Below are 72,089 nucleotides of genomic sequence, written 5' to 3'. Positions count from 1 at the left end.
TACTCCATAATTACCTAGACAATCTACCATTTATTTGAAGAACTAGCACAGGTGAGGCAGCCTTGAAAGAAGAGTCTCTTTACTTGATTTGATTATGGAGCCAAACACGCAATCTGGGCACAGTAACAGGATTTTACAATATAGACATGTAAATGTTTGGGCTAAATAAGATTAGATTTCAAGCCCTAGATGTTTCAAAACTTCCAATGTTAAAGACAAGTTGCCACATCTTGCAGTGTCTTTGGTTTCCTGGTGTCCTAAAGACTGTCATAAATACATAATCTTTCCTGGTAAAGGTGATACTTTTCCACCCACAAGCCCTCCAGCAATGGCATGTAGTGATTCTGCCATTTCATTTCAGATCTATTTTTCATTGTAAAGAGAGCTGCTTTTCGGTTGGTTTTTTTTTCTTTTTAGGCTACAATCTTACATCTAAAGAGACAAGCATACGTTAAAACAAGTGAAACACACATATGGCCTAACCATATGGATGACAGTACCAATTAGTAGAGATTTTGTATTTATTTTTTATATTTCAAGCACAGGGTGAGACCTGCCTTTTTCCAGCAAGTGGCAAATTTGAATGTGAAATGTCATTAGTGCTGTTTTTCACTAATACAATTTCTTTTCTGAATAACAAAAAACACATCAGTGTTATTTTTAATAAAAAACCCACCCTTTAATTTACATACATTTAGGGTGAAGTAAATGAAAATGCATTATGTTACCACTGTGCTATTGAATAATGAACCTATAGGGTTCTAAATGGGAAGAAAAGTTGTTTTTCAAGCCCTGTACCCACTGTTCCCTTTACAAAGGCGCCATTGTGATCAGGATACATGAACTGGGTTTCTAACAGTAAAGATCCACCTTCTGGCAGAGAGACTGGGAAATAAAGCACCCCAGTAAGCCGCCACTTCAGCAGGAGAAGCTAAACTAACGAAGGAAGGACAGGTGGAACTGGTCCCTTGGCCTTTCAGTGACATTTACAGCCTCTGTGCAAGGACATGCTCTTTTCTTTCTGTTTCTATTTTCTACAGTTAATCAGGTGACTTGAAAAGAAGCTAGATAAGGGTATTGTTTGCACTGACAACATCCTGATGATACTGTCAGAGGAGATCACAGGAAAATGTTCCTTTTTTGAACCAATAGAGTCATTAGGGAGAGTACTCATCACTTGAGTGCATCTAGGTTAATTACCACAGAAAATCTGGAACTGGCAGCTATAATTTTTCTGAAGAAAGTACTGCTATTTTTACTCCTGATGCTACAGAATGTCTCTTAAAGTACCTCACAGGACCCCATTTTATAGTTCAATGGTAAAATAATTTTAGAAATCTAGCTTTCTGGCTGAAATTATTGGGACACTGTCCATGGAAATGTAATGAAAGTAAAACTGTGAGTTACGTACTGTATGAATGAAATTCATCTGTTTGCCAGGACTGATTACTCTCATTCCCATAAATGAGCAAGCATATTTCTCTATTGCAGTGTCACTTTGGAAAAGAGAGAAGTGTCAGGTTGAGATGAATGACTTATCCCTGCACAGATGTAGCAAACTTGCCACATGCCTGATTCTGTTTGCTATGGTACATTATGCCATAGAATAGCCAAAAACCCTCCAGCATGAGACAAACACAGAATGATGGTTTTGGATCAGCATCAAAGCACACACAGTGGATGCCTTTTTAGGAAAACAGAGGCATGGTGCGGTGTTAACCCACCCAGTATTCATTGAGTGCTTACAAATCCTAACAGTGTTCATGATTTTTAAAAAGCCTCAAGCAATAAAAGGAAGTTGCTTGAGTGCACTGAATACTTATTCAACCAATAATGCTTAGAGTACTTCTACAGCGGTGCCTGTTCTCTAAGGAGTTGCAAAAAAGAAGACTGAGTGAATTTTTCAGCTGAATTATCTTTTTTTTCCAAAATTATTTGAGGCCAGGAATGCCTTGTGGTGTTTGCCTATCCCTGATGTGATAGGCATGCTATCATATTTATTGTGTGTATCATGTCTAACAGGTACCATCAAGTCAGTAGTGTCTGTCGAATCTGGGAAGTTGCTCACGGCCTGTAGCATAAGCAGGATTCAAATGGAAAATAGTTATCACAAGTTCAGAGTGTGGACAGAATTTACCGGTTAATGCCATGAACCCTATGTACTATTCTCCCCTTCTAATTCACCTTTTTGCCATGGTAAAACTGTAAATATGTTAACTGTAAAATATTCTGAAGAACTGTTTTGATAGTGTGGTAGTTACTTGGGAATTTGGTTACAGACTTCCTGTTCAGTGTTAGTTATTTCGTATAGAATTGTGGATTTGACCACACTGTCTTCTGTAAGCAGCTCCCCCATATAAATTCTGAATGCTTTGCCCCATTCCACCTAAGTCTGACTGAGGAGCTGAAGTCTCCAACACCTGAAATTCTACCAAGTTTCTTGAAAATTGACAGCCACATTAAGGAAATGTATGGTATGAAGACAACTAAACCGTATTATCAGACATCACAGAGTCCTCATCAGATGGATGAAAATGGATGTAGGCTTTACAGTCCCCTCACCCCAGTCACAAAAGAACTTAAGTTTTTAGAAAATTTTGGTTTAGACCCATTTCTAAATCCACAAGACAATGAGGTGCCAATAACTGCTTTAGTAGTGAAAAAATATTTCTGGTTTCCAAAGCAAACATTTTAGTAATTGCACCTCATTTATTTGTATTTTCTAATTTGCTTTGCATACTACAGGGAATCCTGCAATTACCCATAGAATGTACTGTCTGTACCTTCCTGATTGAACTGCCACCTTCCCTACACTTTGTTAGAGCTGCCATTCAACACAGCTCTGATTCAGACTCAAGGGAATAGCCTTGACACAATGCACTGAAGGCAATATTTGCAGAGAAAAGGGATAATCTCTGAACAGCAGCCTAGCTCCATGCTTCCATGTCCCGTGACCTGTTTTCTCTCTAGCCTTGGCATAAGAACTTAGTATAAGTCCCTAGGACTCTGCTGTCTCCTTTCATGACCCCTTACCCTCAGGCACAGTTTGGAAGTACTTCTGACAGGTTAATATACCTCACATGATGAGAGCAGTGAAATATCACAGTCTGTTTCCCCTGAGGTTTCAGAGAAAGCAAGAGCAATGTCTTTATCTGATGATATTTGCCAAGATCATCACCTGTAACCGCACACATTTTATGAAAACTGTACCCAGTAAAACAAAGTACAAAACTTGATGTCTCTTTTTTTTTTTTAATTTTTCACTCTATTAGGGATTATTACTCATTCCTCAAGATATTTCTTTTATCTCGGGCTCTGTTAGGTTTCCTAACACCCCAGTTTCGCATCATTTTAGGAAAAATCTCTAATGCAAATGTACCCTTAGATTGAAAAGCCCTTAAAAAAATTCATTTCTTTTGTAATGTCCAGATGCAAGATCTTTCTTCAATTAGATGTCTGTATGCAAGAAAAAAAATTGTCAAAGCACTCATACGAAAACAGTATTCCAAAGTCACAACTTGACATCTACAATCTGCTTTTTTTTTTTTTTTTAGCATTATGCTAATAGGACTGTGTTTTATTTATGCAGTGCTATAGATTTGCATGAAGCTTTATAAAGAAAATATCTGACAATTTGCAGTTTGTTAGTGTGGTATCCTACATCAGGCACAGTACAGCACTGCACAAGGGACTGTGGATGAGAAGAGGAACACTTTAACCAGAAAAAAATAATATAAACCCCCAAATCTTTACCTAACTATTTTCATTCAGCATGTTGTAAATGTCTGGTATGAGGCTCAGCTACATCTCTATACAGTGAATTTCCTTTGTGTTGTCTTGATTTTCAGGAGGACGAGGAGACTCCTCACTACCTCTGCTCTCAGTGGGACTAATGAATTACCAGAAGTGTGCATGCAATTCTGTATACTCCTCACTACAGAATGTCCAACCTGGGGGAGGGAAACTGTACATGCGCCTTTGGTTACCAAAGATCATCTGCAAGTGATCACCGCAGATGCTTTTGTTTGACGACCTCTGGCTTTCAGAAAATTTCAGCTGATGTATAGGAACAACAGTCACATCATGGCAAGGAGGCAACAAAATTGAAGGTTCATGATGTTGTTATGTTTACATCATAATTACCTACAAGTCAACTGAACATATCTTGTGTGTCACCTCTTTGCTGGTGCTCTGCTTTGGTGCGATATGTGTACACTAGAGATGTGTCCTTTTCTCTAGGTCAAGACTGTAATTAAGCTAAAGGAGTACATGAATGCAAACTGCAGGTTGTTGCTTAGTGTGCATTGTTCATGCTCTGAAACTGTATATTCAAATCTTACCTACTTTGGCCTTCCACACTTTGTCAAAAGATAAAAAAGACAAATCTAGTAAGTGGGATTTGCTGGGAAATCTGTCAGCATACAAGAGAGGCTGAGGGGAGAAGAAGAAAGGAAGCATAATTATTGTCTTGATTTTTTTTCCTTGAAAAAAAAAAGTAAAAAGAGGCCATATAGAAAAACAAGCAAGCAAAAATCAGACAGAAACAAACCCCAGAAAATTTCTGGCTAAACTTCAGAAATTCACAGTGGAAATCCTTCTGAATGCTGCAGCTGGTCTTCTTGGACAGGCAATATAACTCCCGAGATGCACAGCAGCCTCCTCATTCAAGGAATCACTGCTGTGCATCACAGGAAGCCCTTGGGCACAGGGCATCAAGGACCAGCACATCAGCAGTCCACCCTAGTGGGACCTGTCTACAGCAGTGGTGCATGTTACCTGCCTTAATTTCCATAAACACCACACAAGTATATTTTAATGCTAAATATAGTAAAATTATGTTATACGAATATAACTACAAATGTAAATTAAATATAAGTATATTGTGTGTTTTCATGTGGATATTTAGACAAATTTAGTCCAGGCTAAATGTGCCTTTTTACGAAAAGTTTACACTGGTGTAAAGCTGATCACACTTAAAAGACTTACTGGCCAACACTTCATTCCTTTTGCTTCCAAACTCACCTCTGCCACATATAAGCTTGTTTTCACAATGCAATATTCTTTCTGTGTATCCTTCAGCCTCTCATAAATCTGCCTTACAAATAGAAGTGAGACAGGTCAAAAAGCTTATCATATCTAGTACCATGAATCTTCCTCTGAACAAGGAGTCAAACAAGCCTATGGGCCATTTTTGCAACTTCTAACAGCTTTCATGGGTTTGCTGTACACAATGCAATTTGCTTATTTTACTGACTTTTAGATATTTCAGTAAAAGTAATAATTACATTTCCTTGTCTTCGCAGTAAAGATCTTTCTTTTTTCATAATTATCAGAATGGCAGAAGTAATTAAATCATTTTAACTTTTTAATTACTTCTTATAAACTTCTTTTTAAAGAAGTGAAAAATGCAGTAAATTTGAGGCAATCAATCCCCTATTACACTCCCTCCCCCTGATCTTAATATGGTAATGATTAGACAACCTGCTTATGGACATCTGTAAAGTCTTCTGAGAATGATACAATATATCTCTGATACAATGTGATACTGCTCTCAATTACTTAATTTGAATTTATTTACCTTTTTGGTTTTGTTTGTTTATGATATTTGGAAAAGCTAAAAATAATATCTTAGAAATATATAGTTAAGTCTACATATATATTTTATTTTAAGATGGTTTTATACTATGACCTATTTGTGGCCTTACTGATATTTGGCACATGACAGCCAGGCCCTACAACACTCTCTGTAATACTTTTTTCAGCTGAAGGTACTGAAAGCTTTTGCCACCAGAGCCTGGTCAGAGCTCCTATAATTGGATAACTGAAAGAGGTGTATGGATCCTACATACCAGCAGGTTATCTAGGAGAGATGGTAGAAAAACATAATAATTATACGTATCAGTTACTGAGTAATGTTTTTGAGAGTCATTGGTAGAAACAATATGAACAGGATATTCCTAATTATCCCTTCAGTTTGGTAGCATATTTAAAGCACTGGCAGAAATCTGTGCTTCCCTCTCCTTTACTCCATCAACTTCAGCTGACATTTTCTTTATTAGTACTACTATAATTCAGTGTATTTGGCCCACAGTATTTTTATGTCTTCTGAGGTGACTAGGGATATTTTCTGTTTAATAGTGAGTTGGGATGTATTTGGTTTAAGTTTCTTCCAAAATTTTGTAACAAATTGAATTGTTACATGTTTTACAGTTCATGAGACAATTAGCATTTTCATTCTGTAATGAAAGCATGGGCACTTCAAAGCAAAGGTAACACCTGTTGTGCCTGCTTCATTGATTGATTGTGTTGAAAAACAGGAACTCATCTCTGACAAAGGTGAAGTTCATGCTTTCTCTGATATACATCTTTGGGGTACTTCAAATAAAATTCTTTCCCAAAGTAAGATCTGAGAAGACTATTTCTAAAATATTGTCAGACACACATGAAACATTGACTGGAGGGCAATTCCTTTTGACTTCTATGACGTTGTCTGCATGCTGTCTCTTACTCTTTTATTATTTGTCTTTGAGTTGTCAGAATTCATTGATTTTCCAGTTGCTAGAGAGACCTTGAAACATCTTTTCTTGAGCTTTTCTATTTTAAAGTTCTCAGAAACAGCAAGGTGAAAAAGAAAATGTAAGAGTAGAGATTATTTTCTTAAAACCTTTTCAACAGGTGGAGCTGTATGCTGCAAAATAGAGCTCTGAAATTAAATCTGTGTGATGATATGTTTGTTGAATTGTCTTCAAAGTTACAGGGAATACTGTAACTATACCAACCAGATATTTTTCCTGAGGTTTCGTAAGAATTTTTCCACAGTTGCCCTAGATTGGGATAAGACAAGTAAGTCTCAAAAAGGGTTGTTATGATTTTCCATGTGCTTTTCAGTGGGCAGAAGGCCAGTAAGCTTTTCTTTACACTTTGTTAGAAACTTAAGAAGTGATAAATGGATCTGGGAGGTCTTGGATGTCGCACAGCTGGTGCTCAGCATTGTATTACTGGTAAAGTGTAGTGCTACATCAAATATTTATTAACCAGCACTCCTTATAACATTTCTTCTTGTTATTAGTGAAAGAAGTTTGGGTAACAGAAAACTCACAAAAGACAGTTTAATGAAAGAGAGCAATAGAATGTATTATAAACCACTCTTCTCTTCCTGTCACTCTCTCCATCATTGCCAGTTTTGACCAGTTCCCCTTTGAGGGAGAAGAGCAGGATCTCTGACTGCTCATCTGCAGGTGCCAATTCTCTTTTTCCCCTCCTCATAAAAGAGGACTATTTGCCAAATTTTTCTGATTCCTTTAGAACACACTAAAAGTACAGCCCTGTAAAATTAGTGAGCTGTATTAATATCACTCATTAATTCATACCTACTATTACTGGTACATCAGAAGGTGTATGATTTGCTCATGTCAGAGGACAGAGTATGCATAAGCTAGTGCAGTCCTCAGTTTCTATCCCACTTTTACAGAAATAAAGGTATTATTTCAGGAACAGGAGGAATCATAACATATGCACCTATTGTGATATATAAATGTACCTAGAAAGGAAAGCAGAGTAGATTATATTCACAGCTGACATGTAATTTATTTATTGCCCTTCCTTTGATGGTGTTGTACTGCTTTTGTATTACATCTGTTTAAAAAAACGCACATAAGCAATATCAAGCAGTAAAATGATGGCCATTAGAGGATTGTTTTTTTCACAAGAGTAGTAATTTTTTATCATGAGTCAGTTGCCATTAGCATTTTAGAAGTTTTTCTTCACCTCAGCAGTGATTTTTTTTCCCCTTCATTAGTGCAGACTGTGCCAGATTTGTTTGTCTTTCCTCAGGCTAATGGAATTGTGAGATTTCTTGGAAGTATATCCTACCCAATGTGACGAAGGCAAAGAACCATGTCTTATCATTTAATCCTCTTAATTACTTACCTTTATTGAATTAGATATTTACCTAATCTTCAGAACTGTATTACTTGAACATGCTGAGTTTGGAAGGTTTTACTCACACTGGGCAAGGAAGAATGATTTAGGTATTTCAGTTATATTAAGATGACCAATGTCCCTCTTTTCTTAACAATTTTGGATTTATAGACTAGCACTGTTTGTGGGGTTTATTTTCCTTTTGGGTTTTATCTTATAATTCTAAACAATATTGTCAATGAGAAGGTACTGTGTAGGACTTGTGTAAGCATACAGAAATCAGAAGTCCAGTTGTAAATTGCCCAAGACTCAAGCAGGCAGTGACAATGACCAGATAGCTGGACAGAGTGATGCAGCTCGAGTAACGAGAGCTCTTGTCTACATCAAGGTGTTTTTTTGCACTAAAGAGGAACAGTTACCAGATACTTTTTTGAGCTAAGAAAAGTATTGTTAAGGGCTGCATTAACTTGTAACAACTGCCAAAAGTTAACATTTAGTAACCAGCCTTCCCTTAAGAAGACCATAAAACAAGATCAAAACATACGTCCCTGTCCAACAGACCATTTGAATATTTGAACATAGGGCTTTATGAAATATTGTTTGAACAGGTGTGAAGAGGAGGGAGAGAGAGAAGTAGAAGACATGGCATAAACCAGGAAGAGAAATCATAGACATAGGCTAGATGGACACAGAGAAACATCAGGAGAAGCTTTTTGTCTCAGAAGTCATCAAAACGGTGCTGAGTCTGGGAGAGAGGAAGCTGCCTTCAAATCCCCAAGCTCTCCTAACTTGGGGAGAGCAGATTTAGATTGGTATGTGCACCAAATAGAAGACTGCATCAAAGAAATGCTTGAATGTCTCACACATCTAATTTCTGAAACTATGATAATAAATTGCTGCACTTGTAAGACATCTGCCCTCAGCTTCCCTGTAATGACACATCATGACAGTGTTGTCCAACACTAGACAGGAGTACCTGTGCTGTCCAGCAATTAAATAAGTCACTCCTCTGCTTCACAGATGTCTTCCTACTCAGCTGGGACATCTGCTAATGTGATTTCTCATCATGAATACATGTTTAAGTTGGTTGCCTTTGACTAAAATAGCTGTAAGTCTTTGCTAGCAGGTCACTACTGAAGTTTGGGTCACTTTTTGGCTTTGAATAAAGTAATAAACTTCAGGACATTATCTTAGTTGGTAAGAATGACTAAGGACTCAAAGTTATAGTTAAAAAGAGATTCATCTCAACAGTAGAGGAACAATGATATTCCTTTTCTGACTCCTTTTTCTTTGTCAGGCTTTTGCTCAATTTTTCCTTCAAAAATAAATGCACTTAGAGGTGTACTTCTCTTTTGGCCAACAATTTCATATAGTTGCCAGGAGCAAAACTGTCGAATTTACTCAGCTGGGGTTTTTTTCTCATTTTTCCTGGGTAATTTATAAGTAAATTACGTTCACCATCATGATGTCTGGTCTTTGCTTTCTATGATTCTAAATTTTTGAAATGAAATGGTCACCTAAAGGAAGTTTAAAAAAACACAATGAAATTATAATCTGGGTCAAACAAATTGAGTGTATGCATTAATCCCAATTTTTAAAGAGATCATTTTTAGCCAGCTTCTCCTGGCATCTATCAGTATAAATGGAAAAGATCCAGTGAACGGTGCCACCTGAAATTGCCTTTTGCAAATTGAAGCTATACTGGCATAAAAATGATCTAGTACTAACTTTTGCAGAACTGTCAGTTATATGAATGAAACCATAAAATCACTTGTGAATCTGATCTGAAAAAGTGAAATGTTTCAGAAATGTTGCAGCAAATAATTTTGAAATTTCTGATTTTTTGATTTTTTTTTTTTGGTGGACGGAAATTGTCAACTCAATGCAAGTTGCAAATGCACTTGACTTGTCAGAAGCTGTTTGTTCAGAGTTATTGTTATTTTTTAGCCATGAAAGTGATTCTATGTTTCAATAATGGCTAACCTTAAAGTTTTCCGTTACTCTTATTAAGAACATCAAAATTATTTATTTGGAATTTGATCCATTTCCAGATAAGAATTTGGATTTTCATACAAGAAGTTGCACTGGGAATGAAATGAAATCTACATGAAAGATGAGCTCTCATTCAATTTTCATCGAATCATCAGTCTATTTTTCCAGAATTAAGAACTTTGCTTATTACTAGATTCTATTGTGGATAGTCATGACTTACACAGATAGGGTTTTTTAATTACCATTTCAGAGTGAAATGAGCATTCATTATAGTAAAAAATAGGAGAAAAAATCACTAAGCAACATCATCATCTTTTTATTTTTTTTACTGATTAGCTTAAAAGGTATGTGCATCATAATAAGAAAAAGTAGCATGGAGAACACATTTGAGTTCAAACACACATAGTATTAATCTCATATAATGAGCATTGCTTCAATTGGCAGGAAAAGCTACACTAAATAGATGGTAAGCTACAACTGGCTTCCTAAAAAATCATAGCCCTTGACTTTAATACATCCTATGCATCAGTTTCTTACATTTAAGAATGCTTATTATTAGGTCTTCTTGCTGTGCTCTCCTCAGTTCCATGCTACTAATTGGTTGTGAGTGAGTCTGGCATTCTCTAATATATCTTCCTCTGCTGCCGCTAAATCTGCTGGAATTGCCACCACCCACTGCCCTCCCAGTGCTGTAACAACCGCACTTATTACACCATATAATATCTCTTTTGTAGTATTCTCCAGTAATCTCTCTCAATCCAAAAGATATTATTGATAAGATTTTGGCATAGGTATTCATATTCTTTGCCTGATATTTTAATGGTAAAATTAAAATGAGCTAAATCATTTTTTTCCTCCCTGATTATAATTTTTAAATTTTGTTGATGGTAGAATATAATGGGGGTTTGCTGCATTCGCTGATGTTCACATATCTGAACACAAATATTCTATCCATTCTGCATGCATACAGGGACACGTGTTTGTGTAGACTGAATAGAATCTTTCTTGTAGGTGATGCATGGATTTTTAAATGCTTATTCGTGTGGCCAGATGCAGATATATATATGCTTACCTATATGTTTTGCAAGCTGCCATGTTCCTAGAGGGGTTAATCACCCCGGGCATAGTGCCATGCTTGCATAGTTGTACAAGTCAGGGGCTAGAGGTTGTTCATATCCAGCCAGCTGAGAGCAAGACAAGGCAAATTTGCAGATGCAGACATACTCCAAAATCTTCTCAAAAACACTGTTTGTGGGAACCTTCCTTTCCTTTTGATTGTATCATGCACCAGGCTGACAAGATTTTTGTTGTTACTGAAGTCAATTGTAAGATTTACAGTCAACACAGGAAAAAAAAAAAAAAAGAGAAAAAACAAATTGTTAATTTTTGGTCTGAAAGTAGGATAAATCTCTTCCTACATCTTTGAGTATGGTTTCCTTGCTGGTAAATTTCAGGGAGAATCACTGTTTTCTGCTCTCAATTGTTGTGTCTCCTTGCTACTTTTCCCTTCAACCATCACCTGCAGGACCCATTCTCTAAAACGACTGCAAGAGATCAAATTCATGCATTTGGGAGCAATGGCCTCAAACTAATATCTGCTTTGTTTCAGCTGTTTTGGGGATCAGTTGTGATCAAAACCAGTAAATTTGTAAGACAGTGACCATTGCCATCACCACGGAAATTGGGAAGGGATGCCTTGTGCAATCCCCAAGTGCCACAGAACGTGGACGTTTTTCTCCACAATGGTGTCAGTGAAGTTGGGGGACTCAACTTTCTGTAAGAATTGTAAAAGTGCCATTTAAAAATGTATGTTTCATAGGAATATGAGGAAGAAAATGGTCAGTTTAGGTAGTCTGAAAAAAATTTGATTTAGCATCGGAATAGAAGGTGTTTAGAATTAATATTGCTGTATTGACTTGCATACAGTGTTGTTCTGTGCCACTTCCAAGTAATTTTTAGAACCAGCCAGAGCTTCTTGTTGCTTTATTTTTCATGGGAAATGTTTTTTCTTGCTAAGATTTCCTTTCACAGAAAATTAGAAAAATGCCAATATTTCCTTCTGAAAATGTTTTTGAGACATTTAAGGCATTTCTTGAAATATTTTGCCATAGCAAGAATGAAGCATTAAATCCTTAACAGAATGAAACATTTCTATGACTTTCTATCAAAGCATACGATTAAACAATATGTTCTGATGAAGCACTTCTGTGTTTTCTGGCAGTGTTGACTTTACTGTATTCAGTTCTGGTTCCTCAGGCTTACATGTATCACCACCTCACAGAATTTTAAATGAGGTACCTGCTGGTGTCTGTTGAAAGCTGATGTTCCCCTAGGTCTAGTGACAGCAAAAAAAAGTTCTACTCTTCTAAGCTGTATCATCAGCTATTTAAATGATGGAAAAAATATGTTCTACATACACCTATAAAACATATTCCTTTTACAATATAACTTCTTTTTTCAGATATACGTTTCCTCACAGCTTTTCAATAGAATTTTCTTTTTACATTGGTTAACACAGGTAGTCTTTCATGGCAGAGAATGTGCGAAGTAAGACACCAAGAACAATTAAGGCATTTTTAGTTACTCAGTGAAGGATAGTTTTTAATGCTACATTTTTGTATGCTAAGTACTCAATATAGGTAGAGTCTATTGTGTTCTCTTAAAGTAGTTTTTCTTCTGGTGTGTTGACATTTTCACTGGGGAACATGTTCCTGAGTTACCCTCACTTAGCCCACAAGGTTACAAAAACCTTTCAGCCACCAGACAGAGTGTCTGAAAGAAAAGTTTTTTCAATCTTCTGTTAATCTTTCCACAATTTACAGAAAATAATAGGAATTACTCTTGGCACCTTCACATCTTACAGGACACTGATATAAACATGCACTTAGCATAAAGTACACTAGCAATGGTTTGCAAATCAGTAAAACTATTCATATGCTTAGTCAGTGGTAGAGCCCTTCATTAGACCAAAGATTAAGAAATGGCCACTGTACAGTAGAGAGCATTCAAGCCCTTTCTTTCCATTGGGTGTCGTGGTTTAAACCCAGTCAGGTAACTCGGTCACTCACTCCCCCCCTTCTTTCCCTCGCCCTACTCCCAGAGGGACGGAGAAGAGAATCGAAAAGAATGCAACTCCCATGGGTTGAGATAAGAACAGTTTAGTAACTAAGGTATAACACAGATCACTACTGCTACCACCAATAATAATAATGATAAAGGAAATAACAAGGGAAGAGAATACAACACCTCAGCACCAGCCAACCGATAACTCACCCCCCAAGCCCGACCAAGCTCTGACCGATACCTCCTCCAACCCTGCAGTCCCCCAGCCCTTCCGGCTAACTCCCAGTTACATCCTGGGCATGACGTGCTGTGGTATGGAATACCTCTTTGGTCAGTTCGGGTCAGGTGTCCTGTCTCTGCTTCCCCCTGGCTTCCCCTCCTCCCTGGCAGAGCATGAGGCTCACAAAGTCCTTGGCCAAACCAAAACATCATTGTTATCAGCTCTGTTCCTGAGCCGAAAGTCAAAACACAGCACTGCACCAGCTACCAAGAAGGAGAAAAATGACTGCTACTGCTGAACCCAGGACATTTGGTCATTTGCAATTGTTCATGTGCAACCTTTAAAACTTTTACTTCTGTAGACAACATTTGGTATCTTTATTTAGAATCCAGAAGATGAATATTTTGTCAGATTCGTACCCTCTTAAGAATGAAAGGAACATGAAGAAAAGTTCTCTTTCTTTTCTGAAATCATCTCTGGTATAGTCTTTGGAACTGCTGTGGCATATATGTGATAAATTACAGAAATTAGAAGTGTTGTCCTTCCTTGGTAGCTACCTCATATTATAGCTGGCAGTGACCAACCTCTGATCAAGGAGTAGTTTGTAACAACCCAGAGCTCTGAGCTTCTGTGCTGGCTCTTTCCTATTCCTGTGCACCAAGAGCACATCTCCCACTGTCTTGCTCCTGCAGACTAATTGACAGGAATATTTCCTTCTTTCTATCCATAGAAGCAGTAGAGGTCTTCTCAGATTCAAAGAGAGTCTGAATCATCAGCATTCAAGGTATTAATTTGTACATTGATGGGTTGATTGCCTCAAATGCCTTCTTCTCCCTGCAGACCTTACATTGTGGGTATGTAGGGACTGGCAATTATGTTGCTCAGGCCACTCACAGTTATGCACTGAATTTAACTGGTCAAGTTAGAAGCTTGATCATCCTGGTGACATTTCATAGTTCCTGCAGAAAGACTGACACTGACCCATGTCAGTTTGCCGTCACCGCAGGGATCACTCGATGCATAGGCAAGATGAGGAAACTAGTACCCCTTTAAAGCTTAGCTAAGTGTCTAAATCTAGGTGCCACAAAACCTCCATTCACATTAATAATGAATTAGTCTATGAATATTTCTCAGAGATGCTCATGGATCTCAGCAGGTTCAACCAGCACTGGTTACACACAAGACATATTTTCTAGATTTCTTTGCAAGCAAGATGGCTATAAATTTTCTTTTGCTGTGGAAATTTGAAATATTGTGGAAATTTATATTTTATGAGGATGGATTCAGCTACCCAGCATTATGTATTTCAGATGCCTTAGCTTAGCCAAGATACTTGCAGTAGGCTGTCAGATGTAACTTGGCTCCTGTAGGTGATCTGTGCCCTCGTGGAATGGTATCTGGAAGTGAAGATGGACCTCACAGGAGGTCTACATTTGTCAACTCTATCTTGACTCCAGGAGGAGAAGCTCTGGTTGTAATTCCATGCTGTAAGATACACATGGCAGTGCAGTTCTGCGACTAGAAGTGTTCAAGCCTGTATATTGTTTTGTTTTGTTCTCCTCCACACCCATTTTGAAGCAGGCAAATGGCAAGTTCAACCTGATGCTTCATGAAAGTAGAGGGATACAAAAAAAGCTGCTGTGATTGTACCTTACTATGTGGAGCTTATTCAGTGGGAATTTATCTAAATTACATCACGAACCAAAAAACCCCTGTACAACAGCAGTTACATGAATATTGCTACTGTTAATGAAAGCTAAAAAAAAAAATTTCACAGAACTGTCTAGCATTTTTTAGGTTTTATTTGCTCTAGGAGTAATTTGGAAAAGGTATCGTAGCTTTATACGCACAGTCATGGAGTGAAAACACAAGTAAAAAACTTTGGACTGATTCACTTGTAGACTTATATGTTAAAAGTTTTTTGTTGGTTTTTTTTTTTCTGTATTTATTTGAAAATATTCAAAATCAGCCACCTTTCAGGGTCTTGGATTTGCTATAATTAGTGTCCATTTATATTGCCTCTCCATCATGTTCAACATTTAGCTCTTCAAAGGAGGAGGTATCATGGGAAGCAGTCAGACTGGAGATTTTTTTCAGTGAATGGAATAGTCTTTTAAAGCTGAAGTCTATGCGATCTCATGCCTGTGAATTTGCATGCAGAGCTACACAAGCTTTGTGGTGGAGGCAACAGAAGAAGCCAGCATTGGGAAAGAGCAGAAGCCAGAGAGGGAGAGGGCTAGCTGCAGTAGGAGGGGTACACAAAAAATGAGAATTGAAAGCAGCTTCCAAAAGGGAGTGATATGGGAAAGAGGAGGGCAGCAGCAACAGTGGAAGGGTGAAGGTGAAGAGGGGAGAACAGCTGCTTTTCCCTCTTGTATCGTGACTGAGTTTTTCTCTGAAATACCCATGTTTTTTTGAGCATATTGATTCTGTGACCCTCTTCTGCTGTTTGAACTCTCTATTGGAAAGAATCAAATTCAATCCAAATCTGTTTCTGGGATCCGTATTATGTTGCATTCCCTTGAGGTCTGAAGGAAGCAGAAAAGACAAATGGTGTGATAATCACAGACCACACAAGAAAAAAAAAACAAATAGGGGTGAAACAGCCTGGCCAAGAGGTCTGATTTTCAGGGACTGCCAATGTGACGGTCAAATTTCTTCAAATGCAATTTAAGATGTTTTTCTGAAGCGGTGATGATATAAATGCACTTCTTTGGGATATGGAATGGATTGTTTTGTTTCAGCTGGTGTTTTCAGCAGACCTTTCACATCACAAAAAAAAAAAAAAACACCTCTTTCTTAAAAAAAACCCTTACTAAGGTAGAGCCTAAAACTGAAAAAAAAGGTATTGAAAACATAAGAACAGGGTTAATAATTTTTTTAAAACTGCAAACACATACAGTGCAATTGACAAATTGTAGCTCTTCTCAGGCAAGATATTTTTCCCATGCATTTTGTTGAAGATTTGTTTTGGCACCTGAAGATGCCAAAACACCTGAAGATGAACTCACAACAACTTACTTTTTTGCTCTTGTTTGCCTGTGGCACAGGTGGTGTAATTTGTACAAGGTGAAGAGCTTTCTTCCCCTGAAGTCTGATTCCTTAGATCCCACAGCTGTATTCTAGTATCAATCTGTGCAAAACAGCTACTTGGGAATGCCACCTGAGATTGAGTACCTCAGTACTGCTCTGAACTGTAACTGATCCAGAGAGGAGGAGTGAACTCCTATGGAACTAAAATACATTAGTGCAGCAAAGCTATTTAAATGTGAGCACAGTGTAAACAGCATAATGTTTCTTGGAGAGATGGGCAGTTGAAAAAAACTATACTAACTTGGAAAGGGAAATGAATGTTGGTTTAATTGGCTATTTAATGATTATCTGTTTTCTTCTTCTTCTTTCTCTTCTTCTTTTTTTTAATCCAAACAGAAAGGTTAATCTAACTATACATTTAAGGCTTTTAAAGGCTCCATTACAAGACTTATTATGCTAAAAGAAACATACCTGGCATGCTGCAGTTTTCTAAATGTATCAGCGATGCATGTAATGATTCACTTAAACCATCATGGTCAGAATTCTTTTACATTATTTCTATGTAAATTGGATGCTTCACGATTACTATAATATGTGTGAAATTCCACTTATTATTTCTTTTAACATGGAAACTTTTATCACTTAACTTCAACTCACTGGACAGAATATTTGAACCATTTGCAGTCATTAGAGCATTTTTGTTTGGTCAAAACCCTTGTGGGATTATACTTTGGAAAAATAGCATGAATTACATTCAATGCAACTGAATGGCAATTTTAAATATATAAGGGGCATCAGGAATGCTTGTCACTCTACTTAGAATTCAACATTATATTTTATCTGTTATGGACTTGTTTTTACATTTATGTCTCTCTCTTCAAGAGACCTGTTTCAGTATGTAGCATAAAAAAAAAGACATAATCCATACAGAAAAGGTCTACCTAGTGAAGTAAATCTACTTTTTCATGTTCTGGAGGACCAACTTAAAATACTACCTTGGGTCAAAAGTTTTCTGTTTCACCTTACTAGTCAGAAGACATTTTCCTGTATCCTAGGAATCACTGAGTGAACTGGTGCAGCAAGAAGTCTCCTCAAGTAAAACTGAAGGTGATGCTCCTTACTAGTTTTGAGACTTGGCACAGAATATCTCAAAATTTCTTGAAATCCCCATAAGTCCCAATCCAACCAGGATGAATAGGCAGAAAAGAAAGACTTCAGAGCAGCCAATAGTCTCATAATCCAGGCAATTAGTTGAACTGTAGGAAATTCTGTTTTGAATGTCTGCTTTGCCATTTTCCCACAGGCAAACTAGCTTACCTTGCTGGCTGTTAGGTCTTCTGTGTGGGTCTTTCTAGCTACAGCTATTCATTGGAACAGGGAGTTGAAGTTCAAATGGCTTGAGATTGCTGTAACAGCCTGCTCAGGGAGTATTATTTATGGAAGTTAGAAGAGCTCTAGGAAGAGTTTTGGCACTAGGGAGAAGCAGCAATCTAGACTAGCTGAAAGGTTTTGTGGGAGCTAGTGCAAGTGCATGTCTTCCATGGTCTTAGTAGTAAGACCCTGACTTTTGCCTATTCTGGGGACCTTTACTTAATGTTCTTTCTTCCATCATCTTCCAGCCTAAGTACCTGTAATTTTAGAAGAGCTAATATTTTCTGTCTCTGCTTCTTCTGGCTTTACATTTTCTTAATCTGTTTCTATTTTAACCACACTTGATAAGATTTTTGCAGAAAAGAATTAACTGACATTAGTAGATTTTAAGAAGACAATGAGGTTGGGTTAGGTTTGGTAGTTTGGTTTTTGGTTTTTTTCTCTATCAAGTCAAGATGCCATTATTAAGACAAACTGATGAAACAGATTATGATCTCACTGCTCTAGCTTTTCCTTCAGTAAGCTCTGCTTCTTATCCCTCAGTGAAGTTTTCTTGTTCTCATTTGAATGAAAATGCCTACAGTTAAAAATATACAACCTGATTCCAAGAGGAAGTGCTTCAACCCTTCCACCACTAATGTTCCATCAGTCATTTCAACCGATGAGTCTACTTGAGCTCACAGAGCTCTGTGCCTTTAATTTCATCATCAAAACACAGAAAACACTTTAAAAACATGACTTTTTACAGGAAAGGTGAAGAATCATATCCTGGGTCCTGGTGTGGGTGCCATGGTGTGCTGTTATTTCCTTAGATTTGACACTCAAGCTGCTGTGGCTTTAAGCAAAAAATCTTTGCCTCAGTTCCATTTAAAGCAAAGTCATTATACAATGGGATGAAAGCTTTCTTTCCTTTCAATACGACAAGTATCTGGCAAAACTTTCATTCTATTATTTAGACAATTCTTTGCTTGTTTATAACACCGATACAGACAGTGAAAAATAAGCTTAACATAATTAACAGTTATTTTCTTTATTTCAAATAAAAGCATTGATTTTTATTTGAAATTCAGTTTTTTCCTGATTTTATTAAGTAGTTTGGAAGATATATATTGGAGTATATCTATATATTGAATTTTCTAGTTTTTTGCATATTTTGTATATGTCAATTTAACTTGGTATCTGTGACACATAAACAAATATGTATAGTTACGTATGTGGCAATTACTGCATACTTTAATGGAAATTTTTTAAAATATGTATTTAAAATTTATGTTGCTAATAAAATCCAGAATAGATGAGGTCAAGTAATTTTTTAAGAATGCACCCTACCACTCCTACACTTCAGTTGCTGTGCATGTTCAGGGCATGATTTTAGGTATGCACATGCACATTTCAGAAGAACTATTATTCTAAGTAGCTGCTTTCTCTATTCATTATGTTTTTACCTCACACATTAAAATGCAGAATGACTGCTCAATTAAATTTTTCTTTTGAAACTAAGGTACCTGGGAAATACAATGTGGTATAACTCTCTGCAAGGCAATCATCAGCTATTTAAATAGATATAGTTAAAGATGGTAAAGTCTTAAGTTTCATCATAACTCATTTTGATATTAATGAGTCTTCTCACAGACATTGGTTTGGAGGACAGAGACTGAACACTGCAGTTACACAGAATAAGGCCTTGCAAGTCAGGCAATTCACTGAGGACAGAGTGATTAGCCATAAGGAGCACTTATAATGTGCACTGGTAATTTAGGTAATTGTATTGCAGGGTTTGTAGACCCATAAACTATAGAGATCTTTTTAAAAATATATATTGTGCAATTTGAACATATCCTGAAACAGACACCAGGAAGAATCAGCTATCGAGTAATTCAGATGAGATGAAGCATTACTGATGTGTAGTATTTGGCAAAACACATAGAAAGCAGCATGCAATAAAACTATAACATATACATTTATCATTAAGAACTTCTTCACCAGGATGTTAGGTATTTAAACACCCCAAAAGACCAAGATTTCCTGCAGAAAAATAAAAGAAAAACAAAAGGAAAGAAAAACGTTTAGAAGGAGGTGGTTTCATTGGAATACGTTAGATTGATTTATGTTACCATTTCTAAATGTATGATATAGTCACACCTAACCCAGAAAAAAAATATAATTCTTATATTTATTTCTTTTTTTTTGCACTGCAAATTTTCAAAGACCTCCTATAGTTAACATTATAATATAGTTAGTTGCTACAAATAATCTGCACTGATTATAGGAAAACTGTCAGTGTCTGTTCAAGGTCTGAAAAGGCTGCAGCAAATAGCTTTTCTCTTTGCCATGGAGACTGGGGTCTGTTTTTACGGTTACTCTGGTAACCAAAGCCTTTCTGGTGCTAGTCCTTTTCAGTTACCTTAGCTATTAAACCCTCTGGTTGAGACAAAAGGAAGGCAGTATGCAGACACTTCTCTATAAAGCAAATCTCAGGGTTAAAATTGAGCAAAACTTCCAATAAAAGAAATAAAAGCAGCTTCTAATCAGCTGGTTGCATTGTAGCTGTGAGGCGTTTGTGTGCTTGCCTACATGTGGGAAGCTCAGGCTTGGTACGTTTGAATTTTAATCTGATTATTACAGGACTAGAAAATGGATTAGGCATCTTCAGTGCTGTTTCAAGGAACACAGTCTCTCAAACCTGTGACCCTCACAGTACAAAAGGCATCAGTTTTTGAAGTTATCATCCGGGGGATTTATCTTAAGGTGAGGATTCTGACATTGCTTAGGGTGATGGATATTAAAATAATTGTAAGTAGAGATTACAGAATGGTGCCCCAAATTCACAGGTTTGTTATGTGGCATTAAAGAATCTTCATAGGGACTGGGATGCCTTAGAAAACAAAGTCAAAAAAAATGGATCCTGACCTGAAAGCTTATTATCATCACGATAATGAAATATAAAATTCAGTGATCAGTTGCGTGAAGTTGATTACAGAAGATTGGGAATAGCTACAACAGAAAGATAAAAGGCTGAGCTGTAAAATGTTTAACATCTGAGATGGTAGTAAGCATCATTTTCACTTGGAATCAGTAAGTGTAGGCAGGCTCCTGAATTAACCTGTTTTTCAAAATAGTAATGTTTTCACCTTAGATAAGGGCTTATTACGGAAAGCTTTTACCATTCCTACATATTTTGGTTTGAGCTTTCTACTCCAAATAAAGAGGGGTTTTCTCTGGAAGAAACATCAGACTAAATAGACCACAAATAATATGCTCCACAACTGTACAATCTATTCTTGCTTTAACATGGTCAAACTAAGTAACTCTAAACAGTGCAATACCCATGGAGATAAACCACTTTTGAGCTGCAAAGTATTCAATTATTTTTCATTTGAACTATTAAATGTGTCACATAGAAATTCCCCATTGCTGTTTTCACCCACATAGATTACCATGCTTAAAAATATAGTAACTTTGTCCTATCAGAAGAGAGTTCAAATTAAACCACCACAGAACAGAGCAACTAAATTAAGATCGATTGGTATTTGTTAACAGAGAGGAAAATACCTGAGGTATTTAAAAAACAAAAGTATCTGTTCATCCATGAATTAAGTGCAGGAGCAGAATACTGGACTGATCTCAGATTAATCAGATTTGTGCATTTCATTAGGGAATGTTCATTTACATCTATAGGCATAGTATTAAAGTGGTAAACATAAGGTTTTCTGCAGCCACCCTTTGACGTGAACATCACTGCTAGAAAAGGCAAGTACCAATTCCTGATACCAGGTGTGCAACTGGTGACCAGGTATTCCCATGCTAAGCAATAAAATATATTAAACACCTTTTTCCTTTCATTTTCGGAAGACAGATGTTATGAGGAGCAGGGGAAAAACCTATGTCTCTGAAATAGCTGGAATCGGAAGTTGACTTCATCTGGATTTGCTGCAGTGATTGATCAAAGGAACTTATAGATATTTGTGCTGAAAATGGTTCCTGCTATTTAACCTGTTTCTGCACAGTGCTCCCAGAGTTAGTGGGTACATGCAAAACTTTGGGCCAAATCTGTCCCCAGCCTTTCTGCCGCCTCAGATATCTTCCTGTTTTCAAAGAACCAGAAATTATTAATGACAAAGCATTTATCTTGGATATTCATATGTGGGGAAGAAAACTTTGGGTAAAATGGAGGACAGTGGTTTTCTGACAAACAGCCATATGCAATCACTGAGCTAAACACAGCAAGCTCTTGGCACAGGAAGATTTTATCACCATGTTTGCACTAACCTTTCTTAATAGTTCATTGTACTGACACTTCATATCCCAGTGAATGCTCTAACTGCAACCGCTCTCTCACAGCCACATTCAGCAAAGCCCATCAGAGTGGCATTGGGTGGGGTATTTGAGATTCGTGCCTCTTGTCAGGTCCCTCATAGGGTGGGGACACTCTTGTGAACCAGAAAATCAGCCTTCTCTTCACCTGGGGTAGTAGGTAATATGGGGGTCAAGCTCTGACCTGCTAGCTTTCATTTCCCATTCCTATGTCCAGGAATGATGTCCCTGTAGCTCCCCTCCAAATCAATTACCCAAGGTTAACACTGTGGGAAGCCCCATCTTTTGTGGAAATCCTGTCTGGTCTCAGATGGGGATTTGCTTGCAGAGCGCTGCATAAAGTACATCTGCCAATTGCCTCATGCTCCTCCTTTGCAGGGCCAGACACAGAGACCTGCAAACTATTGCTTTTGCCCTTTCTGTAGAGGGGGACAAGGATCCTTACTGCAAATAGTGCACATGGTGATTGGCAATCTGCAGTCCTTCACAGCATTTTGCCTGCAGGAAAAAAGTCATTGTTCACATTTTACGGGAGGGAAAGCTGAGACTGAGGCTGAGTGACAGCTAAGACTAGAATTTAAACATGAGTGTTAGGATCCTAACCCCGCATTGAAGTGAAAACTTCATGGCAAAGGGCTGAGACAAAACCCTCAGCTACGCTTGAGACACATTCATCCGAGGTAAAAGCATTTCTGAAGTAGAGCAAAGCAGTTCAGATTGAACTGCAAGCCTGCTCATGTGTCCCAGTTCACACACCACATAGTTCAGAAGATATGCAGAAACCGAAACCACAAGATACGGTCATCTAACCCACAGGTAAATTATACACAGGTAAATCAGGAGGATTTATTGTTTTTTTCTCAGAGGTACTGACACAGAGAATGGCTGGAATGGCAAACTCATTTCCTGTGAATGAGCAAAAGCCTAACAAGCACATTTAATCAGTATGTACCTGGAATGCTCATCCCAGGATAAGCTTTATCTTATATATCTTCTTTTAAATTTACTTTTGTGAAGTGAAAGCCAGAGGTCTGTGTTTTCCAACCTTTCACATTGGCTCAGGACTGTGCAGAAGTGCCCTCAAGGATGATCTGTGGCAAAGCTTCTAAGAGCCTTCTAGTCCTGCTCCTCTTTTGTAGGATTAAAAGCCATGGAGCATAAGTACTTGACCTTCTGTGATTTCTGGGAGTGCAGGGATTTGTTGGAAGTGATGGTGAGGAAGCTTTGGGCTGTACAATTTTCATCTTTTAAAATGAATGTGTGGTGTCTGAGAGGCGCAGAGATGAAAACAGAAAAAAAATAAAAATACTGTTTCTTGCATAGAAGGATATCAACAATGACTCAGTACAGTGACAAGCTGCTCTATGCTTTCCATTTTATAAGTCTCCCACAACTAACTAGGTATACTGTCCTCATACTGTTGGGGGAATTGGCTCACACTTTTAAGGTCACCCCTTGGCTGTAGCAAATATCTCTTGAGTTACAGCATGACAAGCTATGCAAATAATAGTTCCAGTTTCAAGGAAGACAAGTCCGTGTAAAATTGTATTTCACCATGAGCTATGTGTAATATTCACCTTGTATAAGTGCAGACAAGTTTTATAAAACATCTTTGCAACAGTCTCATAAATGAAGTGGCATGCTGCAGTATGATTTAACAATTATAAAATCAGAGCCTTGAAGATATTTGCCTGAGATGTCTTTCACTGGTTTGAATGTCATGAAGTATAACTCCTGAACTTGCTGCCCACGTGGGACTTGACAAGTCATTTGACTTCTGCAATCTACAGCTACCTCCTCTGTGTAACAAGAAAAAAATATTTAGGCCCCCAGATTTGCCAAATCCAATGTGAAGAAGAAATCATAAGTGGAATTTTAGCAAGCACGTTTCAGTACGTTTTTTTCAGTACATTTACTCAAGTCAAAAGGAGCCTTACACATACAGGTAGTGTTCGGAACTATTGCGAGTTACTAAGCAGAACTTAGCAGCAAAACTATGCTTAGAAGACCCAATGCTCTGGCTGTCAATCTAGCAAACTTGTTTTGGTTGCCTAAACCTAGACAGCTAGGACCATTTGCGAAAAATCAGTTTGTCTGAGACATCCTTACGGTGCCAGCAGGTGTAATACAGGAGATAGTAAAGATCAATACTGCTCTGGACCGAAGTCTGAGAGCCCACCTGGAGACCCTTACCTATCTCAAACACGGTATTGCTTCTTTAGGCAAGTAAGGCAACTAAGTTGGCCAATGTAGGCAACTAAATCACATCTGCAGGTGATCAGGAGGATCAATCCTTCTGATTGTTTAGCTCACAGCTTTTTTCTCTAGGTACTGATCACAACTGAGTTCAAAGAATATCCAGACTTGTTTGTCCAAACACCCTGAAAACATTCTTCCATCTTTTTACTTTAGGCAAAAAATTGTATAAAGTTATCCTTGTTTCAGGGAAACTACATAAATAAGCATCTGACTTACACCTTCTCTCCCCCAAAACCAAAATAAACCAAAACCAACCTCAGACCAAATTTCTTTTAAACGTTTTATGCCTCATAATAAATTACATAAAGCCTTGTTGGGGTATTAGACAGTCAACAAATGTGTCACTGACATGAATCAGTACATTAAAGCAATTAAAAAAAGTTTCAGTATAGTGTGGACTAAAGTGTCATTTAGCTTCTACACTTCCTGGAAAAGAAATTCTTGAATTGTTATTTGTCATTTTAAAGGATTTTTTTCTATGCCATTAACCATTCAGATAGTCACACAGTTGCTAAAGTTACTTGTCAATTTGTTCATATTATCCTGAGAGTTTTTAATTCACCACCTCCCAGCACCTAGCCCATGGCCCCAGCCTGGCAGATGACTTCATCACAACCATCATAATTCTTTTTTCTTCCTCATAGCCCCTGAATGCTACAGCTATATGTCTGTATGAGGTTCTCAATCTTTCATCAAAACAATGCTTTATCTGCCTTTCATTTGCATAGCATGTGTAAAAGAATGATATTTAAACATGACAGATTTACAAGCAGTACACATGAATTAAAACTGATGGAATACTTATTACTACCTTTTCAAATCCTTCTCAAGGTTTTATGGGGAGTCGTGTGTATCAGCCTTGAGTCTGACCTTGCCTGCTGTTGAGAATTGATTCCCTCTTGTACATATTTTAGGGCTTTATCTAAGCCTTAGGCAACCATGGTGAGAAACTTTCTACAAAGTCTAAGTTTTCATTGTGAAACAGAAGACCATGATTGTTTGTGGGGTTTCACTTAGCTGAAGACAGGTCTGTTCTCTGTTTGCCAGTGCAGGTGGCAGGAGCAGCTCCAATCTGGGGACATGGAGAATGATGAGTCTTGTCTGGAAAACTAGCAGGCATAGGGCAGTACATCGCTCACACCATATCCAACACCTTTCTCCTCAAAACTATCATCTTGCCAGCTGACGTAACATGACTGAGTAAATGAGCAAAAGCCAGTGCTACAGAGAAAACTGAGTGCTTCTGATGTGCAAAAGAGCATGACCCATGAGTGTGTGCATCAAGGCAAAGTGATCTGAGTCATAAAATACATTTCAAAGACATTACACATCTGTTTCAGATACTTCTTCTCCTACCATTGAAATTTTCTTCACAGGTTTGCACTGAAAGCAGGACTAGGTTTACATACCTACTTTCAGACCTGTGAACACATGCTGATAAATTTATGATAGGGAGCAATATTAATTTTCTCATAAATTTCTGTTTACTCTGTGCTTTTCTTGAAGGAGTAGCTATTTAGTAGTCACGTATATTGGTAATCTTTTTCCAATATACTGTTACGCTACCTTCAAGATTATCATTTTCCATTTATAAATCAGTGTTTGTAGGACACTTGGCAACATACATTCTTTGGCCAAGACAATGTGATGACTTCTTTGGATCCATACATAAATTTCTACTTTGGCTATTGTAAATCTTTATTAAACTAGTTATTCAAATGGAGCACATATTCTCAATTTTTCATACAAGTTCCAAATGTTTTAGAGCTATAATCCATGTAAAGAATTGATAGAGCTTTGATTTGGTAAGCTACCTACACCTGTGCCTTATTTGCCACAAGGATAGTTACATGCGCCCTTACAGAACTCAAGCTTAAGCTCTCTAGGCCTCAGAGCAAAGTTATTTGACTGTAACTTTTAAAGCACAAATAATTCAAATTGTGTGCAAGGCAGGAGTTAGTACTGCTAACATTACTGCTGCCAGACACCAGCTCTTCCCACAAGATATACTGGCAAAATTGCTCTTGATCTACAGAAACAATACAGTACAAGTAAGTGTAGCAGTCTGTATTTTTGTGGATCGATGGCTTATCAACTGAGTTGTGGTTTCGAGCTTTGAGTTTTGGTTGCTGGTTATTTCTAGCTGCAATCAGCTCAGCCTTCCAAAAGATGAGGGGTTATAATGGTTTTGACCCATGTTTATTTTTTTAAATGTTTTCAGTGACTGAATGTTTTGAGAAAGAGGGTTTATTTCATTATCCTATATTCTCAGGTAATTTTTAATACTAGCATAATTATAACATATAATCTGTGGGCTTGTTTTGTATTAGTAAAAGCACTAAATACTCCTGTGGAAGCACTTGTGTTAGGACTCTTAAGAGAGGCAATTTAAGAGATCTATTACTTCAGAGTCATATTCTATAACATGGTGTTACCTGGATAATATCACTATTCAGAAATACAAAAATAGTTTATAGAGATTTTACTTGTTAGCTTTTGAGCATCATTCGGTATTTGCATGTTTTAAAATTTATAATCTATACTAGGAAATATATTGCAGTGAAGGAAAAGGATTGAGAGTTGAAAATTTAACAATGTTAACCTGTATACTTTAGTGGAAGTAATGATAAAAATAAATAAGACATTTTATTCCGAGAATGATAATAAATATATTTTATTTATAATCTATAATCCTTTACTTCCGTGTAATGGGTTTAAAACTTAGAAAGTCTCTGAATTAATAGTTCTGTAAATTATTTTTTTTTTTTATAAATTTAACTCTTCAAATCTTATTTCATTGGAATAATTTGTTTAGAATTTTATTGTTTTCTCTTTATAGGCCATTCCTATATGTTGCTTATTATTTTAAGAAAAAATATAGGGCCCCTTTTAGGTCAAGGTTAACAGAAAACACTGATAGTTTTTTATTCCAAATTAGTGGAATAGATACATACATTTCACAACATGAAATAAAGGAGCTCCATAAGCATATAACTGGAAACATGTATCCGCACTTCACTGACATTTGTTAGAAGGATTACACATGATGCCTTGCTCTTCTAATGCACAGTTTCAACAGGTGCGTAAATACCAGACTATCTTACCATGTTTCATCTCACTGTTCTTCCTTTTGCCAAACTTAATTTATCAGTGGTTATTTCTTGGAGCTCTCATTTTTTTTCACTAACCTTTATCACTTCTAAAAAAGGCCCTGGAAACAGGAAGCCTGATATTTAGAAAAAGAAAAATAAAGTTAAAAAAAAAATAAAAAAAAAATGCAATTCCCTTCAGAGTAGGAAGGCTTTTACTTTACAAAATGCCTAGCGCCTCCTCTTAGGAAGTGAATTCTGTCAGTCCCCATCAGTACTGTAAAACCAATCCGAGTGGGAGTGGATCTCCTATGTATTATCCACATCTTTGTCTTGAGCTCCCTTCTTCAGGATGGACCTTCTGCACTGAGCTTCAAGTCTGAAGCCTGAAATGCCAGGGGCAGTTTTTGGGGCTGTTGATCCAGTGCTAGATAGCTTCAAGTTATTGTGAATTTGTTTTCCAGAGGTGTAAAATACTTCAGCTTCATCCTCTGAACCACTGTGCCTCAACAGATCTGCCACTTTGTATAATGGAAGACAAAACCATGTCAAAAAAAACCTAGCCATTGGAGAAATGTTTCATCTATACATATTCATTTAAGTGACCTGTATGATATTGCATGTTGTCCTTTGCAAGAGGACAAAGAGCTCCATAAACATCTGTGCCATTTATGGCTCTATAGGGTTATATCTGTTGTGTGTATACGTGCACACACACTCTCACATACACAGAAGAGAGGAAGTCATTTTATTTTACACAAATCAGCTACTTAAAGTAAATTGAGATATATAGAATTTACCAATGAAATGAGTGATTTGATGTGAATAAAAGAGGTGGTGTGTTGTAAATCAGTACTGACAGCCAAATGGGAAAAATTGACAGAGCACTGTAATCACTCCCAACATCCACTGAAGTTATTGATCCAAAACCTCTATAATCCCCTTCACATAACACAAGCAATTTCATATAATACCTGTAATAACAGTGCATTCAAACTCAAGTAGCCATCAGAAGCTTTGTATCTAATGTCGAAGCAGGCCTCTGCTGAGTAAGTGTAACAACTAGAGCACAAAAACACCGATGACTCTCGCCTTTCATAGGTAACGGTCTGTGATAAGAGCTAGTTCAGAAGATAAACAGTTCCTAACACCAAGGAAAATGAGCTATTAATTGCCTACTTGCTAAATACGTTGTAAAGGCCCTAAAGCCCTGGGTGCAAAAAAGGGAGAACCAAACCGGATTTGGGGACTGATAACGCCTGGGATGCTATCCACACAGCAGCTATCTGATGTTAATTACAAGAGGGGAAGGAGGGCTGAGAGGTATTTAGCTGCCGGGTCATTACATCCTTCCCAGGTGTTTTTCCCATGAAATGTTCCACCAGTTTTACAAGCTCCTTCTCTGGCTGATGGATTATTCCACTGCCTTATCAAAGCTTTGCCAGCTCCTCATTAATATATAGAGCGAGCCGCGCAGTTCTATATATCATTGTCTTCTTCTCGGGGAGGGCTAATCAGTCAGGCATTATCAGCCCGTCAGCAGAAGGCAGGCAATCAGGCCTGACAGCGGAGAATCATGGGAGAGCAGGGAAGGTTAAATGAGGCTGACAGTTGTGATAATGATGATTATACTATAAATTAAGATATGATGATAAAGGAGAATAAAAGACACAATCTGAAGCAATATTTGGTTTAACATGTCTCTCTTTTTCGGTACTGTTAAATGGCCATAACATTTATCACGCGGAACAAGAATGGACATTTAACTACCATGATAAAATAGGACAGCATCAGATTGAAAACCCAACAAGTTGTGATTATTGTGTCAGGCACTTTTCCACTGGTTGAAAAAACTGGAGATAGAGCATATGTTATAATCATTCATGCATTATTCTGCAGAATGAAAAAAAAACAGATCTATTTTAGAAATGTCTTACAGACTCCTAGATTAAAAAAATATATATATCCAAAAGGAAAAAATTAATATAGTCTCCTGCTTCCAAGATCATTTTTACCAATGAAACTATAGAAAGCTAAGTGATAGTTCCTCCCTGCCACCTCCTCATAATGAATGCATGTATTTATTAGGAACTGATTTAGAGGATTTGTAATTGTATCACCATTAGTCTCTTATCAGGCAAAACACTGTAAATGAAATTACAGAACATCAACTTTTCATTTTAAATATTTTTTCTTGACAATTGGTAAAAATAAGTAGGTCCACACAGGTGAAATCAAATAAGAATTGGCATGGTTTGACTGTGGAAACATATGCAGTACTGTGGACCTCATGTGACTGTTTGCTTAGATGGACAGATGATACATGTATTGTTTTCTTTTAATGTTTATGTTTAGGGTGCTTAACAATCCGAAACAAATACCGTTGGGCTTCGATAATGAGAATGATAATGATAACACAGTTTGTTTAGTGTCCTGGCTCCTGAGGATCTGCATGTGATAAGTCAGGACAGCCAGACGAGGCTGAGCAGTTCCCCATGTGTCAGTGTGCTTGCCATGTACTTAAAGGGAGGAAAAGTTTGGAAGCGGAAGTGTAAAACCTCCATTTTGGAAAGCCATACATTTTAGAATAAGTTGAACCTAAATAGCCTGTATGTTTGCAAATAGCCAATCTGTTTTCTGCAGATACACTAAAGAAATTATCTGTATACATAGAGATCTTTGTATAAAACAAAAGTTTGTGATTCACACAAGTATATAATTTCTATGTCTGTTGAGATGACCATGCTCCTATTGCAAAGGCAAAACCTCAGACCACGCCAATGTTGTAAAGCTATATTCTAGTAACGGTTTTGTACACAAATACCTGAGTATATCTTTGTATAACACACTCATATGTGATGCATCTCTATCTATGATGGGCTTGCAAGTCCATCACTTACCAAATATGTGCAAAGATATAATAATTTAATAAATCACTGTATTTTTTTTTTTTTTGGTTGCTACCTGCTCTATGCAAATGGAGCTGTTTTGAAGAAATAAACTTCAGTTAGTGTATGCTGTATTTAAATGACAGCGCAAGAGAGAGAAGCAACTGTTTTAAAAGTTCACAGCTTCTTCATCTTTATAACCTCAGATTGGGAAGTATTCTCAGTATAAAAGCTGATTATTGTAGAAGTCATTGAGATGACTGTGCAAGTCACAGACACAATGATTTGCATTACCAATTAAACAAAGTTAGTGCACATCAAACCTTTCTGAAACACTTCTCTGGAAGCAGCTCAGACACTACAGTGATGCCAGTCACTTAAGTGCCCTAGACAAACAGAAATCTTTGCTGTGATTATAGTGATTACCTTTTCTGCAGTGACTGACTCAATGGAAATAAAACCAGAGCTATTCTGAAGCAGGTAAAAAAAAAAAAAACACCAACAAACAACAAACCAAAAACCTTACAGAGCATAGCCAAAAAAAAATAAAAGATATCTTGAAACGACTGCTGTGGTATTGTTTTTCACTGGAAATGGCCTATTGTCTAATGTACTTTAGAACAGCATTTTTATTATTTGATAAGTTCAATTTACCAGAGGAGTGAAAATTGCACAAGTTCCTCTCGTACAGATATAAAGGAAGGAACACAGATGAGTTTATAAACCTGACAGTCTGTAATGGAAATGCTTATGCAACCAGCACTCTCTGGCTGTACAGTCTGCTGCTCAGAAAAACACAGATATTCATTATTAGAGGACGAGGCAAGAGCGCGGAAAAATACAAAGAAAGAAATGTGATCAAATGGAGTATCCTAATGCAGCATCCTATGCTTTATTTGTGTTTCTTTTTTGTAATGATACACAGCACTTTGACTTGTTTCAATTTGAAACATGTTATTGCATCTGAATAAAATCACTAGAGTTATTCATGAAGATAGGGATTTTGTTTTGCTATTTATCCTCTCTAAGATCAGGATTTTATTAAAGGAGCAGCACTGCTCCAGAGACTTTCTCACAAGCTTGTTCCATCAATTCAAGTGCATGCTGAAGATATATTTGCAGGACTTCAGTCCAATAAACCAGCAGGTTTTAGGGAAATAATATATTTCTTCTAAGAGGCAGAGAGGGGATAAGCCTGGTGCAATCAGTACAAAGGGAGGAGACCAGTGTAAAGATTATGACTACATATTTTAGGGAGATCCACTGCTAGAATTGAGACACTGTGCAGGAGCAGATTCAACTTGTGTTCTTAGAAAATGGTGATAAAATAAAATACAACATCTCCCCTTCCTGCTCCAGTTGTGGCCAACCTGAAAGTAAAGCAAAGATATTGGGTGGATTGGTTGAGGAGATGTGTGTGGGGAAAAAAAAGAAAAAAAGAAAAGAAAAAAAAGAAAGTTGTTTTCCAAGCCTTTATTCATTTGCTGAGTTGTGGAGCTTGTAACATCTGTGGGGATGAGTATCGCTTACCAGGCTCAGAAGTCCCATGTAGGCAATGAACAAACTGAGATTCAGGTCAAGGCACATCAGGGCAAACTGCAAATTTCTTAGGTGTAAATAGTAACTCCACTGAATTCAGTTGGGACTTTGCAATTAACTGTGGCACAGCTAGGATTTCTTTTATGGAGATTTTAATGGGTGCAGGCACACATTGTTAGTGCTTGGATACTAAGGTTCAAGAACATGGATCCTTTGTCTTCTTTCCAACTTCTTTCCTTTCCTTCACCTCCTACCCCTCTAAGTGGCCCAGGCATATAGAGCATACCCCCACGGTAAATGGCCACTGCTAATGCCAGCCAAGTCTGAAATGCTTAGCTGAGGCTCATTAGTCTTGTTATAAAAATGCAATTGGAAATGTGGTTTATCATTTGGAGGTAAGGTTCTAATTTTGGCATATAGGAGGCTGCAGGCAGGAAAATATCTTGTTCCTTATTCCATTTTATTAACTTTGTTTTGTTCGCTTGAGCCTAGTACTGTGTTAGACTTTGAATAATCACAGCTGTACAGGTAGCTCCAGTGGAGTGAATGAGAGGCTTTTTCAAGGGCTCTGCTCCCTGCAGAAATGATTTGTACCTCTGCCTGATTGTCACTAACAGAAAATGAGAAATAGGAACATTCAATGCAAAGTAATGTGTTCTGTACAATTACTGGATTAATAATTTTATTCCATTACTGTGTGGGGAGAGAGGACATCAGGTTGAAGATCTGCAATTCTAGTATATTTCTAAGCGTCCTGTTAAGAGAGTGAGCAAGGGTCAGGAAACTTAATTATGCCATAACTAGATAGAAATTGCCAAGTGATAAAAAGAAACATCCAGCCAGATTCAGCAGGAAATTACAGCTTTAATAATATAGCATAATGCCTACTTCTATACAATTATTGGAGAGACCCTGAATGATTTTAAATAACAGGCTTGGTTTTCCAGTAACGACAGGAGAAAAAAAATCTGAAAATGACATTTTGCATTTTGCTGTAAATATTATTCTGAGTTTTGGGGTGTGTTTTTTTCAAAGATTAAATTATTAAAAATTGCATATTTACTCCTGGTAATGGGGAAATATTATTCTGAAATGAGAGAAAGGTTATATTTATGGAGGAATTCATATTTGTGAAAATTAAGCCTGTGGAATCATACTTTTTGTCTCTCTATCTTCTGTATTGTATTTCTGATTTTGAAATGCAAAAACAAAGTGCACTGAAATTTATACAAAAAACTTAGGACTTAGTGATTTTGTTTTACAATCACATTTTTTCCACACTATGAACATGTTTGTGTCCAATATCTTCTGGATGGTGTTCTTCCAGTAAAATGCTTATGAACAGAATAAAGATGCACTTGCATTCTGATACAGGATTTCCTTATAATTTTGTAGTCTTTATGAAAGATGAAAAATAAATACTATTTTAGCATAACCAAAACTCTTCATCCTAATGACAAGCAGTTTTTTCTTTTTCTGTCCCCTCCCAGCTGAAATAGGATATTTTAAATATTAAACTCTTATCACCTTTGTAAACACTGCATGTGATATTAAGGCCTTTTGCAATATACATGCGTGTGTTTGTCCATTTATTTCTAATGTAAGAAGGAAAAGTCATTTCTGGTGCTAACCCAGGAGAGCCCGGCATTTCATTTTGTATTCTGAGGATGCAGATTAATCAACCTGACTCTCTTACCCAGGGCTAGCCATTCTGCCTAGAAATCTGCATATCTGCATATTACTGTTCTTCCCTGAATTTAATTTCCTACAGGAGCTGATATTAATCACCCTGTTTAAACAGAGGGGATTTGGGGTCTATACAAATATGACATTTTTTTATGGAAGTTGTAGAATATTTTCTCTTTTTTCATTATTATTTAAAGAGACAATAGTGTGGTGCTGTAAAGCAAACTGTAAGAGATTATTTTTGTTTATTGGCTCTCATATATATTTAGTTCAGAAAAATGGATAATATGGCACACCAAGAAAACTGTTTTACATTTTTCTTTTCAGAGTCTTGCCTTCTTGCCAAGAAAATTTCTCCAGGTTTCATTGTGTATGATGGCAAAGAGCTTGGCTATGCATGTCTCAAATACATCCTAGTTGAGAAAGTTTACTTAAACCCTTTATTTAAACCCTCTAGCACTTTCATCACCTGAGTATCAAGCAGTATGCAAAGCAGGCAAGCATTCCTATACCCCTGTTTTGCAGGTGGTGAACCCACAGAGAAACATGATTGATTTGTCAGGTCTCCACTGAAATCCATGAGCCAGGCGTGGATCTTCTCATGAATTTCAGCAGGCCCATGTCCTCTGCAGGTACCTGGGGAAGCACTCAGTGAGCTGCTGCAAAACTGTCATTGAGGGGTGGGAGAAGGAAATTAGCTGTTAGACTGTGCCCCTGTTCTTTGCCAGGTAAATCTGCATCTACACAAGGCCACCAGTCCTGGCTGCATATGGTCATAAAATCTGATCAAACGGGGAGTCCTCATGGCTAATAACTCCTTGCTGTCTCCAGGCAAAAGCAAAGACCATTTCATGAAGTCAGCGGCAGCAATGCCTTCACCATCCTACCTTGAAGCCCCCTCCATATTTTGTGTTTGAAAGTGGAGAACAATGAACTGTCACTGTGTGACTCCACTGATGTTGAGCATATTGTATCAGGCAGGAATTTGGTCCAATCCGCCTGTCCCTCAGCCAGTATTACTTGGCATATTTTATTTTGGCTGCCTAGACTGCAGTTATGGTCCAAGCACAAACGACTCAGAAGAACAACATGCTTGAAAATATGTGCCTGCATACCCCGGGAGTCTGCCAGCTGGAAAAACAGAGCATACATCAGTTACTGACTAGATATACTGCCCTCGTTAAAAAAAGAAGCTGCCATCCAGGCTTTTGTTTAAATTTACACCCTGGCTTATTGTGGCACTCCAGGTTAATTTGGATTGGCACCTTCTTTGCAGAGCTCTCTGATGCAGCTCTGAAAAAGATGGAGTTTTTTTGTTGTTGTTGTTTTAAGGCTGGGCTCTTTCATAGGAAACCCCAGTCTGCTGTCAAAGCAATGCTTTTCTGTCTCTTATTTACATAACCCAAAACTTTGTGAGAAGAGATCTAACATTACACCCTTCTTGCTTTCTCTATCAAGAAATATGTACAAGCTTCAAGCCAGGAAAAATTTAAACACAGAATTTCTGACAGCTTTCTAGTCAAAGCTAATGCAGAACAGGTATAACAGTGAGTAAATTTTCACGTAAGTTATGATGGACACTTGTTCCTTTATTTGCAGAGTCTAAACAATGGGGTTTAAATCAGTTATGGTCTGGTTTCTATCTGAGCTTCTGGTTCTGCAAACCCTTGTTACAGTTCCTGGAGAGGTTATGTTGCCAGCAGTTTCACAATAAGGGGGAGACTTCACTGCAGCCTTTCAGTTCTTGGAAGGAGTCTATAAGAAAGATGGGGAGAGACTTTTTAGCAGGCTGTCTTGAGACAGCATGAAGCGTAATGGTTTTAAATTAAAAGATGGGAGATTCAGGCTGGCTGTGAGGAAAAATTTCTTCACAATGAGGGTGGTAAAATACTGGAACAGGATGCCCAAGATGCACCATCCATGGAGACATTCAAGGCCAGGCTGGATATGGCTCGGGGCAATCTGATCTAGCTGATTGCAGGGGGGTTGACTAGATAACCTAAGAACGTCCCTCTCAACCCAAACTATTCTGTGATTCTATGATTCCTTGGGTCTGCTTGGGTAAGTAAATCCAGGCACGTACTTGTAACTCTTTGATAAAAATGCTAATAATTTTTTTTTTTTTTATTTCTGACCTAAAACTGAATGTGAGATTCATATAAATGTTTTTTTCTTTTTCTACAAATCTAATCAGATTTTAGAGATGCTTTGCTGTTTTAGAAAATTTCCATAATAAGATAAAAAAATAACCAGTTGTTGTGACTAACCCAAGATTTTCTGGAGGATTTATTATCAAAGGTCTTGGCATCACTGTGAAGAGATTACTGGTATTCATATCATTCTTCCTGAACACCTAGACTGCTGTATTTTCACTGCCTGTTACAAATCACAAGGGTATCACCCCAGGCAAATAACAGCTTAGCATGTTTATCTGTCTGTACTAATAGCATTTCATTTGAAGTCTTGAAAGTCACAAGTGGCTTAAAAGGGCACCTATTACATGACTTCATGTTTTATTGCAAAATGACAAAGCCCAGTTTCATTTGTTCTGCTTTGAAGTACTCATGTCCCCTGGCTGCCTGATTGCAGCCTTTTCCTGATCAAACTTGGAGCATGATCACCTTGAACCAAGACACTGTCTTCTCTAGACAACTGGCATGTCAAAATGCTGGTTTCCAGCTTATTTGTCTGGTTTACATTGGTGCAGTATTATGTACTGTTACTTTCTTTGGTGCTAGTTTGCCTGTAAAGGAAAAGATTAAGTAAAATTGTGGTTCTGTAATTAATTTATGCTACCTGTACACATTCATATGGAAGCTAGGACATGTAAGAGCATTAAAATAGTAGAAAAACAGTAGAAAATCCTTGTAGAAAAACATAAAAGTATTTAAAAGGGATTGCTTGTACTGAATATGTTCATCCTGACGTTTGATAAGCTTTAGTTAATTTATAGTAAAACTGCTTTCATCTTCAAGATCGTGTACCCAGACTCTTTTGTAGGAAATAGAAAATACAAAATACAGCAAAGTCAGAGTATTGAAATGAGGGGAGGACACTTAACAACTTCACTGAATCAGCACCAAAGGCGAGTTGCATTTTTATTTTTTTCTGTCAAAGATTTTCTGAGACAGGGCTAGAGGCACTAGAAATAGCCTTGTCTCTCCCTGCAAAGGGAAAATCGTGTCATGTTGCGAGAGTCAAAAAAGAGTAGAGAACTCTTTCATAAGCAAATCTAAAGAACTTTCATGCAATTACAGCAACAGAAAACTTGGTTCTCATAGTTCCGTACAGGTCCCCTGGACAGTATAGATGGACCTAAGATTCGAGCATGCTATGAGTACTGCGTGCTGATTCGGAATGGCAGTCTTTAAGTTTTCTGAACTTCAGGAGAAAATCTCAGACCATTTGGAAAAAAACCTCTTGTTCCACTTGTGCTTATTGGAAGAAATTTTATAACACAGATTTTAGTTAGTAAAAGAGTAAAAACTGTATAACTGGCAATTTAATTTTAACTTCAAAATATTTTAAATCCAGAATTAATTTTCATACTGCTTTTAGCAGGAAAAATCCTCTGGTATAATATACATGGTGTGAACATATGCACATATTTTCCTGCTACAAAACAAACACCAACGCTTTGTTTCATAGCAAATATTGTCATCTGAAAATATGCTTGGCTTAGGTTAACATGCTTGCACCACATTTTTGCAATAGCAGGTACGAGATTTTCTGTAAATAAATCCATCAAAAAGTAAAAAAGGAAGGAATTGTTCTGAATCAAATGATTATACCTGTAAAGCTTGTAACAAGAAGATATCTTACTCTTTAAGAAACAAGAGGCAATGAGACAAGAGGCAATGACAGGAATATTTTTTATTTGAGTCTTTTTCTATAAGCAGATTCTTATTTATTTTACTGAAATCAGAAGAGTGTTCCGATCTGCAAGAACCTGAGTGGGGGAGATGTATGTCAGAAGAAAAGATAATTGATGGTAAACGTCAAATATTAAATCTTGATCTGGTTATTACCCAGCATATTAGCTATGTAAGTAGCTTAACAATTACAGCTGTGATTGACTAGGTGGGATCCAAAATCCTAAATATCAACTGCCAGAACGGATAATTATAACACATTAGCACCTGCGTGCTTAGACAAGATTGACAACTCCAGTCTAACATCTGCTTAATATCACTTTCATACTTTTCATATTTTTTTTTTCTTTTAGAAAGAAATAACAAAGATTTTCTTGAAGTGCAACAATAATTCAGCATCCATGTTACACATTCAGTTGATTATAGTTGCTTGTTGTGTTTGGTCATGTTTTGCACTGACACGTTTAAAATTAAATAAAGGCTTTTGGGGATTAGACAGCCACAGTTGTAGTATATTTTTGACAAAATGTACCTGTCAGAATCATTTGAATAAATCCCAACAAGTAGGCTTCTGTACAGTTGGCTGGACTGGCCAATGCAATTTAACAACAAAATTAAACTGAGTTGGAAAAGAAAGGTCTTATACGTCCACCACAGGAGCAACAGAAAGAAGAATATTTAGTATTTGACATGAATAGCATAGTGAAACCTGCCTGCTGGGCTGTTCACAGAGGTAAGGCAAAATGTTCCACTCCCACCACAAATCCTGACTGCACCAGCTCTGTGTGCAAGACCAGCAGTCTCCACCCTGGGTTCCACACTGTGGCAGTGGAGGTGTGAGGGCTCCTCCCTTGCAGTGCTTGCCTTCAGACCTGCCCTTGCACTGCATCCCCTATGGGCCTGGCTCCCCAAGGAACCCACAAGTGATTTGCAGTGGGGTGAGATCTGGACTCAGGTTCTAGGGTACCCTTTCCCAGTGAAACCTAACGTGGTGCTCTGCCCAAAGGCAGAGTGCTGCTTTCCTTATATGCACTCCCAAGGACATAAGCACATTTACCCAAACAGTAACACAGGCACAGCCTCCCCAGCTTTGCAGCTCAGGGGAGCACCTTTCCTGAGTGGAAAACTGGCAGAGCTGGATTATGGCGTCAGAGCAGTGTCATTATGATACAAGTTTGATTAAGCACAGACATGGTTGCTCCTCTGTTTTACAGGGCAGAGATGACATTCCTCAGTTGATAAGCAAAGATCCCTTCTAGCTCTGTGTGTTTCTGTGATGGGGAAGCTCAGCAGCTGAGGAAGCTCTTCGTCTCCTTGGGAATTTGATGTAATTATTAATTGAAGCAGGCAGAAATTTCTAACAGACAAATAAATAACCACTACAGTAATTTATTCTCCATCTGGACAAAGGAATCCGCTTAGTAGAAAAAAAAAAATGAAAAATTAAAAATTAAAAGAAGGGCAAAAATATATTTGTGTGTGGGTTTATATTTACAGTAGCAGAACACTGACTAATTTTATATTAAGTAAGTCCTTCACTGTCTCAGTGAGCTACAAAGCTTTAAGACCATGTAACTCCCTCCCTATTCCTCAGGGTTCAATCTGAGGTTTGCGTTTAAGTTTAGAAAGAGTAGGTCAAGTATACACTACTCAGACATGATGCCACAGCACAATGTAAGACTAACTCACCTAGCAGTGCCAGCAAAACCTGCATACAGAGGCAGAAGTCTTCATAGGGTACAGCTGCTGGATATTTGGGCAAACCTTGCCAACAAAAGAGGTCTTTCTGATGGAATAATCATCTCTAATAATCAGTTTCTCTGTTCTTTACTTTCGTTCTGACACGGTCTTTTATTTCACCATCATACAGCTTTTATTGCCTGCTCCAGGAATAGGCATTGCTGTACAAGCGGGTCAAAGCTGCAAGAAGGGAAGGCTCTTCCAGAAGCCTTGCATATACTGGGTAACCCAAGAGCTACCTGCTGCCTTTCTCTGTGAAGTCAGTGCAAAAATGTAACTCCTGTTGGACCTCTAATACACCTGAAGATAATCCTAAATTGCACACACCTCTGCATTATCATCTTTTACCCTCTGTTTCTAGTGTAACTGGTACAGTTGTCATTTTGTTCTGCCTATCGCTGTAGTCGGATGCCAGTGCTTGAACTTTACCTTTCATAGTGCAGAAACATTAAAAATTATCTCAGTCAGCTTAATTCACACTTTTATGAAAACTATTTAAAAACACTTATTTATGGTACTAATAGTAATATTTTTTTATTTTCACCATGAGGACAGTCAAACACTTGTGCAGGCTGCCCAGGGAGATTGTGTAGTCTCCATTACTGCAGGTTTTCAAGATCCACCAAGGAAAAGCTCTGAGCAACCTGGTCTGAGCACATAGCTGACTCCTTTTCAAGTAGGAGGGTGGGCTACGGGCCTCCTGAGGTCTCTTCCAGCCTGCATTTCCTTGCTATCCCAATTTCTGAAAACTATAATGAAAAGTTCTAGTAGAACCTATTTGCTAGGGAGTGTGAGAAAGATGTCATATGAATGTTTGTCTCATTCACCCCAATAATATTAGCTATTTTTAAACCCTAAACTGTTCTGTGTTTGTTAAGATATTAACATCAATGCGTTAAACTGTTGGGATAACCGAAGCTTTTTCACATCATATTTTGATACCACATTGATACTATTTCTTTGTTAAAGTTTATATTATTGGCAGGTTTCTACCAAAGAGGCTGCAGACCTGAATTTTTCACTCATAGAGCAACAGCAATATTCTGTATTCCAGAAATTCTTCAATATGCTTGCTATGATGACTTCATTCATATTTAATTTAAAGAAGTGGTTATTAAAGTTTAAGTGGAAAATGTAACTTAATTTAAAATTGATCAAATTGTCTTTTGATTTCTAAGTAAACACCATCACAAGAAATTGCCCTACAGAACTGGACTTTTCAGGCTGATATTAAAATAGTTTTGATTTTTTAGTGACAGGACAACAAAGGAAGCATAAATCACATAACATCCTTTTGCATGGGACATTATCAGGAAACGTAATTTATGGCTTATTTGAAGGAAGACCATCCAAAATTAGTGTCCTGAAATTTATGCTGAGGTATTTGTTTGATGCTGCCTGGAAGTGAAGCAGTTTTGTGCAGAATCTTTGCTCTTCACATAAAAATCCTGATACAGGATCTCATGGAATCAGAATCATAGAGTAGTTAACGTTTGAAAGGACCTTAAGATCCTCTAGTTCCACCCCCATGCCAAGGGACACCTTGCTCTAGATCATGCCGCCCAAGGCTCTGTCCAGCCTGGCCTTGAAAACTGTCAGGGATGGAGCATTTATCACATCTTTTGCAACACATTCCAGTAAAGAACACCCTCACAGTAAAGAACTTCTTCCTTGTATCTAACCTAAACTTCCCCTTTCTTAGTTTGAACCTATCATCTCTTGTCCTATTGCCACAGACACTAATAAGGACTCCCTCTCCAGCATTCCTGTAGGCCTCCCTCAGAAACTGGAAGCCTGCTATGAGGTCTCCATACAGCCTTCTCTTCTCCAGGCTGAACAGACCATTTTCTTAGCTCCAGCCCCCTTATCATCCCAGTGGCCCTCCTCTAGATTTGATCCAACAAGAAAATTTCCCTGTTTATTGATGAAACATGTTGAATTAATAATATATGTGCACAACTATGTGATATTATGCCCTTGTTCTCATGGGAGACTTCAACCACCGTGATATCTGCTGGAGGGATGATACAGCCCGCACAAGCAATCCAGGAGGTTCCTCGATTGTGTAGAAGACAACTTCCTTCTGCAAGTAATAGAGGAGCCGACAAGGAGAGGTGCCATGCTTGACCTCGTGCTCACCAACAGGGAAGGGCTCGGTGGAAATGTGACTCTCCAGGGCAGCCTTGGATGCAGCGATCACGAGATGCTCGAATTCAAGATCCTCAGGACAGTGAGAAGAGCGTGCAGCAAGCTCACTGCCCTGGACTGCAAAAGAGCAGACTTTGGCCTCTTCAGGAACCTGCTTAGGAAGTTTCCATGGGATACAGCCCTAGAGGGCAAGGGGGCCCAAGACTCTCGGTTGATATTCAAGGATCACCTGCTACAAGCTCAGGAGTGTTGCATCCCAACTAGAAGGAAGTGCAGCAGGAGGGCCAGGATGGATAAGGAGCTCCTGAGGAAAATTCAAATGAAAAAAAGAGGCTTATAAAAAGTGAAAGCAAGGACAGGTGGCATGGGAAGAGTACGGGGATGTTGTCCGGGAAGCTAGGGACCAGTTTAGGAAAGCTAAGGCCCAGTTAGAATTAAACTTGGCTAGGGATGTTAAGGGTAACAGGAAGGGATTCTATAAGTATGTAGCGAATAAAAGACAGACTGGGGACAACGTAGGCCCCCTCTGGAAGCTAGCAGGAGAACTGACTACCCTGGATTTGGAGAAGGCTGAGGTTCTTAAAGACATAAGGTTCTACATTTTCAAAGCCATTGGTTGTAGAGGGGAGAGAGGGGGGAAGGCTTTAATTCACTCCTTTGGCAAGATGCTGCTGTCCATTATTCCCTTTAAAAGGAGCTAAGATGACACACCTTTGTAATATAGAAGCTGCCATTCCTATGCAGACTAAAACTGTTTTAAATTTTGTCACATTCCTTCCATTAATAGACATTTCAAAGCAGGTCATGGTGCCTAAAATAGACTGCTCTCTAATATCTTCACATCATTAAGCTGATAAAATTATACATATGTTCTACAGTGATAACAGTTACATAAATGTATGATTTAACAGCTTAGGGATTGTGTGTATGAGTACCTGGCTTGTACTCTTGAAGTTTTTAGTTGTTCTATTGCCTGCATCTTTGTATGATCAACACTTACAAGGCATATTAGAAGTAGGATACAAAAATCAGTGAGACTTTTATTATTGATATAAATTTGATGTCTTATCCTGTGTTGATCTACTAAGCAGTCTGGCTTCATAAAATTATTCAGCAGTTAGATCCCTGAGAAAATTTTAAGCATAGTTGCTGGGGCTTTTTAGTATTGCTGGTTGTCCTCTTCTTACACTATTCTGAAGTAGGGTCAGTCCCATTGCTGCTCTAAGATGTTCAAGAACTTCAGTTCATTTGAATTTCATTTATAATGTCAGAACATGTATAAAAGTTAAAACAGCACTTCCACGATGCATAAATATGCCTTTTTTTATGCTCAGATGAGATGATAACAAAGTGCAGTCAATACAGAAAAATTAAAGTTTATATACTGTGTAAGGACTGTTTTCTCATCTGTTACCCAATTCTGTATTCACACAATTTCCCAGATTTCCTACCAATCCAAAATGGATCTTGAAAAAAAAGATTTCACATATAAATGCTATCACTTTACTCTGTATTCTCTTTAGATCACTATTTCACCTTACACAGCTTTAACTCATTTATATTTTGAAACTATAATGTTGGATTTTATTTGCATGTTTTCTACATTAGAGCATGTTACTACAATTTTTCTGTACGCCTTTAGAAAAATCACTACTGTAGATTTCACTGGTAGACCAAACCCACTATACTTTTTATTCTTCTTTATTCGTCATTCACTGACTTCTGCAAAGAATGACGGTAGATTGGAGAGCCATGATTTGTCTTTACAACAGCCATTCTGGTTTGTCCCTAGCGCATTTGAGCACTTGATGGACAACATTTTTCTCAGACAAAATAAATAAATAAATGAATAGAATCCTCATCTAAATGGCAAGATGCTATGTAATGATAAGGGCAATCAAATCTCCTTCTTCAGGCTCTTAGATGATCACAGATACAGCAGTAGTGTTTGCAAGCTTCCCCACCGATAGGTAGAGCAAATAATTCACAATGAATAATGCATCCAATGAGTTTAGCTTCCCTGTCTGATTGTGGCATAGGCACGAGCAATACATGATTTTGTCTAATCTATTCATTATTCAAAGTATTTGATTAGTTTGGGGTGAGCTTTTTAAACTCAATGTACCATTTTCTATGAGTGTATACAGTTTGATTTACTTCAGTTATTTGTGATTGATCAGGCAAGTCATAAGGATAGTACGTTATTTTGTGGAAAGTATTTGTGTGACACATTCATCAGTACTAACAAATTTGAGCTAAAAAGTAATTTTCAGTAAAGAGAACTTTAAAATTCACTTTTGTTTACTTTTTTTGTAACTCAGTTTTATGGAAATTCACTAAAGAGGTGCAAAAGGGGCAGAGGACCACACTGAGTCCATTAAAAATGTTACCTACGCTCTGATTACTCACTGGGCCTGTGTAGCAAATACAGCAAAGGGACTTCACCTTCAAGTCAACCAAATCTTTAGCTCTTATTTCAACCGACAGGAGTACGAGTTGATATGTGCAACTACTGGAGACTGCGAAGGCCAGGTCCATTCAGCTACATCATCAGTCAGCCATCATAGAATAAATGCTTTCATTTATCGATCCCCTCAATCTATGTCAGCTCTGTACAATTTAATACCTGTCCTCTTTTTCTAGTAGGCATTGAATTCTTTTTTCCTCAGGAACATGTATTGTTTTGGCGATTAGTCCATAAATTCCTTCACTTAAGAGCTGACCTCTTCAATTTCATTACTGCCCTCAAATGTTGCTGGGCTCATCAGAGCTGCTTGACAAAGTCTGCCTGTGAAAAGAGTGTATTCCATTAAAAATAATGTCATATTTATGTCTAGAACAAATGCCACTCCAATACCACAATCTCTTCTGTTTCATCATACGATGTATTGAAGTCCTTTCAGAAATATTGAAGTGGCATTGCCAGTGCATCAAACTTCACAAAAGCCCATGATGACAAGGTTTGCTGGATACAGTTCCCCTGTATCCATTTAAGTAGTTAGATATTTTAAAGTGCCAACCAGTACACGTTTTAACATGAGACTGCTCCTATTATTGTGGTTTTTTTCACCACAGAAATACAATCATGAGCAAGATTATATTACGCTTCAGTTGGGTCTTTTCAGACTTGAAGTCAAGAGTGTGTCAGAAAACTGCAAGAGTTTTAACTTTTGTTTTAAGGCATCTACATTTTAAGAACCTGAGATTGTTCTTACTTCCTTCGTTTGTGGCATGCTTGAGCCCCAGATTTTGCCCAGGATACCCCCTAACCCACCACTCCCATGCCACCCCCAGGAAAACACCGGTCTTGTGGAAGGACTAATGGTGCCATTCCACTAGCTGTGGAATTTTTACTTCTCCCTATTTCTGGATGGCAGACTCATGCAAAGGCTGGTAGCAGTGCTTCAGGTCAGTGCAAGAGCTTGCTTTCTGAGAGGGAATAAGAGGAGAGCAACTGTGTGTTTTCAGCTGAGCAGGCACATCTATTAGCTGCCCCTTCCCAGATATGAAGTGCACCTTGCTCTCTCTTATGTCTCCTGGGATAGAGCCCCACATCATGATAGACTGATATGAAACAACATGTTTCTCTACTGCATTCTCTTTGTATAGCTGATGAATAATTTCTTGCATCTTAATCTTCTCTTTGTGTTTGCAGATGGAAGGATACTTAGCATGGAGTAGTATTGAATAATATTAAGGAACAAATTTGAAATTTTGTTTTAATCTGTTAGTGTCTGCATTACTTCCTGTGAATCATAGGCTTTTAAATATTGGGTAGAAACTGGGAGTAGATTATATCGATGGATAAATTAAGTTAAATGCCAATTTTAAGGTTCAGGCTGTAGCAAAGCTGTGAGTTACCTGCTTAAATCACTTTAGGAATGAGGGCAATTGTATCATCAATCTATAATATAGACACTTTTCAGGCAGTAACTATTGATCATTTTTGTATTTTTAGACTAAATAGGGAAAAAACTCAAAATCAAGTAAGATCTTCGTACTCAAGTATATGACTTTGTTAATATACGCATTAATTGAAGCGGAATGGGAGTAGAAGTGCCTGTGACTCACCAAAAGGGATATGTACAACTTCTTGATGCATTACCTTAGAAGGATGGGATCAAAGTTATCTCTTCATAATCATTCTTTACTATTTCAATACCATGAAAATATTAAGGTCTTACAGTCTGTCATTCTGATGGACCTTTACGAAAGGTCCAACTCCACTTGCAAGTGCTCTGCACATATAGATGCTCCAGAAGTAAGGTATGGATGAAAACGACAGAAGTGTTGTTGACATTGACAATCTTCTTCTGGTAAATTTTTTTGACAATATGAGTGAGAACAAATTTAAATCATTTTTTTCCCAACTGCTATTCCCTGAAGCTCTTATCTGAATGCAAGGTGGATCAACATTATAGTGTTGGCATTAACAACCTTCCAATTAGAGGTTCTTGCGTAGGAAAGATAAGGTGTAACTCTCCTCTCTCCCTGAGGTAGTGTGATTTGGCCATCAGCTATTCCAGGCAATGCAGTAACAGTAAACTCCAGCACCCCTCAAACAATACTGTTTTGGCTGGGTTTTTTTAAGCAATTTTACTATTCTCACAGAATAACCTGGTAAATTCAAGTATGTCCATAGCCAAGTACAGCCCAGTACTGTCCAATCTCATAAGAGAATAAAACCATGAATCATTTGGCTTAAACTCTCACCACCACCTCCTTATTATAATCTAAATTATATATAACAGACATACATCATTTAAAGCTCAAAATATAGAAAAGAACAAAGATGGTAGTCTTCCTATGCCACTCCTCCCAGTATAAGACTTTATTTCAGTGATTTTATTCTGTAAAACATACTTTATCTGCTATTTCTTGCTTAGAAGATGTTTCCACCAAATCCCACCCTCATCAGCAACATGTCTTAAATCTATTTTTACTCTGGAGACATCCTACAATGCCAAGCTTCTATGAAACCGATTGCACTTGTCTCAGTTTGAGGAAATATTTGAATTCATCCCAAACTATTTGGCACATCTCTTTAAAGATGATATTGCTGAACACTGAAGCTTTACTTCATTTTAAAGTTTCATGGTTCATGCAAAGTTTGATCTCTTTTTCAACACTGGTGTAGTTTTAGAAAACTGTTTAGTTTTCTGCCTCTGTCTTCTTTGACATTGTTCTGTAAGTGCTGTCTTGTTAAGAATAACGTTTCTTCTGTCATGGGTATTCCGCTATCGTTGCTCCATCTCCAAATATGTTTTTTCCATAACCACATGTCAATCAATAGCTTGCCTTAAACTAGCAAATGCTAGTCAGTGTAACTCAAATTAAAGATAAAGGGTTTTATGCTGAAAATTAACTACTGATGGCAGAAGAGACAGTATCCATGGTTTCAGCAGAATGAACACAACTCCACAGCTAGATCTCCACAATTGCTCATGTGGTTCTTGTGAAATAAATTTAAGATATATCCTACAGAAAAGCTTCACAAAAACAACCACCTATTTTTGACATATGCTCATAAATGCTTTGCAAAAGTGAGCCAATGAACAGGGCTGCAATAATACCTGCTCATAGTGACTGCATTAAAGACACCTATTACTATACAGTGCCAAGGCATAAAGTGAAAAACTGAAGCAAAGTCTTCTGAAGGAAGTCAAGTGATGTCTGCTGACATCATGTAGCTTTAGATCAGGATTAAGAGTAGTAAATGTCTGCATCACAAGTGGTCTGTGACTGGACTGTTGGAGAAAAAAAGTTGTGATTTTTCAGCATCTTGACTGTATTAATAACTTCTTTAACAGTCTAAGATACATTTCCAAATGTGTGTCTGTGTGTTTATATCTCATAAAAGTGTGTGTGTGTGTATAATCGTAACCATACATTATTGTGTACTCATTTTCTTTTATTTGGTTTTAGGATGTTTTCCATTCTCTGTCCTTCCTGCTTATCATCTCATTTACACAAAGCTTATTGCATACTGTATATATAGAATCTTTTCTATTTCTCACACATATTTTCAGTCTTTGCTCAGGACACATCAGTATTACAATGTCATTTTGTTATGAGAGAAATAATCATGCAATGATTGTTGCTCCTGTTTATATACTTTTACAAATGTGAGTATACACCGAAACTATACTAAATCAGTTTTATTCCTCAGCCTTTTTGACACCTGTGTGTTTAGACATTCAATTCTTTGTGAGCAACACGCTGTCAGAAATTCTTTCACTGTGCTCAACATGATGACACCTTGATCCTGAAAGGAAGCTCTTGGTGGTTTTGTGTTGCAAAAGTCTTTTATACTAGTTTAAGTACTAGTATACTGAGAATACTAGTCTAAAAACACTTTTTTTTTCCGTACAAGGGAGCAAACCATCTTGACAGGCTAAAAAACCCTGCAAACTTGGGTTTAGTTTACTGGTTGCAAATGGATTAACAAACCTAACTTCAGACATCAAGTTCAAATGTTTGGACACCTCTATTCTTTCACCTAGTCAAATAAAGGTTATCTTCACAGCAGCCTAAAGATAAAATAGTATATCTGAAAGCTTGAAAATCTTTTTCTGCTAGCATACAGATCTCAAATGATATTCCAAAGAACTGTGTTGCCCTATACAAACTTAAAGAGGCCACAGAATTGCTGAAGAAAAGCAGATGAAGTACACCTGGTGTCAAGAAAATTTAAAAATGCAACTGCCTCTTTTCTGATCTTTAATATATCACAATAAGTCATAATAGCATTGAATATCAACACTTTTATTTTCTTGTTATTCAGATATTTATGGTCAGATCAGATACTGTCACTCATTGACCACAAACTGCCACCTAATGTTCCAAGCTTTCAAACTTGTAGTAATTAAAACTACAGTCCAAAGTGAGTCCTCACCTTCTTGTTCCCTTCAGCTGAAATAGGGCTCCCAAATTTGAGTGACAGGTGGGTTGGGGGTTGGTGGTTGGTGTGCTACCACAACAGCAAAGGGCTAGATCTTTGTTCTTATATCTGTGGTTGCCAAAGTGGAAGCTACTTTGGGCTGTTCAGCCTGGAGAAGAAAAGGCTGCATGGAGACCTCATAGCAGCCTTCCAGTATCTGAAGGGGGGCTATAGGGATGCTGGGGAGGGACTCTTCATTAGGGACTGTAGTGACAGGACAAGGGGTAACGGGTTCAAACTTAAACAGGGGAAGTTTAGGTTGGATATAAGGAGGAAATTCTTTCCTGATAGGGTGGTGAGGCACTGGAATGGGTTGCCCAGGGAGGTTGCAAATGCTCCATCCCTGGCAGTGTTCAAGACCAGGTTGGACAGCGCCTTGGGTAACATGGTTTAGTGTGAGGAGGGTTGGAACTAGATGATCTTAAGGTCCTTTCCAGCCCTAACTATTCTATGATTCTATGATACTTCTCTGAATTAAACATTTCAGTGTCTGTGAGGAGACGACAGACATGACAGGATGAGACAGGATGAGAATCCAAACATGCACCTGCAGGAGGGAGGTCACCTGAGGAATGTGTCATCACTCTCACACATTCAGGTTCCTGAACCTAAAACGCTCTCATGAGGTCACATATTTTTTTGCTCTTTCAAAAGACACAGCAAGTTTCTCCCTCTTTAGATACACAGGTGGTGTCATCTACACAAGCTGCTAATCCACCCATTACTTCTCAGCTGTGTTTGTGAAGACTGGCATCCAGACTTCAAAATTTTTATATAAAGGGATGACAGAGAGTTAAGGCACCTGTTAACACACACTTTCATCAGTTATTTTCATTGATTACTATAAAGTCTAACACATCCTAGTGTTAAAACATTGCTGACCATCAGAGGCAGCAATTTCTACCTCCAGATGTATCAACACTTACATAGAAAATGGACACAGTAATAGAAACACATTAATAGCAAATATATCACCACATCATACGAAATGCTGCTACTCATTGCAAAGGTTGCAAAATGGAGGGTAAGGAGGTAGAGGGGAGATATTGAAGCTGATAAAAGATAGAGGAAGTAATTCCACTTTAAAATTATAAAATGACATTTTTTCTTTTTTTTCTTCAATGCAAATGTTAATTATTTGCATTGAACAATGCAATCCAGTAATATCTACTAAAGAAACAGCTTTTGTGAATGTAAAACTAACCAGTATGGATACTTCTTGCCAACAATGCAGGCTCTTTGGTTTTCCTTCATATCTTGTAAACACACTGATTTATGCCTTGAAGAGTTTTTTAAGCTTTAAGTAGCTTGTAAAAAGAAAATAGCTGGGAAAAAATGCCGAACTGCTGCACCTTACATTTCAATTTTTACAAAATTAATGATGTGAAAAAAAGTCAGAGGGATTTAATTTTTCATTACAAAAGCTATGGAAGGGACTTTGTTCCCACAGATTTTGGTGGGAGCACATGCCTACCTGGTGCCATGAATCTGATCCTTAGACAAATTAAAACATTATTCCTTTCCATTATCAGCTATTTGTAGTTAAAAGACTGAATTGATTAGGAAGCTAATCAATTTGGGCAATCTGTGCCTACAGTGCATACTATTGTATTATGTATAATCGTGTAATTATGTTATATGGTGTAATAAACAGTCGTGAAAATAAGTGACAAATCTATGAAAAGCAGTCATAATGTGGCATATTAGAAACTAATATAATGATGCAGGCACCAGCATAAAACACTATATTGATAAAATCAACAAAACCAAATGGCACTAGTTCATGTTATTTTGATTTTCAGAAAGCAAAGATTTGAATTCTGAAGTATTGTTGCTATAAAGAGAGTTGGACCTGAGGCAGTTTAAAACTTAAGTGGGAATTTATTAACAACAAAAATTCATTTGCCACCTGTTATGGTAGGGATGTGTTAATATCAAGCATATGGTCCTTCCTAGCCTGTGAAAAAGGAGCAGCTGTTCCAATGTGTCCAGGCTATAAGAGCTGAAAGAATGATAAAAAACAGTGAAGAAACACCACTGCAGTGGTCCTTAGGCTTTCAGGTCAAAGAACCAGAAATAGAAGAGATAAGGCAAGCACTAGATCAAAGGTGAGACAGAATGAACACATGCCCTCAGCTTATAGAAGTACACATATACACACACGTTCATGTACTCATATAGAGACATCCTCTAATGGGCTCAGAAATAAACCTGAAAAAGAGAATCCAGGAGTCCTTAGATCTCTAAGATCTCTCACATCTACTATGCTGAGCTGGTTAATACAGGCCTCTACTGTAGAGGCATTTGATAGCTCAGAAGAGACATGAATAAACTACCTAAAGGTAGCATAGAGCCAGTATGGAAACATCACAGATGAGGTGAATCTCCCATTTTGCCAGGTGTTCCTCAAGGTAAGAAACAAGAAACATCTTCCAATCCCTTGGCCTTCACAGCTCACCCCTGCTAAAGGCAGACTTGTATCCTTGCAAGTTCATTTTTTGCCTTCTAAACCTCGTTGGCAGACCCACTGTGACCAAATTTTTATACAATTGTTAGATGACTTTAAAACTCACAGAGGAAACTATAAGTTAGCTTGGTTAATTTGAACCTCCTCACAAAGATTTATTCTAAGCATGGGTACATAGGATACTCACCAGCACTCAGGCTTAATCTGTGACCTTATTAGGGAAGGAATGCAAAATTGGTCAGAATTCCAATGACAAAAGGTAGCTCAGACTGGGCCTTCAGGGTCATGATTATGACAAAAACTTGCATATTACTGAGGTTCCCATTTCCAGTGCTTAAATTGTTCTTAAAACCCACATTTATGCTACCAGTCATAATTTAGGCCACTGACAAATATTTCTGAGTTGCAAGCGGTCATACATATGTTGGTTCCCTATTTATTTAGAGTGTGATGTAGTCCATCTAGAATTCAGCCCTTCTAAAGATATTACTCATCTAAAGTGAGATAGGAAAAAAATCTCATCTGGATAAATCTGGGAAATGATGCTTATTCCTGTTGCTCCAGCTGTTGACTTTGGCAGCATATTCCAGTTATTAACTATACCTCACTTTGTATTTTCTTCAATTTCATTTTCATTGTTTACAACCATGGTTTCAGTCTTGCATTTGTTAGCAGATCAAATTGTAGTGCAATTGCTTCTATCCTCAATACAAATTTCCAGACTTCAAATTCCTCAGTAATTCCACTTTCTTTCTCCTCTGTGAAGACCGAAGGCAATTTTGGTTTGTTCTCTGACCTTTATGAATAATTAAGTTTGGTATCTACCTGATTCCATTGTTGAGTTCCCTTTACCTCTGCTATTTTTATAAGGCATACAGAACTCCTCATAGTATTGCAAATGCAGCTTCATTCATAAATCCCTTATGTAGGAGCTGGAACAACTTAATCTGATATTATTGTTACCTCTCTGAATCAATGGTAACATTTTATATTACTGTTAACCACTGTCCTGAAGCTTTTTGATCTCAGACTATCTCCAGATCCCGCTTCTACTCCATATTTTGTACTATAAGATTACATAGGGCATAAGCACCTTCTCTTATTTTGTGTCCCTAATCTCATTATCTTACACTTCTCTACATTTAATTGCATAAGGCACTTATCTTCCTTTGGGCACATTCTGTCAGAGTCGACTTGACTTCTTTGCCCTTCTTCTTTCTATTGATTGCCACTTCCTAGCGTGTATCATCAACAAATTTCATTTCCCTGGTGTACATCCCTCCTCCTTGGTCAAAGCAAGTTCTAATGTAGGGCTAAATGGTGCTGCAGAGCAGTCTCCCTTTAGAACAAATCATTACTATTTCACATACCTTTACCCTTTGGTCTCATAGCCACTCTTTAAGTACGTGTATGTCTGCATTTATGGCACATTTAATGACCTTCTATTATAAATTTCAGTGCCATGCCAACTGCACAACTCTCCTGTAGTCCTTTTAACTCTTCTGGTTCCCTCTTCTTGATTGATCTGTGCATTATTGTTGTTTTTTTTCACCAACACCTTTGAAAACTTAGGCTGTATTATTCTTCATCATCACTATAATTAAGGGCAGCTCAGTGGAGATGAAGGCAGGAATACAGAAAGTAAATCTGACTTGGAATGAGAAACACTAATGTATCTGCAGTATATGCACGTTTATAATATATGAACCATTGTTATTATTACATTCTATATTAAAACTTTAAACTAATACAATACGAATGTTTATCAGCAGATTGGAATGTCAGTATTGTTCATGACTCATTTTGCCTAATTAATCCTTACTAACAGTCCTGCAGATTTTTCCTTTATTTATGTCTCGCTTTGTTATGTATTTTAAATATTTTGTTGTCAGAGGTCTAGATTTACAGACCCTTTGTAACTACCTCTCCTTGTTATATCATTACAAAAATATCATCTGCAGCCACTCAGTAGTTTGTCTTTATACATTCCAAATTGCTTTTATTAGCATTTATCTTTACATATCCAAAAAAAATATTTTGTCTTCTTTCCATTCCTCAAAAATAATAATAAAATTATTAATAAATAAAATGCTAAAATAGTATTCTCTTATTCTGATGTTACACTAGAGTCTAAAAACTCTGAAATTGACAGAATGGAATTAACCATTATGTGAATTTTCTTGGGGGGTGAATAGGGAAAAATCTATGAAAGGAGCTATTTTCTTGTAATAATTAACAATCATTTAACTATCTCATGGGTCCAGGTTCTCAGCTGATATAGATTGTTCTGCTGGTTTAAACCAGCTGAGAGTCTGACACATCAACTCTTTTCCTATATGGCTCATTATTTCACGTTGAATCAAAACTGCATTTTGCATTTGTGCAGTCAGAGGGAACTGGAGGGATAGGGAAAGAGCAAATATTTAATTTTTATGGCTTCTGTTCTGTCTCCTTCAGATAGTTACTGCCAACAGATACCTATTTGTCTTCATGTATTTACCAAACTAGACTGGTAAAGCCCTCATTATTACCTTAATTCTTCTTTCCTTGAAGTCACTAGAAATTTAACTATTGACTTTAGAATGAGTAGATTCAAGAAAAAGCCAAGTACTTTAAGGAGTAGTTACTAGTATCAACACAGAAATTAATAAACAGGAAATTATCAGGTTATATGCTTAGTTTTAATGCAGGGTAACTATGAAATTAGGTGTGTCATAGTTTAGCCCCAGCCAGCAGCTCAGCCCTGCACAGTTGCTCGCTTACTCCCCCCTGGTGGGATAGGGGAGAAAATCAGAAGAGTAAAAGTGAGAAAACTCATGGTTTGAGATACAGACAGTTTAATAGGGAAAGCAAAAGCCGTGCACACAAGCAAAGCAAAACAAAGAATTCATTCACCGCTCCCCACTGGCAGGCAGGTTCAGCCATCTCCAGGACAGCAGGGCTCCATCACATGTGACCATGAATTGGGAAGACAAACACCATCACTCTAAATGTTCCCCTTTCCTTCTTTCCCCAGCTGTATATGCTGAGCATGACACCACCTCTGATCAGTTGGGATCAGCTGTCCCTGCTGTGTCCCCTCCCAACCTCTTGTGCACCCCCAGTCTGCTCACTGGTGGGGTGAGAGGCAGAAAAGGCCCTGACACTGCGTAAGTTGTGTAGCTGCTGCTATATACATATCTGGGAAGGCTGCATCTGGCATTACTTATTGCATTCTGAGAAGAGAAAAACAATCAGTCCTGAGAGGTCTTCCACCTGCCATGGCAATGTATGCCATAATAGAAATGCCAACAAACTTTCCAGCCAGCTGATGGCAGATGATTTTTCTATGAGTTAGCCCATGTCTGTAACTGCTGTGGTTTCTCTGAACACTGAATAAAGTCTGAGGGATACAAATTCAGGACTAATAGCTGCCCCTTCTCTAAATGTAGTCAATAAAGGAAAACATACATCCTCTGGTCTGTGCATGAATAAGGCTTGGACCCCCCCTCCTTTAAAATAACTTGTGAAAAGACAGGATTTGAGATCATTGCTTTTAGCAATTTCTTCTGAAAAATCAAAAAAATCTTGAAATTTTCTATAATTAATCTTTATATCATAATTATATTGCTGGCTCAAATTTACAGGCTTAGACTGTAAATAACAACTGTGAAAAAGAATTCAGGACTGGAATGAATGAGATTCCTAGCAGCTCTCTTTATGTTGTGCGATGCGCTGCTTCTTGAAACAGACTGCATTCAGACTTCTGTGGGAGAGTATGCCACTTAGAGAGACATCTGCGTGCATATCATCCCTATTCTTGCATACTTTTCAGTTCATGCGATGAGGTGACCATGTCAAGTAGGCCATGTTCTGGCACCACACCACAGTGAAACCTCTTTTTCCCAGCCACCACCTGGCTGCTGCAGAAACAAAACCTGCACCCTTAGCCAGGGCAGTATGTTCAGCAGAGTCCAACAGATGCCCTGGTTTGGGTCTTAAGAAAAACAGCACCCCATGAGGTACCCTGGCAAGTCACTGTCAACACAGCTTGGAGATGCCCTCCTCAGGAGGAGACATCCTCCACAACAAGAAAAAGATACTATTCAACATAACTGCACAAAAAATTCCAAATTTTGTCCCAAAGTCATGATATCAAGATTGAATTACTGGAAAACAAGGAAAACATGTTTCTTTATCAAAACTAGCTTGCCAGCAGTGAGACTAAGACTTTGTACAATTAGTTTCTGAATCAAAATCCTCCAGCATGTGGATCACACCACAACCCCAGGGCTCTTGCCCTTGCTTGGGCAGCAGGTCGCCCTGGCCTAGAGGACATCGAAGTGCAGGGCGCTTGGCAAAATATCTAGCAATCTGGAGATGATACTTGTGGGATCCCATGTTTCAAGGGATCCCTGTTAGAAAGCAAGCTCTTTGGCCACAGTCAAGCGTCAGATCTCACAGTCTGCCTCCCTACTGAAGCATGATCTGATAGGTGTTTTGTGTAGGAAGAGAGAAAAGAAATTCTGCCAGATACATTCTGCAGCTGCAAACCATTCTTCACTCTTGTGCTCTTGTGTGGATAATCTGCCTGAAAGATCACCATAAAAGGATGGAAAATTCACAAGAAATTAATAGACCGTGCCTTCTTTTCACACATCTACTGATGTGTGAGCTCTACCGAGTGCTCTACCCAGTGTTACTGCATCATTTAACAGATAGGAGTTAGCTGGGCTTGGCAAGGGGCTGCTTCAAGAAAGCTGCCTAAAGCCAAGAAAAAACAAGTGACCAATTGCAGTGCTGAGTCACAATTCATTCCCTAGATTGCTCTCAGTCTGCTCACCTAGGCGCAACCCATTGGTCACGATATCTATTATGGTTGCAGTCCAGTCCTCTACACTAAGAGAGAATCACAGTGTGTTGTTGTCATTTACTTCCATAATCCTTTCTCCTCACATTAAAGTGTCTCTTCAGGTGGATTTGCTCTGCCGTATCTGCATGCAAAATTTATAAGCATACGATAATACTCCTACTTCTCAAGCTGTCAAAATGATAAAGCAGAACAAAAAATCCCCAAACAAAATCCACATATTTTAATGCATCACAGGGCCTCTAAAACAGCCTGGGCTCTTTTTGCCACCTTCTGTTTAGGTTCTGTTTAGGATTTACAGTTTTTTCTCTCACATCTGAGCGATTCAGACCTTCACACCTGATTCACGTTAATTTTTAAGTGACTGATTGAATCATGAGACCAAGATAAACAAAATACACATGTGTTGTGGCAGATTGCAGTTCACATCGTTTTTTCTTGGGGCATGCACTTATGTTTCTTACAGTTGGAAAAATAACACAAAAGCAGAGTAAAATAGATGTAATAAAAGTCAGTTCAGCAACAGGTTGGTTTACATGGCTCCTCTGATTGCCCTATTGGGTAGCATTTGAGACAGATGTCTGAAAATCATCAAGCCATGAAGCTATGGAAGCCATAGATCCAAGCTTGTTTTTTTCATGGCAAGTCATTCCCCATGTATAATCTACAGTAGCTTTAGACGACTCTTCATAGACACACTTCTTAGGCAGGGGGTCAAAGACAGCTTCCTATCAGAGGATTGGTGTTCTGCCCCAGTAATTCCTGGCTATTTCTGCAGTAGTAAAATATCTGGTCTTCAAAAGAAGTGATATTGCTATCTATCAGAGATGGTCATGTTTATAGGATGACACCAGTTTTCCAGCTCTAGAGCATTACATGATTAAGTATGGAATTGTCTGAGAGTTCAGGAAGCCCAAGAGCCAGCTAAATTTCTGCATGGGCAGCCAGGGGACCATGGCTTGGATCATGCTGGAAGTTAAGATGCTTAACACCAGAGATGAAACCCAGTGTAGATTCTTAAAAGTGAATATCAGTAAAGTTTCATGATCTTGTCAGAACTAACTGAATTTAACTAAGAAATTTAGGGTTTGTTGTAGCTGACTTAGACTCCTTTGTGAGTCAATGAAGAGACACAGGGATAAAATATGAATCCTATTAATGCCTGAACACAGCTTTTCCAGGAGAAATATTTTCACAAGAGGCATTCCTATTGATATCAGAGAAGAAATCTCTATATGAAGGAATACATAGGTGGGACGTGTTTGAATGCTGAAGGAGCATTTTCCCAACAAAGTTCAGAACAGTGTCTGAAATTTGGAAAATCCACATGGTATGACTTTCCAACTGAGTTTTGTAAGCCTGAAACTATTTTTCATTTGCAACATATTTTTTTAGTATTCTTTTGAGCAGTTTTTGATGAAAGGTAATGTCATCTAATAGAAAGAAATTTTTCCCTGAAAACTGGAGCATTTATTTCCAGTGGATTTTTTCTTTTTCAATTTACTTTTTAAAATTACTTATACTCGTAGATGCAGTTTACAAACATTTTTATTTTTTTTCAGCACCAGAGAATCCATGCATAAGAGATGCTACAAATGCTCTAAATATGGAAAACTTTGAGATTTGTGGCTTGTGCCTTATTAGAAACCTGAAAATATTCACAGAAGAGAAACCTTAACTGACGAGCAGATTCTTTAGCATCTGAATAAGCTCACATCGGAGTCTTTTCCTAAAGCAGACACAGTGACAAAATCATTCTTCTCTTCTTGGCTATCTATTTCTATACAACCTGTAGCTCTGAGATCTCTGCCAAATTTGATTAAAACTGGACAAGTTTTTAAAAGTCTTTAAGCAGACAGATAGAGCTGTACACAAAGAGTTGCACATGCCTTCACGTGCATGTACACACACACAGATGATATTCTATGGGAGGAAAACCATTTCCAGCTTGAGCTTTAAATGTTGTCTGCACTCTTATACCCAAATGGACATTAATTTGTAAACAATAGTGATGGGAGGGAATTTTATAGTGAAAACATTTAAGGAAGATAGATCTAACAGCAGCATTTAGAGAGCTGCTTGATTGTTTTCACGTTGTTGAAATTTGAGATAGACTTTGTGTACTTGATGACCTGCCAGCTGGCACCTGTAACAGATATTTCTTTGTCCATACCGCTCCATCAGCTTGCGCCACTAGCTGGACTAAGCATCTGGTGATGTGAAAAGTAATGTACTTCTTTAATTTAAATGTGTCACATTGGCATTAACTTTTTACATTATACTCCACAACAAGTTGATATGATAGAGTGAAGCATTTGTATCAAGGCATATCCAATAGATAAAAAAAAAAAACAAACATAAAAAGAGCCGTGTAATACATAAAGAGACAGATAACCTTTTGACTGTGGCTGTGAACCTGAAGCACTACCTCCTTATCTGGATGTGCTAGAGTGATTCTCTTATACCTTTTTGCTTAGGTCAGCAGCTGGTAAAGGTCCCCCGGTGTAACAGGTGAAAACTCTTCTATGAAAAGGTATTCAGCTGGTTCAGATCAGAGCGACAACATACACTTATTGTTTTGGAAGAGGGTGCTCCTTGAATACTTGCACACATTATATTTTTCTGGATGTATAACACTGAGCTGAGCAAGAATGAACACAGGCACATCTGGGAGTACTTTCTGTCTGGTTAGAGACTAATTACACTATATTATAAACCCTTCCCTCCTTTCTCTCTGCCTCTCTTGGTTTGTTTTTTTCTTTTGAGCAAGACTTTCTCAACTTTCTCATCCTGTTCTATAACCTTGCTCTTGTAGGTCCAGAAATAAAGGAGGATATTGTTCACTGAAATAGATATAAATATCAACGGTATGACTGCTAAAGGCTAAGTAAAGAGGAGAATTTCTAAGATAAAGGCAATATTTTTCATATGTCCTATGCTAAAGAGCTGGCTTTGAACTCTGAGTCACTGATGAAGAAAACAGAAGAAATTGAGAAGAAATTAATAGTGTTTGTGCTATTTCACAGCCCAGTGCTTGTGGAGGCAAGGCAAAATTTAGTCTGACATCTATGCAAACAGCTGTAAATTTCTTAAAAGGTAATTCTCTGGTCAATAACTTCACCCAAATAATTTAGGAAAGAGATATTTTAGGAATTGTGAAGAAGTCTTTTCTGTTCTTTTCCTTCTTGCTATTATTTGTCATTATCTGTTATGTTTCCATATTTGCTTCTTCATGTTCCTGAAGTAGTTTTTATAGCTACTCATGCTACTGAAGCCCTGTTTAGGAGTGGAACGCAAGCCTTAGAAAGTTCTGGCTAGCCTTTAGACTTCCCATTGCATTTGCCTCAGTAACTTTAGCCCCATTAGGCCATTTGTTACAAGCCTTCTTTGAGCTTTAACTTCATCTACACTTAAAATCACAATGCTGACAGCTCATTTGGACAAATTCAGATAGTTTAAATGTATTTGGTTTGGTAGTAGTAAGTAAGCTGTTCGAGCAGCTCAAGTTAACTACTATTATTTGTTGTTGTTGCTACAGATTCTTGAGTTTATCTATCTGTGCAAGCTCCCATTTTCAGTGGTTTTGTTTGGCAGAGGTTCTTGGAAGTACTCTCAGGGTTTTTTTTCTAATTGATGACTTCAAGTGAGAGTTTGTATTTGAGATCCAAATACATTCAGTGCTTCCATCTGATTGTACCTGAGTTCTCAGCTGGTGATAAAGTCTCTCCATCAAAGTCCAGTAATTTAAAACAGACAATACTTTTCAAAGATGCCTAGTTTCTTGCCTAATGACCATTATCTCTTGCAACTTCATGTTGACATGTTTTAGTGCTATATGTCTCTATTCCTGTAAACTACTGAATTCATAAAATTCTGTGCTGTATAACTGATGTTACCCCTTGCTTGAGCTCTGCTCTGACTACTAGCAGATTGCCTAGATAAACAATTTGTTGCCTTCTCTGTAGGGTGCTGCTTCTTGACACATGAGTTTCAAGAGTGCATGTTTTGGTTTTGACTGCTCCACAAGTCATTGCATCTTCCATGGTTTATTTGGATCTCAAATTGATACCAGTGTGGTTGGTCTATTGGTAAGACAAAAAGTGCAGAGGTTTGCATTATTCTGGCAAATTTCATGTTCATTGTATATTTGTATTTTCGAAGGAAAGGGTTACTTATGAGAACACAGTAACACACAAAGCACAATGCCAGAGTCCCTTGAATTTGGGTTGATACATTCCTCTCCCAGGCTTCCCTGCTGCTTGTTCCATTCTTTGGTTGTCACATCTACTTTGGCATTAATGTCACCCATCACAAAGTGTAAGTTGTGTTTTGGTATTCTGTCAATCACACTTTTGAGGCAATTGTAGAATCTGCCCTAGTCACTGTGTTCCTCTGTCAGAAAACATCTCTGTATGATTGACGCCTTTAGGAACCTGGTTTGGAATCTGGCATATATGATGTGCTGGCTGATAGCTCACCAACCAAAGAGTGATTTTTCCACAAAATGTGTAATGGTGAAAGCTATTTGGTTTGTATGCTCCTTGTCACACAGATGGTTCAGCTTTTAGTGAGTTCAGAGATAGGTCCCCAATTTTTATCTTTCCCAAGGCTCATGAAAAGAGAGTAAGGAAGAGGACACCAACACCATTTGCAGGGGCTTGGAAGCACATGGAGGGAGAGGTACAACCCTTCTCTGAAAATCAGCAAAACCACAATCCCTGCACGTTAACATCATTGCTACACAAGTTCCTATGCCCATGAGCACGATCAGATAACCATACAGTAATTATATTAGCTGATCAGATTGTCCAGTGTGGTGTGAACATTTCCTTGCTTTCTGAGGCACTACACTCCTGCAGAGCTCTTGAGGACAGTATGAGCCCCTCATCTAGCACTAGTATGGATAGAACTGCAAACTTTGCCTATCACCTAATCTCATGTTATTTCCGTATCATGCCAATATTTTCAGGGTTTATGTGATTCTTCATTATTTCTCTGTTTTGGCAAAGTTGAGTAAAATAGGAGAATGGGATAACATTAGCTTATCCATTTATATGGATATAGACATTACAGAGGAAGTGTTTCTTGTGATTACCATGCATTTTGTAGTTAATGCTAATGTACTAACACTATAAATAAAACACTTAAAATGGCTATTGCAAAAAGTTCATTTTTATTAAGCTGTGAAAATTTCTTCTAAGGGAAGTAAAAAGCCCTTTAAAAACTGAAATGTACTTAGCATTGGCAAAAGTATAAAATGGATAATTTCAAAATCACAGGGAGACAGATTGGATGATCTTTGGTCTCTTTCATCTCATGCTTTTCAGATTCTGGTACCAATGTATATTTAGTAGTAGCCTGGTTTAGTTTTCTGTTCTCATGGTAATCTTTGGCCTGCTTTGCTTTTTGAGTAGCAACTCCTGCAGTACATTGAGTATCAGTGTAATATACAGCTAATCTTCTTATACCTTGGGCTGTTTCTTCAGATTACAAAATGAAGAATGTCTTTAAAGCTGTAAAAAAAAAAAAAAAATATTTGGAAGCCAGCAGTGAAAATAAATTATCCATCTTCCTGGTTTATGTTAGCTGTCAAATATTTCTGGCTTTTCTTAGTATTTTATACATTTAAAATAAATACACAAAAAAAGAAAAAAAAAGGCTGCTTGTCTAAAAAGATAGACTAGTTTATTTCAGATGATATGGAAAACCCATAAACACAATGTTAATTATAATCTCTTCAGCTGGCAAGAACAAACATGATACTGTCTTGGCATTATTTTTGACAATACTAATATAATTGACTAGAGGACAGGGTAATCTAATGGCAGCAGCTTTGGCACATTACAGTGAAGCCAAAAAAATTAGAGCAGTTAGTTAATACCCTCAGCTTAACATTCCTGTAAGTACATTAACTCCAGAAACTCTGTCACTGATGAGACATGTTCAGGGAGAATCTGGTCATGAGAGGATGAACATAAGGGTGGGAGATACTGGTTCACAGCTCAGTGAAAGCCAAACTCAGCTCTCAGTATTGCCTCAGACCTCCTCCACAAACACAGGGATATTGCACTGCCAGTGGTTTGTATCTTCTGCTTCTGAATGGTCTGTAATAATTCTTCCTTTCTCTCATCCTGAATAACTGTCTCCCTTCCTCTTCTGAGCAAAAGATGTTTTTGCACCCTCAAAACCTGCTAACAGCTGGATCAAATCTGCTCGCTGGCAATTAGCATGTTTTATGGGGATACAGCAGCGCTGGCTTTGTCTGCCAGCACTATGATGTGATTGCCAGCAGTCAATGCCATGGGAAGGTGTGAAAGGATCACAGCCACCACTGCTCCCACCCCCCCAGTTAGAGGGTACCCTGTGGTTTCTAAACTGAGGAGCATTGTGCTTTTCCTGGAAAAAAAAGTATATTGTCCTAATGTAAGGTTTTGATGTTGCTAAGACTGGGAATAAGGACCATTAAAAGGAGAGAGGAAAATGTATGTTCTGCAGTTTGTGTGGTTCTCCTAGGTGCTAAAAAGGATTTTAATAGAATCAGCAAAATTTTAGAATTAAGCATTTTTCCTTCAGTCATTTTTCCCTCTTAGACTTTACATGTGGTAACTTGCAGTACCCCATTTTGCATTTATTTTGGCAAACACTGGTATTAATGTCTGCTGTGTTCACAGCATCTCATTTTAAAAGTACCAAGTCCTGCAGCCCGAGTTGACTGTGAGGTGAGGGTCAGAAATAGTTGTTTTCTGATTATCTGCCAAAACAACCTAAATTAGCCATGATTCTCAACTTCAGATGCACTCTTCAGCCTCTGGATATCCAGAATGCTGGTGCCCATTTCCACAAGGAACCTTATCTTCCTACTTTCCAGAATTTTTTTCTATCATGTCAGAAGAGAGGAGAGGACATGTTCGAGTAAAGTTCATATTAATAAATGAATTAAATTTTATTACTAGGTTGAATGAAATATAGTGATATTCCTTGTCTTGGCCATAATCCCTTTAGCTGACCTGCTATGATCATGAAGATAGCTATTGGAATGAGGCCTGGGATATTTCTATTATAAGTGACATTAATTGGGTTCTATATCATGTATTAAAAATAAGGGACTGTTACTGTAGTTAGAAGGATTTGTGCATTACTAGGAATGCCATTATATGTGTAAACTACATGGAGCATGTTTTTTATTGCTGTTTCCAATTTGACTTTAGGTGAAAGCACAGCTGGGTGCAGAGGAAGCAAGCATTTAAATATTCAGCTCCCACTTTTTGAAAATTGCACTGCAATTTGGAAAGTGCATTCTCTCTTAGGAAAATAAGGCCTTAAAGTCCTGCTGCAGATGACTGACATTGCCAGCTCTCCATCAGTCTTGCATTCCTCTGATCATTGGTTAATTCTCCATTTAGATGTTATGACTAAATTTCATATTGTCTGCTCACACAGCAAGGGAAAGTACTGTCTCTAGTGTCTTTGTAGAGATATCAAAGGGGGGGGGGGGGGAGGGGGCAGGAGGGGAGGAGAAAGAAAAAGACCCCAAACCCACAACTTTCGCATGAAAGACCTTTCCGTCCAAGATCACACTTGCAAATAAGAGCCTGAACCTCCACTCACTGATGGCAGCAGCAGCGGATGGAGGATCAAGTTATAAAAGAATCCTAACTCTTGAAAAGCTGCATGCAGAGTGTGGCACTGGAATTTAGTCTGTTTTAACGGAGATACTGGTTTCCTCAGTTATTGCCTTGCAATAGGCCCAGATTAAATAATGCTTGTAATAACAGAAGCATTACCTAAGTTCAGGGATCAGCTAAGGCTATAATTGCCACTGAAGCAGTAGATCTCCTTCCCACTGCTCCTTTCACAGAATCACAGAATCCCAAGGGTTGGAAGGGACCTCAAAAGATCATCTAGTCCAACCCCCCCTGCAAGAGCAGGGTAACCTAGAGTACATCACACAGGAACTTGTCCAGTCAGGCCTTGAGTATATCCAATGTAGGAGACTCCACAACCCCCCTGGGCAACCTGTTCCAGTGCTCTGTCACTCTCACAGTAAAGAAATTTTTCCTGATGTTCACATGGAACCTCCTATGCTCCAGTTTACACGCATTGCCCCTTGTCCTGTCACTGGACATCACTGAAAAAAACCTAGCTCCATCATCCTGACACTCACCCTTTACATATTTGTAAACATTGATGAGGTCACCCCTCAGTCTCCTCTTCTCCAAGCTAAAGAGACCCAGCTCCCTCAGCCTCTCCTCATAAGGGAGATGTTCCATGCCCTTAATCATCTTTGTGGCTCTGCGCTGGACTCTTTCAAGCAATTCCCTGTCCTTCTTGAACTGTGGGGCCCAGAACTGGACACAGTATTCCAGATGTGGCCTCACCAAGGCAGAGTAGAGTGGGAGGAGAACCTCTCTCGACCTACTAACCACACCCTTTCTAATGCACCCTAGGATGCCATTGAACACTTTGGCCACAAGGGCACATTGCTGGCTCATGGTCATCCTCCTACCCACCAGGACCCCCAGGTCCCTTTCCCCTTCACTACTGTCCAGCAGGTCAGCCCCCAACCTGTACTGGTACATGGGGTTGTTCTTCCCCAGATGCAAGACTCTACACTTTCCCTTGTTGAATTTCATCAAGTTCCTCTCCGCCCAACTCTCCAGCCTGTCCAGGTCTCGCTGAATGGCAACACAGCCCTCTGGTGTGTCAGCCACCCCTCCCAGTTTAGTATCATCAGCAAACTTGCTGAGGGTACACTCAGTTCCCTCATCCAGGTCGTTGATGAAAATATTAAACAGCGCTGGTCCCAGCACCGACCCCTGAGGGACTCCACTAGTCACAGACCTCCAGCTAGATTCTGCCCCATTAACTGCAACTCTCTGCCTTCTTCCTTTCAACCAGTTCTTGATCCACCTCACTATGTGATCATCAAGCCCACACTTCCTTAGCTTATCTATGAGGATGCTGTGGGAGACTATCAAATGCCTTACTGAAATCAAGAAAAACCACATCTACCGCTCTACCATCATCCAGCCACCTAGTTACTTGCTCATAGAAGGCTATAAGGTTGGTCAAACATGACTTCCCTTTGGTAAAACCATGTTGGCTGCTCTTAATGACCCCCTCATTCTTGATATGCCTAGAGATGGTGTCAAGAATAAGTTGTTCCATCACCTTTCCAGGGATGGAGGTAAGGCTGACCGGTCTATAATTACCCGCGTCTTCCTTCTTGCCCTTCTTATAGACCGGCATGACATTTGCCATCCTCCAATCCTCAGGCACCTCTCCTGTTTCCCACGACTTACCAAAGATGATGGAGAGTGTTTCAGCAGTGACCTCCGCCAGCTTCCTCAGCACCCGCGGGTGTATTCCACCCAGACCCATCGATTTATAGATGTCCAGATTACTTAACTGATCCCTAACCCAATCCTCATCCACCAAAGCAAACTCCTCCTTTGACTCCTTCCGGGGCTATAGGAATCTGGGTCCTCTGAGGAGGGTTTGCAGGAGTAAACACAGAGGCAAAGAAGGCATTCAGCACCTCTGCCTTTCTTATATCCTCTGTCTCCAGGGCACCCACCTCATTCAGCAGTGGGCCTATATTGCCTCTTGTGTTAGTTTTATCGGATATCTATATGCCTTATGCCATTTTCATCCTCCTGTTGGTGCATGCAGTCACTCCAGCTGCATGTGGAAATATTGTACACATTAAAATTAGCTAGGAAAAAAAGGCTAGGTTTTTAATCAGAGGAGCTTCATGATCCAACCTATGCCATGGCTGCAAAAACCCATCAGCACAGGCACAAGGGAGGGTTTGTGACCATACATCTAAGTTTCGAAGGAATTGCAACCACTTCCTCTAGCAGAAGCTTGGGTTTAGACTGGCTTCATCTGACCATGAAGCTACCCTTTAATGATGCAGAAAGGGTGGTACTGTTCTCTTTTCCCTTCATTCCACTCCCAAGGTCCTTGGTCCATGTGATGACCTAGATCAGCTTGCTGAACTACTAGAAAACTAATCAATAGTTCATGGTCAGACCACTACACAGCTGCGTAGCCCTGGGAAGAGGCAGAAGGGAGGCAGTGTGTGATGGGAACAGGTTGTAAATGTGCCGGTCAGCAATTGCTGCGCTTAAAACTAAGCGCAAAATTGAAACGCACTCTTGAAAAGCAAAGGTGAGCTCAAGTTGTTTCTGCACAGGATGACAGCTACCCCAGAATGTTCTAGGGGTTCACCTCACCCCTGTCTAGATAATCTCAGTTCATTTCTTGTGTTAAGGTAACATCTTAAGGTAACATTTTAAGGAATGTTTGGCTCCTTTTCATCATCTGCTCAGGAGGGGTTTGTGCTGTAGAGAAAAAGGTGTGCATGGAGCCACTTTCTTGATTTTTAGATGCGTCTGCTCCACCAAGATGCTAGATTATATTTATACCCACTTTAAGACCACTTTAAGCTTGATGGAACAGTGCTTGTGAGCCCCAGTGAAAAACAGATATAATCATTTCCCAGGTACGTTTCTCTGTAGATGTTCCCATATATTTTGGGTTTTTATTCCTTTATTTATCTTACATGGCTGATGAGTTCAGTGACATTTGAGGAACTTCATATGCCTCTCATTCTCTACTGGATGACAGTCACAATTTCTTTTTCTTTTTAAGACAACTTGTACAAGAATTCTTATCAATAAATGTTTCTAAAATAAAGAAGGGTGACAAAAGTTCAGCTGAAATGGGTTCCTTTATTGACGGAGATAGCAAGTGGAGAGCACCAAAGTCTCAATAAATAAACACCCAGTAACTGACTTACAAGGAAAAAAACACCCAACCAATACCAAAACATCAAGACCGCAGCCTTCTAACAAGCTGTATCATTAGCAATGCAAAACCAGTCCTCACTGTTGATGTTACTGAGATTTTTTTTGTTATTCCCATCCTCCTTCCTAGTTCTAATTCAACCTTTATTGTTTTGCAGGATTTTGCCAGCAGTGAAAGCTTCCACACATCAAAGTGGGTAGTGAGTGGGACAAGGTTCTGTCGAGGGAGAGAATGGGACCCTCAGCATTAGGAGGAAGTGCTGTGCACTTAGAGATGAACAGTTTTATTTTAATCCTTTCATCTATTTCTTTAGCTGCTTTTTGTTTCAGCTGCCATAAACACTTGCTGTGGAGCCAATGTTCGGTACTGAAAGGATTTCTTTTCTTTTTTTTTTTTTGTATTCTTCTCATTTCTGTTGAAACATGACACTCAAATTGGAGATAGGAGCAGAGATCAACAAACCCTGTCAGCTCTTGTCAACCCAGGTGTAACAGTGTGATCTTCTTAAATTGCTGCTAATCTGCCAAAGATCTCTTTATCTGCAGTCTCCATCATGCTGTTTGCTCACATTTGGTTAACACTTTAAATTTCCCTTTTGGAGGTGTCACTGTTTGCCATTTAACAACTAAGAAGAACTGTGAGAGCAGCTTAAAGCGCATGGATTTGGGAAGCTAGAAAAGCTGATTAGCTATTCAGGGAGAATAATCTTATTGAAAGTAGTAAGAGCTGTATAAAGAATGCTTTTCCCTTTCCTCGTAACAATCTTCTAATTATGTTGTCAAGCTTGCTGTCGTGTTCTCCCCCTGTGCCATTAAGAAACCGTTTTCTAAGTTAAGAAAGAGATTTCCAGATCGTGATGATGTTTGCTGATTTATTTTTTTTTTTGTTTAAAGAATCTGTGTGTATTAAAGCCAAACATTAAAAAATGATTCATGTGAAGCATAATTATCTGAGATGAGGCGCTCGAGGCTGTGGTGGTGGTGAGAGGCAAGGGTGTGCTCAGCAGGAGGGGGTTAGTCCTACATATCAGTGCCAAGGGATTTCACCTCCATGACTGGGATTTGAGTCTAGTAGGGACCCTTGTGATTAAAATCTACTCTTTTATTTTTCTGCTGTCTCTATTTTGATGGGAGGAATAGGAGCTTGACTTTGAAATTCAAGTGGGATGCCTGGTAAATTAGTGGCAAAACATGGATCTGTTCACTGATATCATCATGTTGGTAGACGTACAATATCATATTATTAAATAAATGCACTAGTGGCCAAACAAAACCCAGACCTGCTCAACGATATCCTTGTTTCTTATTAACAGCATAAATATCACCTATCCAATGGTTTTGACTTTAATGTTTTACTATTAGAGGTCCATCCGTTTGACCAAATACATTATCAGTGTTCATTCATTCACTTTTGCTGCTGAGTGACCAAATGGCAGTTGAAGATCATATTAATAGCTGGTAGGATTAGGAGATATATCAAAAGATTCAGAGCGTAGCAGAATTTGGGAAAAATCTGCAGAATAACAATTTTTATCAAAATTATTAATTATGGTGACAGTTCGTCTTTATGCACTGTGTTTTGTTATTGGGACACATTGATTTGCTTTTCCCTAGCACTGTTTATAACAAGGTGTGTAGAAAGCGTTACTGAGCAAAAACAGTGCACTGTATAAGATCATCCTTTAAAAGTATAATGGCATGCCATTGCACATTTCAATTTTCTGGATGTTTTGCAGAGTCAGAATTCTTCCTCTCCCATTTGCCATTGTGTGACTCTATACAGCAACATTACTTTTGAATTCAACAGCAAGTGAAAGAATTTGGTTAGAAAATTTTGCATGTAAAACTGCTTCTTATCTGAGTGAAGACTATTCTGCTTGACTGATGCAACTCACCAAACAAAGTCTGTACATTTTTCTTTTACAACAGAGCAACAGTAATTTTAGAGGTAGTTTGTTTTGTTGTATGTTTGGGTTGCTTTTGTCCATTTTTTTTTTTCATTTTTTAAGGGTTTGGGGGGGGGGGGGGGGGGGGGGGGCTTGGTTTTTGGCTTGGTTTGTGGTTTTTTTTTTAAATCCCCTCATTTTTTTTACCATGCCAAATGCAAAACTATTATCCTACTCAGGTATATAACTGGCGAATTGCAAAGGATTTATCCCCTTTTTACACCATAAATCAAACATCAATGCAAACCTTTATACATATATGTAGCAACAAATTCTCCTGCAGAATGCCAGCAGGCTGACAGAAGCTGGGAACACTTCTAACAAAACCTATTTTATTTGCCCTTCACTTCAAAGTTTGGGAAATACTTATGCATAATATTTTGGAATAGACATATCTGCATTTTCAGATGAAACCATAGCATTTTGCCCAGTGAGACCAAATTAATTTTTCTTTCATACAGACACATTGTATATACCGTGTTGGCAAGAACACTATGTACTAGTGCGTAATGAAAATCCTGGCGATGCTGTATTTAATAATAAAACTAGCACTAATACTTAACACAGAATTTGCCTGTGTGAATGGAAAACTAAGTGTGCATCAAGGACTTGACAAGTAGGAAGAAGCTGACATGTATTTCATATATACTTACATATATTTCTTTTAGTGGATACACCTAACCTTTACTCCCAGAAAGTATGCCTTTACAGCGGGATTCAGTTTCTCCAAAGTGAGATTTCCCTCTTTTCTTTTTTTTTTGGTATTCTGAGGCGCTATAATCTCAATGGAAACCACTTGCCAAAAGTAATTGCTGTTTTCAGACCCAGTGTCATTCTAGAGAGCATGAATTTTATGTAGATTTTTGGTCAGCACTGTATTTGACAAAGCACTCAATAAGCTAACTCTTCCAGCATGTGACCTCCACATCCATGGGGCTCATATTTGGTATTCAGGGAATGTTTTATCAGAGCAGGTTTCTGATCTGTACTAAACCCAGCATTCTCCCATAATCACACAGGACTAATGTCCACATCCTGGTCTTTCTTTCAGCACTGAAAGTCAGTATTCTTCCCCAATAAAGCATCTATATTACTTTACTCACCATATGAATGCCTAACATGAGGAATTATATCAGTTTCTGAACTGCTATTTGAAACCATGAAATTCAGTAAAAGTAACATGCCACAACCGAATTGTAAGCAATAGCTGAAGGGTGCATAATCTGGGGAATACTGCAGATTGCCTGTGCAACTTTTCATATGGTCTTTTGGCCATCCTACCTGCTGGTGTGTTTGGGAACACTCTGCAAAACTGTCCTCAGAAGCAGAGTTAATGTAATCAGGTGTATGTCAGCCTACATACAATTTCACATTGGAGGGTATGGGAAGCATCTTTGAAGATGATAGACATATTGAGGGTAAAAGAAATAATTGCATTCTTTCTTGGAGTTGTAACAACATCTAGTGCTTATTCTATTTCAAAACTTTTATGTAATAAACAGGCTGCCATACAAACATATATTTTCTATTTCTTACTTCAACTTTCTTTTGTTTCCTCTGCTTCCCTGCATCTATTGAGAGCTCTTCCTGCAGAGGAAGACACAAGCTTTCTCTGGTCATTCTAATATTCTGATCATTCACAAGATGCATCATTCTTGACCCAGAGTATAAAATTAATTTTGATTATTTACAATTTATTCATGTCTCCAATGAATCATAACTTTTGTACGTAATCTAGGTTTCTCATGATTGTTGTAATCCAAGTCCACAAGATACAGGAGGGTACAGTCTCTAATTTGGAGCTTGTTTCCTAATTTGATCCGAGACAGAGGTGAGTATGAATGAGGAAAGAAGGAAATAAAGAAAGAATAGTGTACTCCTACTCATTACACAAGTTATTAATGTCACAGCTTGATGATTCTCAGTAATTTTCAAGTATCCCTTTTGTAAATTAATAAATAATGACTGCTGTCATTATAAAGATGTGCCACCACTACTTTTTGGCTGAGTTTTTCAACTATCACTAGCTGAAGCGGGTCTTGAAGAGTAAAGTGATAGAAGGAAAACAGAAGATACCATGTTTCCATGTGCATGGAGTAAGGCAGATAAGAAGTGTCAAGTCTTCCTAAAGACTGCCTATGGGCTACTTGCTTCAATTTACCTGACAGAACAAAGATCAAGTTGTTAGTCCAAAGTGCCAGAAGACAGTAACAGGATCTAGGAGACTTAAGAAGAGCAAGAAGGTTAAAAACAAAGGTCTTTGTTATGCACTTTTCACAATTGCTCCACTCAAAACCTGCGCATACAATGCCAGATACAATGCCAAAAGGAGGAAAACTAGATGGGAGCTAGAATTACCACATTACCGCTAAAGGTGGAGCTGAGGGCTTAGAACAATGGTTGTCTGCAGGTATGTACTCTTGGACAGTGTTACTATCAACCTTAACTATGGAGAAGATCCATTTCAACTAACTGTAGTCATCCAGAAATCAAGTGTCCAGTATAAATTCTGGCGACAAGCAGGGGCACTTTCAAAGCAATATTCACACCTTCTTGCAAGTAGGTTGTAGTCTTCAATAACAGAACTGAGCAATACATCAAAAGAGCACTTTGTTTCAGCAGGATAAGCTGCTTAAATGCAAGTAATTGTTTTCATTCATATATTGTCTGTTTTCTTTCTATGATACGCAGAGGAACATAAGGAAGTCTGTGTCAGATTTTAGGGTTTGTTTTTTTTTTACTAGATAACATTATGCAGAGTTCATCCGAGTTGTGTTTACTTTATGCACAGTTGCTGAAATTCTCTCCAGGTTTCTTGTGGTTACAAAAAGAGAAAATACCAGTTAAAAGAAAGTTAAGATCAATTACTGCAGGTTTTTGAGATAAAATACTTTATGAAACAATTTGTGGCAAAAAATTGTGGCTGCAGCTAGGCACATACCTGATTATTAATATTCCATTACAACCTAACTTCAGAAGAGGCCCCCCAGGAGACACCGCAGCTGCTTCCACTAAAAAAAAATGGATAATCCTACAAATTAAATATCTCCTCATTTGAAGACCCAACCGATGCATGCATTTTGCATCAATATTTCCTAAAGGTTACGACACTGTGAGAAATCAGCAGAACAACTCCTACTCAGCTGGTTGTTCCCACTGACCTGTTGTGCCCTGTGATCCTCCAGGAGTTCAGTGCACCAACTACTGTCTTCACCCTGGCTGCAGCTTCCTGTTCTGAAGGGTTATTTAAAAATGGTACGTCTTGGCAGAGATAAGAGGAGGAGGGGAGAAAGGCAGATTTAGTCTTCACAGCATTCAATAGTTCTGTGCTGATCTCAGCAATGAATATGACTTTGGCAAGGTCTCAATTGAAAAGGTAGAGGGTGGTAAATTTTCTGTTCTTATACTTGACAAGGAAAGTTGTAGGGTGCTTCAGGGAGGCAATTCACAAAACTGGAGGTTAGTCGCTTTTTCTAACATGAACCAAGATCCATTCTAGCTTACAGGACTCCAGCGTAGGTGTGCCACCAAAGAGCTGTGAGTAGTCTAGTCTGTTTCAGCGCCGCTGGTGCACTATCTGTTCTGTTGTTTGCTTTTATTTTTTATGTTGAAGAACAACAAAATACATATTTCAGCCTGAGTGCCTTCATATTACCTACTGATGTTTTCTTTGCAGAATGTCCATACTTCCTTTGTTTTCTTCTGTGCCTCATCCCTTTGGCTGGACCATCTGTAGCTACAAGTTGAAATTCTAACACAGACACATTAGAGGGTACATGAGTTCAAATAGGCCGATGAAATCAGCAGAGCAACTGGAAGATTCTCATGAAGGTTATTGTCAGAAAACCTTAGGAACCACTCACTGCAGTATGTCTTTTCATAGTAAAAGATCACTGTTTAGGAGCATAGAACTGTATCCTACACATGACTGTGGCGTTTCAT

The sequence above is a fragment of the Pezoporus flaviventris genome, unplaced genomic scaffold (assembly GCF_033815535.1).
Source record: "Pezoporus flaviventris isolate CSIRO_AGI_PZ_B2104156 unplaced genomic scaffold, CSIRO_AGI_Pfla_v1 ptg000072l, whole genome shotgun sequence".
NCBI lineage: Eukaryota > Metazoa > Chordata > Aves > Psittaciformes > Psittacidae > Pezoporus > Pezoporus flaviventris.
This window is presented reverse-complemented; position numbering follows the sequence as displayed.